Consider the following 72,089-nt stretch of genomic DNA (forward strand, 5'->3'; position numbering starts at 1 on the left):
CTTCGGGAAGTGAGTGATGCATGCACATACAAAGGGAACGGTAAGGGAAAGTGGGAAGAGGGAAATTAGCTCCCAAACACCCACCAGATATCATCCCAAGCGGTCGCTAGCATTTCTGGGCAACAAACTCATTCTTGTGGTCCGGAATGATGGGGTCCGATATGCAAACTGGGTCCATTTTTCGTTTGTAACTCGATGTTTTATGTCCTCCCCTTTTATGGGTCTTTGGAGAGGTTCGAAAGAGAGAGAGAGAGAGAGGTGCTGGGCACGGTGCCAACGAACCATACGGCAACCACCATCACGCTGGTCAACCATACTGGTAGCAGCTTCTCTCGTTGTTCTCGTTGATTTCGGATTTTTTGTTTTTCTTTGGCTAGTGTCCATTTCGTGGCCCGCATATACATTGAAGGTGATGATGCATGAACCGTGGCGCATTTTATAGCATAACTTCGATGGTAAAACTTTTCAATTTCCCACCCATGTGTGTGTGTGGAAAGAGAGATACCACACTCGAGTGCCCTCGAGAGTACTTGAGAGCTTGAGCTAACCCGAGTTGATTGCTACTATACTAGCGATGAGAAGTCAATAAGCGGGCTCCACTTCATCATATCTGAATAATGTAATGTGCCGTCAAGAGAACAGTGCCGTCAATTTGAGTATCTATGTTGCGGTCAGACCGGCAAAGCTTCACTAGAGGTGGAACACTATCTGTTGCACGATAATTGAAGGGCTGTATTGGCTGTAAGTATGTCTGTATCTGTTTTTGTGAGTGTTCAACTTCGAAGAAGTGAGGCTCTGTTGATACAGGAAAGTCAGTCAACTAACAAACGAGTCAACAACTAATTACAGCAGCCATCATCACCACCACCGCCATCAATGTTGAATTAGAGCCACCTTTCATCGTTGTTGCAACACCTTGCCATGGTTCTCGCACACGTTCCAGCACAGCTACACCCCTACATGAATAATGCCGCCAGCGATAGCGGCGCGAGACCTCAACGACGATATCTAGGACGCCCAAAAGCGGTTACCTGGGCCCGGGAATGATCTACTTCAAACATTAATATGCCCGAAGGGGTGAGCTTACAGGGAGGGGTGGTCTGATGATGGTCTTGAAATAATTCTGCCCCTCCCTTTAACTCCCTCTCCCTCGTAACCCTTACTTTTCGTGGAATTCTACGAGGGATTCAAGTGGTCACAACGATACCAACAATTTCGGATGACTGACGGCAGCATTTGTTTCGCTCCTTCGCTGCTCTGCGCTCCCTCCCGTGCGTACTGTTTCACTGGGAGAGCTTTTCTGGGGGCCTGGAAGTTGGTTAGCTGGTTGGTTTGGGTGGGTAAAATATTAATGAAAATGTACCCTCACCCCGCCGAAGAGCACGTCGCAGTAGCTCGCAAACCGGACGCAAGGATTGTGCCCTTCGTATGTCTCATAATGCTGCCCCGCTTAGCTTAACCCTTGGTGGGGACGTCCAACAATCGCTGACTTTTCGGGGCCATGACGCCCGTGGTATCCGTTTGAGGCTCTCGCTCGCAATGATGCCATCGGCGTTTGCCTTCTGGCGCTTCATGCAACAACCACAGCAACGGCATATTTACGCTCAAATCCGCTTTCCCCTTCTGTTTTTATGGTCGGACTCGGGCCTCGCGCCATTTTGTCCGGCAAGGCGGGTGGCAAGGCGCAACAGCACCAGCAGCAGCACGGCTTTCCGCCAAGGTGTAATGATATGTTCCCAGCCAGCAAAGACCATCAAGGCACGTACTTTCGCATAAAATATGTCACCTCAAGCAGGGCAATGGTTGAGTTGAGTAATGGGTGCACAGGGGTGTGTGCGTGTGTGTTTTGTAGCGACATTTTCGGCGAACCAGAGAACACGCATCGGCATCGGTGACCGACCGACCGATCGAAGGCGAAACGATTTATGGGCTCGGTCACGATCAAATATGACGTCGGGACGGGGCGAATGATTTTTGTGATTTAATGGTCCATCGACATGAGAGGTAGTAGTAGTGGTAGTTGTAGACGTTGGTTGTCGGGTCGGTGTCGGGTCGGTGATCGGATCGGTGCTCAATGCCATGCCCATGAGGTAGCGCACAAATTATCGTCGGCCTCCGTTAGCCGGGGGGAGAAACCATATTTTAATGACATAATGCGACACACAGAAACGCGGATCCATCGTGTAAGGTGCCACGTGTGTGTGTGTGTGGTATGGGACGCCCTGGCACATGAAAATGATATACGACCCAGAACTTGCTTGTTTGTCTGCCCCCTTGCCTGGTACCGGAGTTTTAAGAGGCAATAAAATTTTGAGAAATAGTTGCATGTTCATCATGTTGCTCGGTTCTCGGCGTTCGCTGCTGCTGCTGACTCAACATTGACCCCCTGAGCTAGGTGCTGAGTGAGTGTATTGAAGAACTAGAAGTGGTACATTAACTCTTCAAAAAAAAAAACACACACACACACACACACACACAACAATAAGTACATCAGCTGTACCAAGTAGACCAAGACCTGTAGCCTTGAAGTCGAAGCGCAGCATTCAAAAGCGTAGCCTACTACGCCGCTTTTTTTTCGAAAATAATGAAAACACTCCCCTTTACAGCACAAAAACGGTCCTTTTCAAGCCGGTTCATGGTTTTGTTGCCGAGCCCTTCACCCCAGAGTCTACGTCCATTAGGCAAATGCATACGGTTTGATGCACATAAAGGGCACTAAGAAAAGTAGGGGCTGGCTTTTGTAGTACACTGATTTTCAAATTAAAAGCATCTTGACAGCACAATGCCACGGTCACAATGAACAGATTATCCTCGCTAGTGTGCCAACCGAAGGAGGGACAGGCCCACGGTAGCTACCTTTACACGCAGCAAACCTTCTTTTTCTTCTACTTCTACGGTTGCTCCTCTAGGAACATTTCCCCAGCGTACGTGACGTCGTTCTCGTCGTCGTCGTCACCGTCACCGGAGCTAAATTAGAATGTTCCAGATTTTATGTCCTCATTTCCCCGGCATCCCTTATCTAGGCTAATCAATCGTTGGTGCGAACAGAAACAGACGCGCAGAGCCAGAGCCAGAGTGTCGAGCACCCTCCCTCCCTCAATCCGCCATGACAGGAGACGGTGAAGGTGAAACAAAACAACAAAAAAAAGAAACCGTCATGCACCCTAGACCTTCTGGCATGTCAATCGACGGTGCTGACGTGGTGTCATAAAACCCACAAAGGGAAAGCGTAAACTTTGCACGATCCACCCCCTCTCGCGTGTCACGGAGATGTGCGGTTATGGGTTGCACATCCGGCGAAATCAGCCGAACCGAGCATGTGATGATCCTCGAGGATTTCTCGGTTATCCGGCCTCGGAACGTCGGGATGAACGAGCCCCCTTTTGTCACTGCTGCTTCCCAGGACGTACCTGGGCGGGGGGCGATGGAAGCGATGTCATGAAGGTTTGGAGGAGGTTTTTTGTGGGAACATTTGCGGGAACGTACGTAACGCATCAACGTTGAGGCAGCGACGGGATGGAACAAAAGTTTGTGCGAGCTTTGTTTTTTTTGTTTGATGAAAATTGGTGAACATTGGCTTCCTGTTTTGGGGAAAAGTCAGAAAAACGAGGAAGATGCGAGAACCGGAACTAATTCGAATCTTAAATGTGTCAAACTTTTTTTGATTTGTTTTATGGCGGTTGGGCTTTCTAGCATGGATGTTTGGGCATTTCAATACGCTCGGTGAACGTTAAACATATGCTTTTTGCACAATCAGTTTGGATAACTAATTTGAAGCACAATCAGCAATGTATGAATGTTGTGAAATGAAAACTTGTTCAATCAGGAAAACTTAACCGCAAGTGCTTAGCACGACAGGTTCTGTGAGATGTTAGCGCTGGTTTTAATCCACCAAAAACTCTTAGTGGTTTGAACTAAAACTTCAAAGGTCATCGAAACCAATATTTACTTGACAACTAGTCTTCTCGCAATATTAAAGATTGTGAGAAGTTATACTTCTACTTATCACAATATTAATATTTGAGAATATTTTGCGAATATTTGAATGTTTGTGCGACGATTGTGTGTCCGACTATTCGTTTGCTTTTTAAAAATTATTTTTTATTGCTAATATTGAACCAATAACATTTTATACATAAATAAAATGTATTGGTTTACTAATACAAGCCTAATGAATGAAATTTATTATTAAACAATAATTATGAACAAGTGTAGATTGCTGACGGTAGCATACTGGACCTGGAGTTAGTTGTTCCTGTCCTAGTTGTTTAAACTAAACTAAAGCTAAACCAAAGATTAAAGAACTCTTAGTTGAGTATCAAAAGAATAACATAAATACTTCGGGGTAATCTTTTCATTCCGAGATCAACATTACTTTAAAAAAGAAAGCTTTGGATCAGGTTGAGCTCACTACTTAATTAATATCATCGTACATTATGGATCATTTGGTATGCTGGTAACTGATATCCACTGCATAGTCCGTGTAGTTGCGAGCAAATTAAGCGCGTTCCACCAAAGGGGATATCAAGGAACCCCTCAAAAAGCCGGACATGACCACACTGGCCAGAGTGTGGGAATCCTGTTATGCTGCTTGCTACTTCCCCCATTGAGCTACTGGCGGGTCTCAAGAATGAAAGGTAATCGAGAAGTTATAGTTAATCTCGTGTAATCCGTCAAGAACGTAAAATGAACCTTCCCTCTCCATACTAACTATTCACTAATACGAGCATCCGCTTGGCATTGCATTGGCATCGTATAACATGCTCCAAAAAGCACGGTCAAGTATGCCGAAAGAAAACGCTTAGCCATGTACAATCTCTCTCTCTCTCTCGCTTCACAGTCCCGAACCATGGCCAGCATGAAAAATTAACGAGATTTTAATAGCATTTTATGGCCGGCTGGCTGTGACCCTTGGTGTTCTGTCGGTTTGCTTTAACAAAAACGGAATTTCATAAAGTTGCTCGGCGTGAATGGGCCCACCGTCGGTTCCGGTCCGGTCGCCGGCCAGCCCCCAACACCCCCTCCCTCTTAAAACCTCCCCCAGCCACTCATTGGAATGCAAGGAATTAAAAAGGACTGAGAAACAGCTTAAGACAACTTTCTGTGCTGTTCGGTTCTGCATGCAAGATCACAACAGAATAGCAATACAAGTTGGCCTGCAGTTGGCAAGCATGCATTGCAGAGAGAGAGAAGGAATAGAGGAAGAGAGAGATAGAAAGAAAGAGAAGAAAAAAGGGAAAAGTTTTCGACGAGGGATTAACTTTGCTCTTGGACAATTTCATTATCAACCATTATGAGTAAGTTAATTCTCTATCACTTTCGTGCATTTCCGGATAGGAGGAGGAGGAGGAGGAGGAGGAGGAGGAGGAGGAGGAGGAGGCAACGGAGCGTGCTGTTGCTTGAACCTGGCAGCATCTCGTTTGATGAGCTGTTGTTGCGGAGAATGCAAAGCTACTAACGGATCGCATCTAGGAGAATTACTGCAACTGAATTAGAGCAAATGGCGCAAAAGTTGTTACTTCACAGCATGCTCCTACTGGAACACACCACTTGAGCAGCATTATCAACCAGCGAGCCATAAAAGATCACATTCCATTGCTGACAACTTTTGAGACTTTTGCTAACAAACTTTCAAAAAACTTTAAACTTTTGAACCGGAACTAACCGTTGATATCAAATGCTCCTTTCCATCCGCGTGCAATCCATCATGGAATGCCACTCCGTTGCCTTCCGTTGCGCAGCATCATTTGTCACGGGTCACGAAAATGCGTTAGCCACGGCTAAACCCTTGCACACTTGCAGCTGCAGCCAAAGCGAACCCATCGGTGCACTCCGGCGCCCGGGAGATGCAAATCAAAATTTGAATACCAAATGCCTGGGGAGCGCCGCGTCGGAGCTAAGTGAATAAATAAAATCAAATGGAAATTAAATAAAGCGAAAATGTGAACGCGAAAGTGTCGGTCGCACACACAGGCACACAAACACAAGCACACGAACACGAAATGACTAGACCCCTAGACCCGGAGTATAACGAGAGAGCTTTACTGGCGAGGTGGTTCAACCTCGTGGCGTACAGTGCATTGCAGGGGGAGGAGCGGCGAGGGGCTACGTCATTCGTGTGCGTCAGCGTCCTGCTGTCATCACTCGGCGCACGTTAAGCACCACTAGGATGGCCTTTGTAACGTGGATCCACTTCAGCAACAATTCACAATTTCGGATCGCAGTAGGCGACAGACCAAACGTACATAGCAACAACCAACAAACTGGTTGCTGGCTGTCACCGGCAACTGTCGGAATGTTTTAAGTGAAACAATGGACAAAATCCTCCCTTCTATTGGAATCTGCTTTGAAATGATGGAACTTGGAAGGGGACACACTACAATCGAACAGGAACACCGCGAACGCGAATTACTTCCTGCGAGCTGGCGAGACTGGCGAAGGTGCTAGAGCCTCCGAGACCAGTGCCACCGAATACCTCCGGCTCGCGGATCATACATGCCTGCTCCATTTGCAAGCGGGGGTATTGCATAAAACAGAATTATGCTAATGGGTTATGCAATGCCGGGTTGGTGATGGTGCAAGAATGCAAGATAACATCCTTTCGCTCGCAGCTCGTGTATATGCTTACTGGCTGACACACATACAGACCTCGGGGCCGTGTGCGGCCTGTTGCAGACCCGGATGAGCATATAATTATCACCCAGAACCACCCGGGGCGGGGGGACACCTACAGTAAGGGTCGGTCGCAATTCAATTGACCTTCTGCGCTTTATTCAATTTTACCGCTGCTGCTGGTACTACTACTATCTGCTGCTTGTACCGGTATGTGTGTTTTGTCCTGGGTCCACTACATCCACTGCAAGGCCGAGAAGAGGTAATGAGACAATGAGGGAAATAATTAAAAGTACACATACACACGAATACCCCAGTAATGACAGCCCACGGCTGTTCTGTCAAGCACGGTGTTGGTAATATTTTTAATGGTCCTGGACCATCGGTGGCCCATCCTGTGGCGGTCGCACCGTTGCTTGTTTATCGCTTGGATGTACTGTGAGTGTCCTTTCGGTAGGTTATTAATTAAAACATGCTCGAATGCATTTCCAAACAAGGACACATCTGCCCAAGCGCAATCACAATTGAGATTAATTCGATGTAATAATTAATGGCTTCTGGTGATCCTTACGGCTTCCCATTGAAAATGCTTTTTCCCTCCCGGGAAGAGCAGAACATGTGCTTTTGCTGATGACGTACGTAGAAACATCTTTGGGACGACCCAAAACCCATTCCAGTGTTTCGTCGTATGGCGAAGGAATGTGGATCGACGTTGCATCCCGTGCATCCGACCGTTGATTCCAATCCGGACATTCCGACGTACGCTGGCATCTTCCGTCCGAGAATGTCGTAGCTCGGACTTTCTGTTGTCCGGAAATCATTTCATTTGAAACAATGACAGGATTAGAAGTTGATTGTACGCAATCCATGGGATTGATGATGGGACTGCATTCCTGATGCACTAATTGGTTGACTTCACCGACATACGAACGGACCCAACCGGCCGATGGTTACTGTGGTCATATTTCACATTTTCTTCGACATTCTGTGGCCAAAGGAATGCTGTTGGGACGCATCCAGCAACAGCAACGATGGCGAACTCGATGGGCAACCTAACGAACGACCGGAGTCAAAACGACCTGGGACCTTTCAGACACCGAGTGCCACTTCGTCTATAGTTGACTCTCTCGTGCTACGTTCAAATAACGGCTCGCTGGCAAGATGGCGACGAATGAATGGACCAACACTACTAATCATTCCTGGCTCCTAGACTGGCCGATTATTCGCCAGTCGACAGAACCTGACGTCGGTCGATCGATTGCACTGCAGGTGTTTGAGTCCGGTATTTCGGAGGCCCCTTCTTCTCGAGCGCTGCACCAGCGCGCTGGCTGTGGTCTGCGTGACACTCGACAGCCCTTAGGTTATTCATTTTCTCCTTTAATTGGCGCCCTGCGGACACTACCTACTACCACCGCTACTGCCTGCAAGGCTGCTGACGAAACGTGACCAATTGCTTGATCGCCATAGCGCCATCGCTAGAGGGCACTAGCCGGGCTTGTATCGCTTTCGTCTAATTATGATAGGCCCTTGTCGGAGGGCTTAGGTCTGTCGGAATTTTTGGACTACTTTTTTTGCTCAAACATCGACACCGCGACGAATCGCGTAGCATTTATTCCGTGGGTTGTTCGTGTGGGATTCCGTTGGTCCGTGTGGTTAGCACCACGGTGTCATATCCGTCAATTCCAGTCGAGGCAACTCCACGCTGTCGAACTGACACCGATGACGTCAAGGGAATACACGTGGCACGTGTTGGCCGGGTGTTGGTGTACGGAGGCGCACCGTCCGAATTGGGCATCGCTCGTCGTCAACGAGGCCATTTTGTGGCACAAAACGGTAATTGGCTCGGGTACCAAGGTACGCGGGGCACATTTTTCGACCGCCTCGCGACCAACAAACGACATTAAACTCATCAGCCGAAGCGAAGCGAAGCGGACCAGAGTTTTCCGTTGATTGGCCCTCGAGCGCTCGCGCTTTTAAATATATTTCTCCTCCAGGGCCCATCCATGGCCCATTCCTGGCCACACCGGTCAGGCCTCCAGTCAGGTCAGTCGCCAGTTGACGTGGTTAATGAATGAATTCCCTACCCTCAGGCTCGGCTCGTTACGAGGACACTTTACGCACCGAACGGCTATTTATGAAAAAAAAATAATAAGCGAACTGAGCCGGAAAAATGTTTATCCGAAAATAATTGCCTCCTGTAAAGTCTCTCCTTCATTCTGTCCTTGTTCAGGTCTATCGCACAGGATGTACACTGCCGATGGGCCATTTTTCGTCATCGTAACAGCAACACTATTAGGGATTGAAAAGCACCGGGAACTTTGGGAACTTTGTCCAACAGCACAGCACAACACCGGTCGATAAAAACAGACAAGTGACGCTAGCGAAGCTATAGTAGCTCTCGTTGGGACGAATCTCAACTTTCTTCAACTTCTAATGAGCTGGTATTAGCTGGTTTCGCCTTTAGTTTCCGGCAGTGACCGAGTGATAGATCACGTTGTTGTGTTGTGAGCAAATGGGGCGGGGAAAATGGAGACTACTTAATGGTACACTACGGTCTCGGTGACGACGAACGAAGAAGGCGTCGATGACAGCAAGAGAGAGAGAGGCGGATGAAGTGTTAGTGATCATATTGCGACCATCACATGCACCCCGGAGTACACGGATTGTCGAAAGCAAAGTTTGTCATACGAGGCCAACTCATTCCGGCTGTTGTGTGCCCTTTGCCTTTCTCCACACCGGGATCCATCCTCAAGCCCTGTTGGTGCTCCGTCGGTGCCCGGAAAGTGTGCAAATCGTTAAGCCATCACGTACACTACGATGCAGGCCTTTTGGAGCCAGCAGTTAGCGCTGTCTCTCTCTCTCTCTCTCTCTCTCTCTCTCTCTCTCTCTCTCTCTCTCTCTCTCTCTCTCTCTCATTTCCTTTCTCGTGCTGTTTATTCCCGCGTCTCTCGGTAGAGATTGGTCTATGACCGGTGCACGGTTAAACTTTTTGAAGTTTGTGAAGTGACTCTTCACGCCTCAGGATGGTCATGTCCCTGCACTCCACAGAGTCATTGCACCGCAGCTGCTAGTGTGCCACTCGGAGGAGGAGGAAGAGTGGCCTGACCTGACCTGAGCTCATACCACGGACCGTCTATGCCTTTTGGCGTAGATAACCGGAAGCATACGACCACTCGACCACCGTTCTGTCGTCGTGTCTCTGCTCTAAACATGACACATGAGTTGAAGGTGTCAGATGATGTCAGAAGAGCTGGCTGGTTGCTGACAGAAAAGGCTAACCTTCGATCGAGTCGACATGTTTTATCGGCAACAGATGGAGCAACGAGAGAGGGTGTGCAGGTCAGGAGACCAGAGAGAGGAAACAGAATTGTTTCCAAGCTGTCAAAATGGATTGGTTTCACTTGCTTACCGAAGCCATTAAAACGCTCGGCGCAGCTTCACCGAACAGTGTGGAGAGTTCTCGCAGGCGGCAAGCATTCAATAGCTGGCAGTAATGGAGAATCGGAGCGCGCAAAACTAGGTAGCAATTCCCAACCTAATATCCGGAACCGAGATAACAGACTCGCCCCACTACTACTTATGGCGTTCGTCTTCGGCGGGTCGAGAAGCCGGGCCAGGCCGGAAACGGTGCGAGCACATTCTTTAAATAACCAAACGAATGAAAGCATCACCTAGTGAACCATTTCATAGGCTTCCGTAGCATGATAATGTTCATCTCGTGCCTTCCTTCGTGGCACACCGAGGAGGTGGCACTTGGGCTCTGGGGCCACATTTTATCGTTGGATGAAAACGAATGGTTTCCGGTGCGACCGGTGCGAACGGTGCGAACGGTGGGAAAATTCATCTTTCCTCCTCCGATGGGATGGTCTCTGAGGTTGCCACAAGACGATTTGCATAACATGGTTTGTTCGGTGTGAATGTGTTTGCTTTTTTCTCGCATATGACTCCGGTACGTGCTACGTGATATGATGGTTGTTAGTTGTTATGAAGGTAGCGACTTATTTCTTTCTTCTTCGCCATGCGTCAGCCCCCCGCCCACACACATACACAGGTGGGATTCGCGAAAGTTGGAGCAACGTGGGATACGCGAAAGTTGGGTTGACTTCGTCGTATTTAGTGCCACGTTTTTTGGCTTGAGGTGAACCGTTGAAGCAAAAGTCACTTCTACGGTTGCTTCGTTTATTACTGTGTCTATTTTGGCTGTACCGTTGGCGAATACGCTCCTTTCTCAATCGAGTGTGTTGTTGCAGAGGTGGTTAATGTGAAGCCAGAGGAAATTGAATAACAAGGAGTAACAAGATCTTTTGTTGTTTTTGTTCTACAACTTATTTTAGCAGCATTTTGGGAAATCTATATTTTAGACGCCAATGCGTAGTGAAACGAGCTTTTTTGAAACCAAATCGTTTGTTAGTAATCAACCAGAGCGCCTAATAAAGCCTTCCATCACCATGTACAAGTTCATTTAATTTAGCTTAATAGTATGAGCTTATTAGTATGAGCTGAAGTTTGCAATTAATCAGGGTTTGTTCACCTAATTAGTTTGACTCGCGCTTGAAGCATTGTATCATCGTCTATTTAAACTGCGTGCAGTTCATTGTGCTATTAAACGCAACACAACAGCAAAAATTGAGCTTGACCCGTGTGTTTTTGTACTATAAAGAAAAAAAGCAGCACTACGTGTCATTTTCCACATTGAAATTTGTTCAAGTGAATTAAAGAACGATCTTTTATCTCAATGAGAGATTCCCAGTTAAACTAAAGTTTTGCAGACGAGATGTACGTTAAAGGAGTAACTCATATTCATGTAATATTGATCTTCCTTTGTTGGTAATTGGTAACTGAAGAAATATACAAATAAGTAAATAAATATCTTGACAAAAATAGCACATCTACAGGGTTACTGATATGAAGTGTTCCCTATTCAAAACACCATAACTTTTTTGTGTGTAATTATTTTTTAGTGATTTCAAAGACAAAATTGTTTGAGGATAATCCAAATCCGAATCCGTTCACTTTAGCCCGATGTGGCCACCTTTGCCTTAACTATAGCCTTCGAAAGGTCCAAACACGAGTTGCATGCTGCTGAATGTGATCTTGAGGAATTTTGGCCCATCATCTTGTACATTCGATTTCTTCAGCTCATCCATAGTGGCATATTTTATAGTCCTCATCGTGCTCTACAATATGGGCCAGATGGAATAGTCCATCGCATTTGACGTCTGGCAAATTCGCTATCTGTTAGCTATAGGTAACACTTCATATCAGTAAGCCTGTAGTTATTTAAAAACCTCTATTTTCATTATCATTCATTATCTCCGTAATGATAATGTTGCTTTACAACAGTGTGATGGTGGGAGTCGATAACCGAGTCTCTAGCAGTGTTGGAAGTAACACGCTTATCCCAGCTTTAGAGATGATATGATAAGCGATACTGCGGACTCTAAAAATTATTACATTTTCCACCGATTACAAACCAATCGATCTAGCGGCAAGCAATCGAAAAATGTTTCACGATTGGCGCTTAATTGATTTACAATTGGATCTGATTATAACTGTTAATGCTCCCAGTATGCAATTTAATATGTTTATGCACTTTACAACGCACAACCCACCGCAAGCAATATGCAATAATATTGCAGCCCACTACCAAAACCACAACCAACCCACGTCCAGGGCATCCATTCATTAATTTGTGCACGAGGCTGCCGATCATTTAAATATTCGTGGCAACTTCAAGGGCATCGAATCATCCGGCTGATGCTGTATCGAGCGATTAATTACTTACCACAAACGTGCACGTGCTCGACATTGATCCCCACACCGCTTGTTCTTGTTTCCAGGTGTTTTAAATCAAATTTACTCCCCCTACGCTTTTCCACCCAAGTGGCCGCCCCCTACTAGGTGGTCATTTTAAATGCCATTCCCCACGTTTCTCTTCCTTTTTATCATCCCGATAATTGCATAACTGTGATCCGGTGACAGAATGGTTAAGTTCATCATCATCGCGGGATAGTAATTGCCATGCGTAGGTTTGATATAATGTTGAGCGCGAACGCTCAATGCTCAAAGCGGTTTAATGGTAGCATTGATCCATTGAAAATAAACGACCAAATAGTGTTCGAATCGAACCATCCAATTTGTGGAAGTTTTCGTGCGTCAGCATTGAATTTCCCTAACAAAAGCAACGCATCCGAACATCTGGAATGCTAGGCTCCCGGGCGAGCACGGGCGAGGTGCTTCATCTCACACCTGCGGACAGACACATCCAAACCATTTGCCAAACATTTCAATTCACACCCCGATCCCGAGCCAACGAAATGCCTACGGCTTAATGAACGCTCTACGACCTCCAAAGCACCGTGACAGAAACGCGAAACACAAACTGCCGATAAAATACACCGGCGAACACTCCGGCTCCGTGGCCACTATGGCACAGCGTTGCATGCTTGATAGTCTGGATGTTCCTTTTCCGCATCGATCCTGACGCCGAGCACTTCCTGTGTATTCGCTTCAGCAGCGCCGCTCGAGGCGTGAAATCATTTGCCCTCCATTGGGCGTGCAATCGTGTGAACATAACATGCGCGCCGTCGCCTTCCGTTTTGCGCTCTGATGCTGCTGCTGCTGCTGTTGCTGCTGATAATACCGCTCATAATGCGGCCTAAGGTTCCAGGATGGTGGATTGCAACAACAACACAAAAAAAACTAGATGAAGGACTTCCGCTTTCACGATAGGAACCCTTTGCCATATGGTGCAGGTAATTTTGCACGCCCCACAGCATAAATCAAACATTAGCTAGGAATGGGAAGAGAAATTAATTTTATATTTTGCCAGCAAACGGTGATGGTGAGCGATGGTGCTCGGTGAAGCGCATTGAGAGGGTTTTTACTATTTGAACAATTGGCATACCACCCTTGGCGCGGTTGCGTCCGGCAATCGCAGCGCACAACATTCCCGAGCTGGTGGAGCTTTTTTTTCGTGCGATCGAACAGTTTTTATTCATCCGGCAAAGCACCATACTGATGTGGCTTAGTGCGTGTGTGTGTGTGGTGTGTTCTTGCTCTGCGTACTGCGTGTCGTGGTCATGATTTTGCGTTTCATGTTGACGACGTTTTTGCTTCGACGGTATAGCGCAATCAATAGAATCAATCACTGCGAACACAGGCCGGAAGGGAACTGTTGCAGCGTGAAATGTTGACTAGAAACATAAACATGGACCGGGCGATAGTTGAATGCAGCATGAATGGTTTGGTTTGGTGCACGGTTGAGAACGATCGCAATTTGTGGTAACAATTGTTTTGCCAAACAATTGTCAAAAATTGCAATTTCAAAATTGCAAAAATAGCCCTTTGCTGTGAATGAATCAATCCAATCATTTTTTTTTTTTTCAAATGACATCTTTAAAGTACACTGAGTGTCTCGTCCTCTGATAATCGTAAAATTGCCCTCTAAGCTGGTAAAATTCCTATCAGAAAACGTAATAAAATTTTCATTGCATGATCGGTAACTTAAAGTTGATAAAAATGAATCCTGATTTTTTATGTTCTCAGAACAATTGTGCACAGCTAGTTTGAATTTCGAGTAGTCTATAGATCTAGTATTGAAAATAACCTTTAGAGCCCCTCTTTGCTTGGGATTGAGAATATGTTTTATATAAATCCTTCTAGTTGCTGCTGTCCTAAACGAAATTGATGTCAATATATTCAGAGTTCTAAGTAGACATAAAACAGCATTGAAGATTATGTTTCCTATTTCCCGCTCTTATTGATAGCAAGATTATAGTCGTCAATGTTTTTCCACTCTAAATAAGAACATCGAGGCTGTTCCATCCTCGGTTCGCACATCCATTTTCTCTGCTCCCGTTTGGCACCCCAACGTTGCGTCGCCAGTAAGAGCACGAAATCGCACGCTTTAGAACAAATTACCGCCAGAAAAAAAACTCCAATCCTTCTCTTCCGACCCAGGGACACATTGTTTATTCTTCCAGCTGCCACTTTGGCACACCGTCCAAAAAACCGATACAAAAAGAGCTGTTTGATTTGTCGCGCGTGCAATTGGCATCGAGCTCTGAAGGAAGTGAAATAGCTGAAAAGTAAAAAAAGGCTAGGTATAAAACCCCCGCTTTGGCACATTCCGGTGTGCCCAATCTGTATCTAAATCACAGCCATCACAGCGACTGGAGCGATCGAGCGCAGCACACGGATTGCAATTCTCAACAAAAAAAAAATGGCTACAATTGCCGGAAAGTGCTCAGGACTTCGGGATTCGATCGATCGATCGATCCTGTCCCGTGCTGGTGACAAACTCGAACGAACGCAACTTGCTCGAAGCGCGTTTGCCTCGATTGCGCATTGCCATTGCCATTGCGTTCCGGGCCAGGCCGGAACGCCGAATTTCCACTCACTCCGTTCGCAGCATGCCGGGCGGACCTTCCGAACGGGATCCAAAACTTTAGCCATTTGTCAATGTGCCGGGAAAGGGGTTGAACAGGGGCAGAAGAGGATGCAGGGGGGGAGCGAGGGGACCCTTCCGCCAGAATCGAAAGCTTTTAAATAGTTTGATTTTGGGGAATAGCCAGCAGCGAGGAAAAAGCTCGTCGCTCGTTTCCATCGTGGTTTAACAATGGCGTTCAAAGGCGCTCGAGGAGACCCTCCCGCCTTCTCTTGTTCACGCGATTGCTTGATAGATTCCACGTCATTCATTGCAATTCCATGGGTGCGCGCGGCCTCCGGCGGCATCCGAGAATCCGCAATTAGGCGGAAATCAATCCATCACAATTTAAGTTGCTTCGACTCGACCCGGGGAGGATGAAGGCATTTGTGAAGTTTGCTGCCGCGTGAAAGGGATTCAGATAGTTTTCGAGCTCTCCTCCGCCCCGCGTCTGTTTTTTGCCACCCACCCACCCTCGGGGCAATCGAAAAACTTTTACCAAACTATCATTAAAATGTGACGGCACCGGAAATCGATTACAAGCGCCGGAACCGGAACGGAGGAATCGGAATGGCACTCGGAAAAAGGGGAAACAGCTTTAGCGTTTTTGGATCGCCAGTCGCTGGCGTTGGCTAATTGAAACTAATGTATTGGCATGATTGGCGAAATGGTGGACACCCTAAAGAGGCGGGGAGGTGGGGGAGGAGCTTTTTGTGTGAATTAATTAACGTGTCAGTCACGCAGCGCTGGTGACAACGAGCTGCGTTTGGCAAGTCATTCGCCAAAGGATTTGCTATTCAAACCAGCGTCTCACCGGAACGTTTCATTGTTGATCGATTTCATGCGGTAATGGTGGTGGTGGACGGTCTGTCTCTCTACCGCATAAAATGGCGTCTTCAAGGTCAACCATAATGTGTGTCTCCTCTGTGCGAGTAACTGGCAACATGTTTTTGGTGATTTTTTTCGAGGTGGCCACAAAACCACCGTTCAGTCGCTCGCCATCCCGGTGCTGCGTGCACTCACACTGCGTGGAAGAACCTGCTCCCCTGGGAGACCGGGAGCGGGGTTGGTGGAGGGGAGCCCCTGAATAAGTAAACCATTTACCTCCGGTCACTTGCAAGGTTTCTTGTTTCCCCGACCCGAAAAAAAAAGAAACGAAACCAAAGCACCACCGGTTCCAAAGGGCGCTGCCAAGTGAAGAATAAGCGGCCGTGCCAAAAGCGTTCTGCTTGATGGAGTCTTAGTCGCTCGGTTGGCAAGCGGCCCAGTACAGTGATTGGCGTTCGTTAAGTCGAAGATAGTTTTTTTTTTATTCCTTTCTAAAAATTGAACATTACTAACGTAAAATTGTATCAGTGTACTTAGTATAGACAATATAAATATATATTTGTAGCAAAGAACAGGAATAGTGATTTTAAAATGGTTTTTGACTGTCGACATTCATACAACCACACTTATTCATAAAAAAATATTTCATAACCCTTCTTTTCGAAGCGGTAGGCGACTAAATTTTTTAAATTATTTAACTTGAAGTCAAGCTAATGGGAAATTTAAAGGAAAACTTCTGCTAACAAATTCAGTCCACTTGAGTCATCCTTGAAACTTATTTTCTTTTGCACGATTTTTCTGCTTCATAATTTGTGAAATGTTTTTGATTACTAGTTCGACAGCTAACTTCTAAAAAAATGATCGAACCGCGTTCGATTTATATGAATTAGCCTTTTGTCTTTTTGTGTTATTACTAACGTCCTCACGTTTTCTTCACATTTTGCACATTAGCATTGATTTCTGCTTGCTTTCTTTTATTTAAACAAAAGTTAGTCCTCAAAATGTGTTTCTTAAAATTTGTAAATATTTTCGGGAATTGTACTATTAACCTCAAAGATTTACTTTTATACGAAAACGTTACGAAGAACTCTTTAAGTGCGGATAAACGAAATTCTTTTTAAAGGGGGGCTTCGGTATTTTATTTTATTTCTTCGCATTTACTTCTTATATTTTTTTATGAGTGCTTATCCTTTCAAGAGTATTGTGTAAAATTTTGAAACCAATAGAATCCGAATTGACAAAGGTATTGGTTTTTGAAAATCCGCCTTTCATACGAGGCTCAATGCATCTCATAACTTTGGATCGTGATTCCCAAAACCAACGTTTCCAAAGTCGGTGCCCATCGTAACATAAAAACTACTGGACCGATCGATTTGAAATACAATCTGTGCACTATTTTCCAGGAAGATCCGGAGGAATTTTCCAGGAGATTTTATAAAAATTGTTGATTCTTTTTTTTAAATAATTTTTTTACTTTAGTAAAGTGTCGTTTTTTGAGGCAATATCGAAAAAAACACCACTTTTCAAACTTAAAAATCTGCCAAAAAACGAAGAATGGAAAATTAAAGCAAAACTCGACAGGGCTACGTGGATAAACTTATAATCTAACAAAACAATATTGATTTGTATATTTCTGAAGACTTGGCACGTGGCTACGATGGGCACGGCAAAAGTACAGACTTACCTTTCTAGATTGAATGCCATGAACGTAGTTTTGAATAAATCTTCACCAAAATAACACCGAATATTCTTGAAAAGTTGTAGTTTTATACGTTGTAGTTTTAACGTTCACTTGAAAAAATCAAAGTTAATGGTTTCTTCACTAAAAATAGTCAAAAATAAGCCCTTTTTTGACCCGACATAATCAAAGCCCCCCTTAATTGATGTTTGTTTGTACCTTACTTTACAGAGTTCTCAAATTCCTAATAGCTTGAACCATATTTTACGTATATACTACCCACCCTATCAGCAACATAATTCCAATTGGGTGACATGAATAAACATATCCTCTTGGAATTGATCACCATTTCATTCCAGTGCCTTTTTTTTTGCTGCGGCTAAACGATTGTCTAGCACTGTAGCTCCCCAACCTGGCCTCAAATCAAAAGGCAAAAGACAATACGTGAGGGAGAAAGAGAGAGAGTGTGTGTTGACTCCATGAAACATGGGGCCGGCCAGCGCCAAAAAACGCAACCAAGCACCTCGTCTCCAAGAGAAAAAAAAGCGCTTGAAAATTTGATACCGGCCCGGGAACCACCTTCCGGCGTAAAAACCTTCTGCGAAAACCCGTTGCGGCTCCGGGTGCGGCACCTTGACGAAACCGGTGGCAATTCGTTGCGAAAGCTCACCGGGACCCTCCGGCACGGACCAGGGGGGGGGGAGGGCACTGGCGCAAGGCGGACAACAAATAGGCCACACGGGCGTTTGGCCAGCATTAAACATTGAATGCCACCGGCGCCACCAAACCGGCGGCTTGGCCTTTCTCGGGGCCTTTCTTGGCGTCCGGTTGGCGTGCCAAGTTCAGGTACCACCTTTGGGGAGGGGTGGAGTATCTTACCCGGTGAGCGGGAGGGGGATCCGGACGTGCTGTTCAAAGGTTTTTCTTTCTTCGCCTCAGCCGCCACCGGCTTTTCATACATTTTTTTTTGTCGCTCTCTCCCTCTCTCTCTCTCTTTTTTTGTTTGCTGCCCAAAGGTGAACCTTTGCCAACGCTCATGACTCACACTGGCCACCGGACATGGGACCTTGGGGCACTGGGCAGGCTCTAAGGCTAATGCCAAAATATCGTTTCCGGCTCGAGAGCAAAATGCGAAGGGAGGGGTGCGGGATGGGGGGGAGGATGGTCGGTGTTGCGATTGTTTGCTTTGCGTTTCTCAGCCCCCCAAAAAACCTTCCTCCGCTTTCGCTCCGTTGGCCAAGCCGTTTGAAACGGAAGTTATTCGTTTGCGTGCCACATTCCTTATCTGCACACCAGCGGCCTGGGCACCAAGGAAACCTGGCCCGGCCGGTCGGTCTGGTCGGTTGGCCGGATCGGGTTACGTAAAGGTGTGAAAAGGTAGGACAGAGAGTGTTGAAGGTAGGGTAGCCGTAGGTAGAGGATCTCTTGAGGGTCAAGTTCCTCGGTGAGTGAGTGTGTCGGGTGAAAATTCAATAAACGGAACGCCCGCTTTCGGAAGTCCAGCGCGCCTCCTTGACCGTTACCCGTGACAACCCCGGGGGAGGGGAAACCAGGTTGCCATATTCAAAGCTAATCCACTGACATCCTCCAGTAGGCCTGATTTCTGATTTCCCTTTTTCCCATTTTTGCCTTTATTTCTATTTGTCCTTCCCATTTGTTCTACATGCCCTACTCGGTGCCAATATGCCCGGGGCTCCTTTTACCTTTGTAACGCCAGGTAACGGGCGGCTCTTGAAGGATGTCGAGGGATTTATTTCGGCAAATGAAATACGTGAAACGAGCGCCGCCGCTGACGACGACCTTACCTAACCTTCGCTTTCACTTCTTGAAGTGCCCCTCAACGAAGAGCTTCAGGGGGGGGGCAATCAATGGGCCGTACGTAAACAAATATGGCCCTGAATGGCTCGTCAATCATGTGTCGACGCATAACGACCACTGAACTGAACGTGAGACAGTCCCTTCAAACATCATGTTGAACACGATGAATATATTGATAAACAGTCAGTGTAGGAATTCGTGGAAAAGGCCGACCCGGAGCCCGGAGCCCGCCTGGAGCTAAGCCTAATATGCACTGCAATTGATGGATCCTGAACGACTTGACAAGGCGCAGACGGCAGAACCACACGAAGAGCCATACGATGGCGTATTTTATTGCACACAAATAGCTAAAACACATGCTCAGGCTAATGGGAGCAGCTTTATACAAGAGGATTATCTAGAGCGAAACAAGCATTAGAAGGAAAGCTTTATTATTCGCTTTATTCCCATTTTGCACTCATTTTAAATGCCATCTGCTTTCGCCAAAGCTCTTAGTAATGATCAGTACCAGGCGCTACTTGGCTGGTTATAACATAACATTTATGATTTATATAATATCTTGGTGAAATAGATAACTCTATTTGAGTCATTGCTGTGACATAATCAACATTAAACCTCTAGTTGATGTTGGATGTTATGTTTGTGATGAAATTGCAATAGAAAGCTCATGAAAAGTGTGAAAAAGTGGATCAATGATGATTACTTTTGAAGACACACGCTGCGCATATGATGACTCGAACTCTGAAGACTATAACAAACAACCGGAATGCTGCTTTTTGTGTCTTTGTGGTATATTAGCTGTTAAAATAGGAAATCAAACGATTCAGAAACCTTTTGATATTGTAGTCTCAATATAAATGATACAATTTAGGTTTTTAATCGTAGCGTTGTGCATGTGAACAAGCAGTATGGCAAACATTACTGCAAGTAGCTAACGCTAACGCGTTCTTTAGCTATGAAACTGTTTCGTGTTGCCAAATTTTGAATTTGAGTTATGTAGCTCAGTAAATGCAATATAAGGAATTTATCAGAGTTTATCAGCTCATCTTAGCTGACCAAACTATCGTTAGTTTTCTATCTGCATGCGTTCATCACACATGAATTAAATTTTACGAAAAAAAACAAAGTTCAAAATTGCATCGATCGTTGAGGTTTAAAAGTATGTTTTTCTTTTCGCACCGCACACAATGTCATCAGCGATTTGGTGTCCTTTTATGTAAAATTTCTGATGCTATAAAAGTGCCCGTGTACTTTACGGCCACGAATCTCGGCCAGACACCTCCCTTCCTTCTAAACAAGGACCCATCCCCTCGAAACATCCCTTTTGAAAACTGACATTTTCCAACTTTATCGTCATCACCAGTCAATGGCTGGCACTCATAAAATACTCTTGCACTCTCGAATGTAGAGTAGTAAAATTTGATACCAAAAAGCGCCAACTTCAACAACGTTTCCCCCAAACACCTGACACCATGCGTCTCCATCATGTCACGAAACTCAGTCGTCGTCAGATCGTGGCGGATCCAAAATGAAGCAATCTAAATGCCACTATCACACGCTAAACACCATATCATTACCGTCAGCTGAGGTGTCAACAGCACCTGCGGGGTATGTTGCAAAGGTTTCATTTCTGTTCTTTTTCTTTCTTTCTTCCTTTCTTTCTACTCCTCCTGCTCCGCTCTAGCTCCTTGACCTGGAACAACTTCATCACAGCGCCGGTTCCGACGCCCAAAGTCATCTCGGTGCTGCTACTCGGTGCTGCTACTGATGCTACTGATGCTGCAAAAAAAAACCTACACAAACTTCCTGCAACACACGAAATGGTGGAAAATTGCTCTTCATCACATACCGAGTGCTGGTGGCGGAGAAAACATAAATTCTGAACAGTGAACCTGCGATACACGATAACCACCGAAAAGAAGGCGGGATGCAGATGATGCAGATGATGATGATGATGATGCTGGTGCCGGTCTTAACCGAGCGATACCAAGCGCACGGTGCATCCGATGCGCTGCCAGCGCCAGCGTGTTTGGGATTGAATTGAAACAAACAAAACGAAATGCACGAATGCTGCATACTTTCATGGGTGGGGTTGCAAAGCGCCAGCCCCAGGTGTCTGTGTGTGTGTGTGTGTGTTTGGTTTGAATAAGCAGCTTCTGTGTAACCATTTCCGTTTTCCCAACCAACAGTTTTTTTTTACTTCTTTTTAATTCGGAAAATCGTTCTGTATTAACCCCGTTTAGCTCTCTTCAGCAGTCTGCACCGATGTTGTTGCCGTGTGTGTAACGTGTGTGTGTGTGTGAGGTGCGGTGTGTGAGGTGTGAAACCAGAACACTTACCTTTAGGAGCGAACAACTCTAGGTGCTGGCTGACAGGTGGTAAATGGCGATGAAGTGAAGAGAAGTGTGTGTGTTTGTGTGTTGTTGTGCACGCGCGTCCTTTACCACGAAAACCACCGAAAGCACTGAAGACGAAAGCACAGCAGGCGCAGTGCATTGGGCAATCATTGGGCCTGCAACGATGCTGGTGGCAGTGGGTGGCCGGCGAGGAACGGTGAGCCACTACGCGGCCCAACGGAACACGTCGCGCCGAATGATGCGCACGATATTGGTCCGTGGATTCCGCGTCAGTTCCGGCATACGTGCTGGCAACAGGTTGCAACCGGTCGCCACCAGTGCTGCTGCGTGCATAAAGGGCCAACATTAAGGTCGAACGCGAATTAAAAAAAAAGTGTCAAAAGGTGGTGTTCAAAGCGGGAGAAGAGGGTTGCTCACGAACCCAAAAAGGAACCGAAAAGTGTCCGAAAGTGAAGCAGTGTGTTAAACCGAACCATTGACGCGTACCGTGTCTAGTGCCCTTCGAGCACTTACCAATCTTTCTTCCCAGTAGCATAGCCCGCTGGGGGGGGTCTGATCGCCCGGGTCGCCAACCTCGAGGCATCGTCATGGCTTGGATTGCCACCGGCATCGATCTGCGTTATCTCTGCTGGTGCTGCTGGTGCCGGTGCCGCTACAATCAAAGGCATCTTCTTCTGGCTGTGATATTCATCTTTAGTATCGTAATGGGAGCACCACACACCGGTGAGTTTAGTGGTGGCGGCTACGGCGGCGACGGCATCACTTTTGTTTTATTACAACCATCATCACCATCATCACCATCATCATCATCGTCATAAACCATCAGCATAATCATTACATTCCGGTTTATGCTGGGGCTGGATTTTTGAGGGTCCCGAGGTAATGGATTGAGTTCTCTCATTGCCATTGCTCTCAGTTTACGCGCACGTGTGTGTGTGTGTGTGTGTGTGTGTGTGTGTGTGTGTGTGTGTGTGTGTGTGTGTGTGTGTTGTCTGGTACCCTGGCATCGTGCATCTGACATCATTATCCTGCGGCACATCAAAAACCGGCAACGAGCAGGCCACTGGCAGCTGCCAGACCTCAGATCTCAAGCCCGTACATTACCATCGTAGCCGCAACAGCAGCAGCAGCAGCAACTCGTCGTACACTTGGTTTGGAGTAGCAGAAGAGGAAGAAGATGGAAGAAGGAGTTGCGTACGAACACAACACGACGCATTATTCCATCATAGCCGGTTGGTTCTGCAATCCGAGCCGCTGTCCCCGTGCGCTGGGAGTTACATATGTTGCGATGCGAAATATGTTGCTTTACGGATTCGTGCTGGTCTGGCACTCATCTGGCTGTGTCGTTGCGAGGTTGCGCGTCTGCGAGCTTCATTAGCTCGAGCGGTTCTGGGATTCCAGTTTGCAACCAGGGCACAAGGTTCCTGTGGCTGACATGTTGTTTTGCTTTGCCGCACCTTCCTTTAAGCACTCCGAAACTCCGAATGTGTGAGTTTATCGCGAGCGATAGAGGTCTTTAAAGAGTCCAGGTGACGGCCTTAGAGTGAGATTAAGAATTTCATAGGCTACCAGTACACGATAGCAACTTGCACTCGCTGTAAACTTTCGTTTGGTGAATTGGAATATGTATTACAAGCTTTGCGTCGATATACGACGTGCAACTTTGCGTTGCAACTGAGTAAAACATCATCAACAAACGTTAGTCTAGTTCATAAAAAGGAAAACAACTGCATTAACATATCAAACAATTATCATAGAGAACTTTTGTACATAGAAAAAAGCACAATTTAAACTCATTATCAATAGATTAACTTCATTTCAAAGACATTAAAGGGTCTTGGCATGAATGTATCGCCCAACAAAGTTCAAGTGAATCAAGGCAAGCTTAGTTCCTAATACTTCGTAGTATTCGTAGTAGACCTTCACATTGCTGGCGATGCAAACTGATGCGACTGATTTGTCTTATCCTACTACGAATTCACTTGTTTTAAAAAAGGCCAAAAAAGGACTAAAGCTTTTTTCATATTGATACCGCTTATTTCATCTGAACATTGCAGGGTAACCATTTCACAGCAATTTCAGAATAGATCCCATTATATTGTTGCGAATTAGTTATTGGAAAGTATTTTTAGTCATATGAGAGGCTCGTAGTAAACTTATGATGCACTTGACCGGGAATTTTATATAAAGTTTCAAAAGGGATTTCGACACCAGATTTCAAGTGAATTTCAACCCGATAGGATTTAGTCAACGATCGATGTGAAATGTGATCATTTCTTAATCGTACTGTAAAAGTGTGGGGTCACGAAAGGAGCTTTTAAAATTTTGGATCTTTTTATATGCTGTCATTTGGCGATTTGCGCAGTTTTTTATCGGACACCACGGCCACGATAAAAACTTTGTTTTGCAACTCTTAAACACATTCCAACCTCTCTTAAGGGAAAGTTGTTTTCGAGGCCATGCAGTTTAACACGATAGTACCTTCAATGAAATCCCGATTTAAAGGTAAAGTCCCTGTCGCTAATGGCCGCTTAAAGAATCAATAGTCGAACGAAATCTGTTCTGAACTGATTCAACACATTCTTCGGCTAATGTTGCCATCGACTGCTTCAGGTGTGACTGTTTCGTGTTTCATGATTTATGCTACCGAAGGAATGTTCGCCCACAAAAGGCTTTCAATAAATCACGGCGCAGCGTTCTCTTGCGCTTCGGGCGTGATAAATCATAATTCAAAGATGGCACCCAACCGTTCATTCCAAATCAAAATCCATTAACTTCGGCTAATGGTATTAGTGTTTGGAGAGTGTAAACGCATCGCTCAAAAGACTCAACCGTACGCCTGTCTTCAAAAACAAACTCCAACTGGATGGAGGAGACACTGGAGCTTCTTGGCGCCGTCAAACAGCATAAGCTCCAACGGTCTGTCAACGGTCCATCATCATGTTGCGCGGTAGCTGTTTTGCTGACTTCAAGCAAAATATTCTGCACAGAAAAAAACTAAACTGCAAAACCCATCCACTCCATTCATCATCATCCCAAAACGGGCGCCAGAAGGCCAGAATCCATTAAGCAGAACAATTCACCAAATGTAAAACCACCCAACGCAACCACCCAACCATCAACATTCCTCAAATCGATCGGAGTAATAGCAAGCGAAAAAAACCCAAACGGCTAAAAGAAACTAAAAACGTTGACATAAACTCACGTCCGCTACTCCAGCCCCGGAAAAACCACACCTCCAAGCATCGGTTGTGGTTCTCTGGTACGGCCAGCATCGACCACTTACACCCGCCAAACGAATAATACGACTTTGCCCTTCATTTCACGAAAAATGATGAAACGGAAAATCGGCACAACAGCAACAACACAACCGTCGTCCACCATCCTGAGGAACAGTCCATCCTCTCGGACGTTTTCTCGCTTGCAATCCTTGAATCCTTGACATCATAACAATCGTCCCATTTTCTTGGTTCGTTGGCCGTCGGTTCAGCTCATCGGTGCGACCACCTTTTCGGGCTAACCGCCACCACCGCACGGAACTCTCCTCTCCTCGATGACGACGATTGCTGACGACAGGCAAGAAGAAGGGAGCAATGGTTTTGCAGTTCTGGCGAGACGCTGTGTTCATCGCCTTCGAAGATGAAGCATCATAAAGTCGAGTCGAAGGCATTGTCAACCGCAAAACAGCGCACTTACGAGCCACCCTTGTGCGCGTGTGTGTGTGTGCAAACCGAAAATGTTGCTGATATGGCATTCATATCCCTTTTTTTCGGTGGAAGGGAGTGACGGAGAAGAAGGCGTTCAGTAGGCTTAGTGATAACAAAGCCCTAACCTACTTTCCGCTACAGTAGGAGCTGCTGCTGCTGCTGCTGCTACTGTTGTTGTCGTGTGAACCATTTTGTGGCCGCTTCATAGCACCACGCCAGTTAAAGCAAAGGAACAAATAACCGAACCGGAGACTGTGTCAAGCACTCCTCCTTAGTCTCCTGTTCCTGGAAAAGGGATGCGGAAGGGGGTAACCGATGTGGAGCAGAAACGGGAGGAGAAGTGGAACGGAGAGAAAAACAACAACCACAACCACCACGACGACGACGACGACGACGATAAATACACGAAATAAATTAATACGAGCTCCGGTGGCGGGCAACACAATCAATCATCGATGTCGCCGGCCGGAAGGGGGTTGGGGTGCGGGGGTGCGAAGGATGTTTATTTTTCAGAAACGCACATTCGTCGTGTCCTGTTTTTTTTGTTGGTGCCGTGTGAACGTAACGCACGCGGAAATGTAGTACATTAATTTTACGCCCTCCATCCTCTTTATCATCCCTCCATCCCCTATGGTAGCGTGTTTTTTTTCCCCTTTATATGCTTTATCGGATCCCGGGTTCACCAGATCCTACCCCTAGACCCCTCTGTTTCCGGAGAGGGTGACCGCGACTGTTGCTCACTAACGTTTCGCTTTCGCTTTTTCGGTTTTATGGCGAACGACGCCGGTTCGATCAATGGCCACCACCTTCACCTCATCAGCGGAGATCGCACAACGGGCGGTGCTGGGGCTGGGACATCAGCCAACTAGTGGCAGCTATCAGCCGCCGCATCCACATCCGGCAACCGGGCATTCGACATTCGGCGCACCACCACCATCGATGGCCGCGTTTCCGGCGGCGGCGGCGACGTCAGAACCGAACAAGCTCTTCACCACCGCCAACAACACGAAAGTCACCGCACAACGAGGCGGCACGGCGTTACTACCGTGCAGCATCATCAGCCAAACACTGGCCACGGTAAGTATCTGTGTGTCTGAGTGTGTGTGAGTATGTCGTTAAGCTTTTTCGCCCCCGGGCGGAGGGCGTAGTATCGTGCAGAAGATGATAGAAGGTCGCGCCACCACAGTGAAGAGCAACATACTTGACCTTGCGGTGCTTGATGTGGGCCATGTTTCGGTTTCGGTTGGCCACCACCACCGCACCATACGTGCTCGCATTGTGTTTAAACCTTTCGTAAATCAACAATATATGTTCGGCAGTAATGGGATATTATGGGCACATTTTGAGCACAAATTGATTTTCGATAAGACGTCGTTTCAAGACCGCTTAAATGGTCCGGGGGTTTCCCGGGCGTGCTTTAGAGTTTTGTTTTGTTGAGTTGGAATTTGAAGGCTCCAAGAAACTGTTTGCTTCTTCTAAACAGTGTTTAACTACAATACGATGACGCATAGGAGGGCATGTTTTATTATTTACAACACTGGCTTATTTTTTATTTTCTTACATGCTAAGGACACCTTATATAGGAGGACCTTTAGTCATTTACCTGAGTCATTATGTAATATGTTTTGATAAAAGCAGTAAAATTTAATAGTAAAATGTATATGGCTCATAATTTAGCGGCCATCGATTAAAATATATTCAACGAATACTCTTTGCTGAGATTTTGATACCAACCTTTTTGGAGTATCCTCAGATTTCCTCTGTAATAGCACGGCTGCATAATCGAAATGCACAGTATACAAAAAAATGTAGAAAAGAACTCACAAAAATAAATAAAAATGTACTTGTTAAACAGATATTGGTTCCGATTTTGGAGTATCCTTCTTCGCGTTAGTTTTATTCGCTTTGGGACCTGCTGTTTGATACCTCCTCCAAGATAGCTATGCCACAAATACCTGTATGATTTCGTTTTGTGATTTTTTTCTTTCATTATTATGAGATCTTTCCTCCTATTCAATATTGAATCAAGCTCAACTTTGAACATGATAGTTCAAATAACATGAACAAAAAATTTGATTTCGAGTGTGTCTTTTCGAGTAATAAAGTGTTAGAATAGGAACAAAACCATGAACTACAGGATTTGGGTTGTTTTTAACAACTTACAATATTCTTGTGGTTTTTTCAATGTTCCCGGTAAGGTTCTCTGTTGATTTTTAATTTGCTAAAACTTTAACATTTTACTTTAACAATACCAAACTTTTTGTTCGACAATAGAACACATTTATCTACCCTCGTTGGCTATCAATCCTAAATGCCCATTAATTATAAAGCTTAATTGTTCTTTAAGAATTGAGTTGTAGTGTAAGTGGCCATTTATCTAAATTCTGTAGTTAAAATAATCAATTTGTGGAAAGCCGTTGGAAAAAAAAATCTGGACGTAAAACATCAGTTGTAATAAGATTTAAAGAAAATGTCAATAAAAGCCTCTTCACCACATTTTTACAAGAAATAATACAAAAACGATTCTCCATCATGCCGTTGGCGAGCTCGTCGGCGGGTTCTTCTCGTCCATTTTCGTGTAACCTATCGTAATGCATCTTTGAATCAACAAGCAAAAAGCAATGATTTGATGCCCTTGAATTAAGGATATTCTACTAGACTTTATGCCATAGGAACCAAGGGCAACATATGTTCAAACACTAATGAATTTGGATGAGAGGTCTTCTGCTTTCCAAATCATACCCTAAATGCATATTGATCATACCTGCTACCAAAAGCGAAATCCAAGCTAACCACAGGGCACCTCGAGAACCGCCGTCCGTCTAAGGCATCGATACGAAATACGAAAGTAGAAACACAAACCGTGGTCCATCCTTCCGTGGACCACATTCGGATAGTAGACGACGGGTTGCTGGAGCACATCACACCCTCTCCTTTAAGCTCACGCTCTGGACTAACTCCGTTCTATTATCCGTTCCGTTTCTCTTCCTCAAAACGCAGGTATCGTGGATCCGGCGCCAGGACTTTCAGCTGCTGACGGTCGGGCTGTCGACGTACAGCAGCGATGAGCGGTTCATGGTGGCACATTTGCGCCACTGGGGCCTCTGGGCGCTCCGGATTAAATCGGTTCGCGCCGAGGACGAAGGCATCTACGAGTGTCAGCTCTCCGTTCATCCCGTACAGTCAGTGTTTGTCGAGCTTAAAGTAGTAGGTAAGTACATATGTGTGCTGTGTGCTGTATGTGTGTGTGTGCAGAGACCGATGGTTATCCCCTACAAGCTGCTGGTACGCCAGCATAGCGCAAGAAACTCGCTACCGTTGAGCGACGTACAGCGAAGAACATGAAAACCAAACACGACGAGACCAACGCGACAAGGACCGTTCCGGGAATCGATCCTACGGAGGATCAAAATAATTTTCCAATAAAAATCCGTTCCGTTGTTTCCCATTTTTTTCCTTTTTGTACCGCCATCCATCCTTCCTTTGCGCGTGCACGTGGAAGCAAACGTATATTCGCTGTGTGGCTTGGGGGAGCTATGCGAAGCCACGGAGCTCATGAAAGATTCCACCGACGACACAATTCCCCACTCTCCCACGTTAGTCGTTTTGAAAACATGGAAGATCGAGGGTCGGACTGCAAAGGTAAGAACCAGCGGTTCTCGGTGTGTCTCGGGATTGTGCGAAGCAAAGCGATGGAATAATCTGTAGCTTCATTTTTAACATACGCCAATGGTACCAGGAAGGAAGAATGGCTTCCTGCTGCTTCCTTCGTCATGTGTACGCTGCGAGATCGAACGAAATTGATTTTCATCCCGCGCCCATTCCGCGTATCGTATCGATATGCAAGCGGTATGATGAGTCGGGCTTTGCGTGCGAACGACGGATTTCATTAGACACACCATCTATCCTCATTGCACGGCCACTCCGAGCTGCTGCGATGAGCGCTGCGATCGGCACCTAGCATCTTGCTCGATTCGATTCGCCTCGTACGAAACAGGGTTGGGATTAGCAAATGAAATTGTGGTCCATGAAGGTGGAGCGAAGGTATAAGGGCGATGAGCTATAAAGCATGCTTCAAGTGGATGATGCATTAAAGCGATTAAACGGTAATTTGCCAGCGCATGAGATTGGTGTTGTATTGATACGAATGTTCAAAACCGATGTTTTTTTATCGTCTACATAATTATCTGTGGGAAACAAGTAGAAGGAAGGAATTTGGCAATGATCAGTTGCAATGATTGAAAATCGATTCATGTTTGAATATTATTATTTGAACTCGTACAGATAACTTACGGATTAATGTAAGAACGATCTTAACATTAATTTGTAGTACCATGATTATTTTCATCACTTCATATTCTAAAATTAACTTTTTTTCTACATTTTTACACAAAAATACATTCCATTTAAAAATCTTCAATTGGTAGAAAAAACCTGTTATTTTTACTGTGAAAATATAATGGTGCTGGACGATTCCTACGTTTAGCTGCATGTTTTCTGCATACATAGCATCTGAAAAGTTTCATTAAAATTCTTTCAAAATGCACTCATTGTCCCCGAAGCCACATTTATTTTTATTATTATGAGTTACGAAATTGAAGCAACTTTGAAGGAAAAAAACAGCAATTATCATTTTCCGCTTTCAATTGAATTGCACAAACAATTGATTCTCGTTTGCGTAACTTTTCATTGCATAAAAGTAAAGGATCGTATGATGTACATTCTTTCTAGGAATTCATTTACTGTGAAACACTACGAATGCATATCAGCACGTAATATATTATTCCTATTTATTTTATTTGCATTGATGGAACTGCCAGTCAGGCGCTGCAGTAGTCAAACAATTGGGCAGATAGTACGGTAGTTCGGCAGAAAAAATAAAGTGAAACCAATTAGTAGGTATCCGATTAATTGTTATAAAGTCGAATCAAGCGGAGCAAAGTGCTCGAAGCGTTTTTGCTTTCGTTCTCCTTATAGCTCTCAAAAGTTCGCAGAATCATTGATATGCTTAAAACAAATGCTTTTAAGGTTTGCGTTGGTATAATTTGTGGATATGATAGGGTTTCATGTTCAGAAGCAAGTCAACCATTTTAGGATCGAGTTGAAAGGATTAAAATTAACACCAGGACAGAACTATATGCGCTAAAACCTGAACCTTTGTTCATCATATAAAATTCGTCATGTGAAAACTACTTCCACAATCGCGGTTCTCTTACCTTACTAGACAGAGGATCCTTTTATCTGTATTATGTGTTCAATCGCACAAATCAGCATAACGGCAAAAAAGAGGAGTCCAGAAAGCGGACGTTTTATCATTGTTATACAGATTGCATAAATGCTGTATAATGGATTGCCACGCGGTTATCCGTGATAATATTTCTTTCATTAACCCATTTCCAACAAATTTGTATGTGACTTCTCTTTCAGAGGCTGAAGCCGAAATCGTAGGAGCACCAGACCTTCACATCGACGAAGGGTCTACGCTGCGATTGGAGTGTAAATTACAACGTGCCACAGAAAATCCCACATTTGTGTTCTGGTAAGTAATGACCATCGATGTTGATATTTGTTCGACAAAATGGTTTTATTTTAACTTTCGTTTTCCTCGATGATTACTAGTACAATATTCGAACCATCATACGAGAGAAGCTCAGCATTTGATTCGAACTATTAAATCTGAACCGTCCCAAGGCGCTCGCATTAATGTAGCGACCATTCAAATGCGCATAGTAGCAATTCTTATGCAACCATGCAGTCTGCTGATAAAATGCTTTACAAACCTCTCGGCTGCACTAATAAAAAAAACATGTTAAGTTCCAAATGTTTGTACACGTTGTGGTCTCTTACATCTAGAACATTATTCCATCTTAGCAGCGTTTGTATCTGCCTCCTAGGAATGATAAAAATGAATTTAGACACTCTCTCTCGCTAAGCAGAGATATGCAAAAGGCATATGTTGAATGTCGATACCTCAATTGTTCGAGTTCCGATTTCCATTTGAATCTGTTCCGTATATTCTCCACAAATGCTTTCTCTCCCTCGTAGGTACCACGAACAAGACATGGTGAACTTCGATCAACTGAACGGATTTTCGGTCACACCCTTCCAACCATCGGTTGCCGGTGGCCATCACCATCATCTACAGCACTACCTGCCCCATCCGGTGCACGACCAAGATGGGCTACTCCACTCGGCCTCGGAGGAGGAGGACGAACAGGACCAACAGCAGCAACAACATCAGCCCGACTTTGGTCTAACAGACGATGAGGACGAACTGCAACGTTCGTTACAAGGGGACCAACGGATCCCTTCCTCATCGGCATCAGCATCCTCTTCACTGCTGCTCGCATCACTGGCCGCTGCCGCCTTCTCGGCTCACTCCTACCAACATCTGGAGTCACGAGGGCTGATGGACCTGGTGGATTCGTTTGAGCTGCAAGACCCGGCCGAAGGGCCGGTAACCGATTCGTCCTCGTCCGATGCACCGGACGTTCAATCGCATCGTCGTCCGCATAATCATCATCAGCATCAGCAACGGTTACATCACATCCATCATCACCATCAACACCAGCATCAGCATCACCATCAGCATCACCATTTTCCACGGGGTGCGTGGCCAGCGAACTACACCACCAGCCCGCTCCTCTACTCGCACATCCTGACACCGGCCCCCAGTGTGCTCACGATCAGGAAGGTCCATTTCAAGCATGCCGGCAATTACACCTGCGCACCATCTAATGCCCGCCCGGCCAGCATCACGGTGCACGTGTTGCAAGGTAAGGTTCGCTTCTGCCCTTGTCCCGAGGTATTCGATTTGATGCGACCTTGAGCACCACCACCAACTGATCTCACCTCAAATACTTCTCATTCTTTAAGCTTGTCGCAAGCACTAAATGGATGCTCTTTTTCCAACAGATAAGAAACCGGCTGCCATGCAGCACGCTAACCGGAGCCAACTAGATGATGGCGGCAAGCAGTCTAGGAATGGTGCTTCTCATCAGCTGGCAGGTCCGAGCGTGATGACTTCGGTCGTTGCGCTGCTAGTCACAGCCGAGCGGCTAGCAGGCCACTTATGCAGCAGACGATTCACGCATCGGTGAAACAGAATGTGAATTAACTTTGTAATTATGATATAAATACAACAACAACAAAAAACAATCAAACCACAGCAACAGCAGTCATCTACGCGACGTGCTGTTCGCCACGAGGCCAAGATGCTGAAGGGATGAGCACAATGTAGAGAGAGATCTATTATTTTGCAAGAAGCGAACGGGAAGGAAGTTAAGATAAGAAGGTAAGGAAGCAGAAGGAGAGGGAGAGGAAGAAAAGCGCAACAGTATTTTCATCCAACTGCATTTAAGGAAGGAAGGGACTACATCTGTCATTTGACTGTGTCCATGTGTAGTTGGTCTTTGGTCTCTTCCTTTGCCCAGGAGCAGCAGCAACGATGCGAATGTGGGACGATGGCACATCGTTTTACACAATCTTATGCTCCTTCTCCAATACACACTCACACACGCACTCTTTCTCCCGATGTCCAACAAAAATCGTCAGGAAGTGGTGGTAGCGGGTAGATAGTGAAAATGTTTGTTATATCTCAACGGCAACAACAACAACGGTAGGGTTGGTAGGGACGGTCGGTAGTGGTGTGCGTGTTACGCACACCCTGGGTGAGGGAGGGAGGAAGGAAGGAAGGGTGGGAAAACGGGGAAATAAGGCAAGCTGTAAGGCAAAGTATTATTCATATACAGGAAAATCTTACTTGACTTGAACCATTGGTCGACTGTATGGTTGTGTTTTAGATCGAGTGCTATCCGAAAACGTCGTAAGCCATATTTGCTCTTCCAAGAAGAGAAGGTGAGTATTTATTGACTTTCAGTGAACTGCTTGATGTAAATGGAACTCATTTGTCCATCATCATCATCATCATCCAACACCATCAGCCTTAGGCCAACGATCCAACATTGGTGCATTTGTAATATCCTTCAGCATGCAATAAAGTTTCCGGGAAAAGGTCTACTCCAGTGCTGTTCTTCTTTATCGCTTCTAATCACTCTATGAGTTGGATGAGCTTGTTGTAGGGAAGCGACTTTAAAAGACCTGTTCGCTGGTAAGTCACTATCATCTCTGATTCATGGTTGGTGCTAATGCGGCACTTGAACAGCTGTTTTTGAGTTGTTAATTACTTCGACAACGTTATTCACTCAACGTGCGGATATGTAGGATGTTCCCAATTTGCATGAACATGTCCCAATATTCTTAATCCCCATTTCTAACTTGTTCTTGCCTAGCGAGCAAGAGCGATAGCGAGGACTTACTAAAAGTTACGAAGACGATAGTATTATTGTATCAATAATTAAATAGTATTATTGTATTAATATTTAATAATTTTATTTCATTTATTAAACATTACATGATTTTGTGTCATACTCTTTTTAATCTTATGCTGGTGCAGCTACCAGCTGTTCTCCAAATGAATTATGAATCGTTATCGATTAATCCTGGAAATTACTTTCAACGTTATATATTTGTTTTACGAACGTCATCAAAATATAATAGAACTAAAATAAATTGAACTATTCCTGGATTTTATTATTCTCACTACACGAGGGCCAGCAGCACCTTCAAGACGGAGAGTGTTTCCCGAATTCTTCTTCTATAACAGGTATCGCACTTTCGAACTCTAACCGTGCCGATCTTGTGGATACGATAATACTTCAAAGTATGAGCGTATCGTTTGGCCTCAACCGATTGAAAGGCTTCGAGCAATGCCACCTAACCTCATGAAAAACTTGAATAGTTTTGAATACAATCTTCACAGCACACTTTCACCGGATTAAACGGACGAATTAAGCGAGAACAACATTGAATTGTGCATTCATGTGGTTTCTGTAACCACAAAAATGAAGCCACCGCAAATCGATAACCTTTTCAGTGGTTTTGTGGCGCAAGTACACATCACACGTTTCACTATTGATCCGATCTGCGTACCGCAATCAATATTGTTCTTTCATTTCGCATTTGTTTGGTTGAATTTTAGGTATTTCAGTTGTCGAGTAAATTCAAAATAAAATTTTGATTGCTCCAAAAGACCATGAACCTTTGCTTAAACAATGTTTACACTTACATCACTCAAATGTTACTACCCAACGAGGAAAGAGAGACCGTTTTGATGCCCAATCCGCGGATTGTCTGATGCCCAAAGAGGTGCCCAATCCCAAAATATCAAGCAAATTTTCCATATATTTTTGCGTCCGTAGCACCTATTCGGCCGCAGCACAATCCGCGGATTGTCCCTCTCGATGGGCATCAATTTGGACGCTGTAGTGGGACAAATTGCGACCGGCGGACACTATTTGGTCGCTGTAGTGCGACAAATTGCGACCGGCGGACACTATTTGGACACTGTTTTAAAACCGGCTTGGAGCGTTTTTATTCTATTTTTAGATTTTATAGCCTGCTTGGATCGTTTTCACACTTTATGAAAATATTTAATAATAAATAATAAATTTAATAATGAAACAAAACTACATGGGTTTTGTACTTTTGGAGCACATTTGTTAATATTGAATTTCATATTATTATTTTGCATATTTTTTTATATCCATGTGATATTGTTTATATCGATGTGCTTCAGCACAGACGATTCACCGCAAATGGCTTTGGCTTCGAAAGTTCTACGGCAGCAATGGGCCACGTACAATACACTGTTTTCACTGTACACAACTATCTGCTTCTGTACTTTTCACTTTCTGCTTCTTGATTTTGATGCAGAAAATCTTGACTCCTCCCTGGTCCTCGGCGCAACTCCTTGTGTGAAGGATTAATAGAGATATCCTGTCATCTTTACACGATCATAGACCCGGTACCTTTTAAACTGAAATGTTCAGAGATCAGATTAATTAATTTTCGAAACATAAATCTACTCCTAAACACAACAATACTTACCATTGCACATGCACTACACGAGCCAGGATAGTTTGCAATGCGCCTCTCAGTCATTTTAATCGTCAATGACTACGTGATGTAATTTTTCCACTTCCATTTACAACCGCGGCATTCAATCTCTCACTCTTTCTTATTCTAGCTTTCTCGTTCTCGCAAAGTGATATTTTTTGCGAGCTGGACATTTTGAGCCCGGCGGGAACTGTTTGGGCACTAAGGCCGAATAGTTCCCGATGGAACCTATTTGAGACACATATGAGCTGGACATTTTGAACCCGGCGGGAACTGTTTGGGCACAAAGGCCGAATAGTTCCCGATGGAACCTATTTGAGACACATATGAGCTGGACATTTTGAGACCGGCGGGAACTGTTTGGGCACAAAGGCCGAATAGTTCCCGATGGAAACTAAATGTCTATGTATTGCGGCTATTTAGTTTCCGCCGGTCTCAAAACGGTCGCTCGAGAGACCGCGCCGATTAAAATGTACCCTTGGGATATCAATAACTTGCTGAGAGACGTTTCTGTTGTCTCTAGTTATATACTGGCATGTAACGGGGATGGTGCGGTGCTTCTAGTGTGAGCTTAGTTAACCTGTTGATTGTTTTGAGTTCGCTTATCAGTGGCTACGGCATGGAAGAACGCACGCAGCAGGCAACAATTGAGAAAAAAATGTGTTGATATTAAAGTAACTCTTTTTTGTACCCAAGGGTACATTTTAATCGGCGCGGTCTCTCGAGCGGCCGTCTTGAGACCGGCGGAAACTAAATAGCCGCAATACATAGACATTTAGTTTCCATCGGGAACTATTCGGCCTTTGTGCCCAAACAGTTCCCGCCGGGCTCAAAATGTCCAGCTCATATGTGTCTCAAATAGGTTCCATCGGGAACTATTCGGCCTTAGTGCCCAAACAGTTCCCGCCGGGCTCAAAATGTCCAGCTCGCAAAAAATATCACTTTGCGAGAACGAGAAAGCTAGAGTAAGAAAGAGTGAGAGATTGAATGCCGCGGTTGTAATCGAAAGTGGAAAAATTACATCACGTAGTCATTGACGATTAAAATGACTGAGAGGCGCATTGCAAACTATCCTGGCTCGTGTAGTGCATGTGCAATGGTAAGTATTGTTGTGTTTAGGAGTAGATTTATGTTTCGAAAATTAATTAATCTGATCTCTGAACATTTCAGTTTAAAAGGTACCGGGTCTATGATCGTGTAAAGATGACAGGATATCTCTATTAATCCTTCACACAAGGAGTTGCGCCGAGGACCAGGGAGGAGTCAAGATTTTCTGCATCAAAATCAAGAAGCAGAAAGTGAAAAGTACAGAAGCAGATAGTTGTGTACAGTGAAAACAGTGTATTGTACGTGGCCCATTGCTGCCGTAGAACTTTCGAAGCCAAAGCCATTTGCGGTGAATCGTCTGTGCTGAAGCACATCGATATAAACAATATCACATGGATATAAAAAAATATGCAAAATAATAATATGAAATTCAATATTAACAAATGTGCTCCAAAAGTACAAAACCCATGTAGTTTTGTTTCATTATTAAATTTATTATTTATTATTAAATATTTTCATAAAGTGTGAAAACGATCCAAGCAGGCTATAAAATCTAAAAATAGAATAAAAACGCTCCAAGCCGGTTTTAAAACAGTGTCCAAATAGTGTCCGCCGGTCGCAATTTGTCGCACTACAGCGACCAAATAGTGTCCGCCGGTCGCAATTTGTCCCACTACAGCGTCCAAATTGATGCCCATCGAGAGGGACAATCCGCGGATTGTGCTGCGGCCGAATAGGTGCTACGGACGCAAAAATATATGGAAAATTTGCTTGATATTTTGGGATTGGGCACCTCTTTGGGCATCAGACAATCCGCGGATTGGGCATCAAAACGGTCTCTCTTTCCTCGTTGGGTATGAAATAAAATACAATATCGTCCATTACACGTACTCTGCTTATGACTCGTATGATGCAATTGGCCGCAATATGTGCAACTACTTGGCAAAACGTGATACTGCCCATCGCCACTAGGTCATTGAACAACTTTATAGCATCTTCGAACGACTCAAAATACCTTTGGCACTCAGGTTTAAGAACCTTGCACTACGCTGCAGTTGCAACTCTAGACTAATGTTCCATCCTGTCGTTATGATCGTTCCACGATGCATGACGATCGAACGAGCAATGAGATGGTTAGTGAAAAAGGAAACATAAACATGGCACGCGAGCGAACAGTCCCAGTCCCGCTCAAATCAAAAAACGCGTGCCAACCGATTGCTGTTACAATCAACAATCAACGACCACTGTCCAGATAAGGTTACCACTTTGCTCGGTAGCATAGGCCATACGGTCAGCATGAAAAAACTAGCCCTGAGACCTGTCTGGCCATCCGCAAGACCAGACACACGACTTCAATTGATGGATGATTATAGGAAGCAAGTGACAAAAAATTACCGAAACAGATAGTAAAGTTATTAGCTGAAAGAAAAGCAAAACATCCTCGTCAAATCAGTTGAACTCCCGTTTCCGTCAGCCACTTTCGGGATGACGAATGACCGGCAATCAGTAGTGTTTGATACGGCGCGAGCATAGCCACGCGCTCTGTTCCGAGGATCATATCCGAAAGTGATGAATCTCATCCGTTCAAATCCGTGCAAGTTGGGATTGGGATTATCCCGATTGTTCCGGTGCGCTATAATGTTTACCGTTTTCAGAGAGACTGTATCGTACGGTTTACCGTTTTCTACAAAGCCAGGTGAGTGTCGATAGATCGTGACAAAACGCGTCTTCGAGATTCAAGACAACCGTTACAGGTTCTATGTTCTGTGGTTCTGTGATGTAAACTACGAATAGATTTTAAGCTGTTGTTTGCGCCGTTGACTGACTACAGGGAGCGTATCATGTGTGGTGACAATTGGCCGTTTGTTTAAAATCCCAAAAAGTGTATTTTTTGTTCAGTGAAACGTTCTAGTACAGTTTACGGGAAGCTCACATTGCATAAAAAGAACTTTTATGTTATCTCGCGAATGGCATAGAGAATGACAACATGTAAAGGATACAGTGACCGGCATAAGTAAAAGCCCACCCCTTGATTTTTGTAGATTTTCGACTGTAAATCCTATATTTTCTATCGTATCCGGCAAGTGTTGTGGTTTTCTTGAAGGTTTAACAATCCCCTTTCAGTTTCACTAGCTTTCATCTCGATTGGATTGGTAACAAACTTTTGATAAATGTTTAAATGAGAGATGGTCGATCACAGATGTGACAAAAGTAAAAGCCCACCTACAATGAAATTTTCTTAACAATTAATATGGTCCATCCTTAGCTCAGATTTTAAGTTACAGGTGTTTTGGCATGACGTCTACACGATTTCAAGTGTATTGAGGTTCAAACTTGTTGAATAACTTCCAAAAAAACAATTGTTTTGATAATAACATAATTCTTAATGAAATTTTTATCTAAAAATTCCCACAAATTCTTGATCCGTTAAAAATCTTGGTTTTGAGAAGGCCATTTGAGAAGGGGAGTGACACGGGAACATTAAAAAATATTAGTTATTTTAGCAGTATGTTTAGGATCACTGCCCTGTTGCATAACAAAAGTGCTTTTAAATGGGCTTATTCGTACTGAGTCCATCAAATAGTTATTAAGGGTGTCAACATAATTTTCGCTCGCCATAATACCATCATTTTCTTTAAATTGTCCACAAGAGCCATGGAAAATCCACCCCGCAACTTCATACTACCACCTCCGTGCTTGATTATGACCGGTACATTACGTTTTTGCAAACCATGGTTTATTTTCCGCCGATCTCTTACGTGATAGTTTATATTAAATGTTTCCATTTATGATTCGTCAGACAATAGAACATTGCTCTAGCCTTCTTTTAGCTTGGTTACACATTTCGGGTGAAATTCAAATGTATAACCATATTTTTGGCTTATAAACGGAAGACTTTTAGCATACGCACTCTTGTACTCATGTAGAGCTATTGTAATGTGGCATAGTTTGCTCCAAAATAGACAGCGACAGGGTTTTCATGATGGAACAGATAGTTAATTCTAACGGTTTCCTAATCTCCGGAATGGTTTTCATCATTTGTTCGATCATTCGTCTTCCCAGAACGTCTGGTTTTATATCTCATTTACTAATCTGATTAACATTGCTGATTAGTCATGATGGCATAAAGGCATCCCCTACTAATAATATTTTTTCTGCTAATATCTGTTGAGACACATGATTGAATCAATGCTGCATAAGAAGATTTCAGGCATGCAACGATTTTTATTCCTCCCATACACCCATTTCTTTAGCGAAAACCCGTGCGCAATCAACTTACTACTGGAACTACTACGATTGATGGATTAAATTACTGCAACCAATAATGGGGGAGGGGAGGGGGGGGGCCTAAAACGTTAAAACAGATGTAAACTAAAGGCCTAACAAAGATCTAGTAAGCAGAGGGGTTTAGTAGAGTCACAATAATATTTATTGTAAAGTGGGCTTTTACTTTTGTCACATCTGTGATCGACCATCTCTCATTTAAACATTTATCAAAAATTTGTTATCAATCCAATCGAGATGAAAGCTAGTGAAACTGAAAGAGGAATGTTAAACCTTCAAGAAAAACACAACACTTGCCGTTTACGGTAGAAAATATAGGATTTACAGTCGAAAATCTACGAAAATCAAGGGGTGGACTTTTACTTATGCCGGTCACTGTATAAAGTGAGGGTTTTAGAAAAAAATAAATTCTAATACAACCGCGGCAGCAACCGCATGGAAATGTTGCTGGTAATTAAGTTTTATATTGATGTTTATTAATGTGCTTTGCTTATCATAATGGAGTGCAAAATCATGTGAGACAATAAAAACATGGTAGTAACAAATTTTTGAAAGTGCTATGGTTTTGTGTAAGTACATAATGAATTAAAAAAAGTATACACACATTCAACCAAAAAAAAACAGCGATTGATGTCCAGATAATGTGTTGAAAATTTCAAACGAAGCGTTACGGTATTTTCAAAGCTATGGTGGGCATCGACTTTATAAACGCGACCTTAGGGACACCCGCTTTAAAGTCTTGATATGCATTGAACCATGTATGGCGCGTGCTTGTCCGAACCGCTATGCGTTTTGTTAGCTTGGCTTCGTTTGATTCAAAATTTCTACAAAAGACTACCGTGTTATCACAAAAAAAACAGCAAATGCCCCATACCTAGTTTGTGTGCGTCCACAAGTGATAGATGCTACGATGAAAAGAGACGTCGCCTTTGCGCTACGTCAACATTTCAATTCAGAATTCATTGAACTGCGCTACATTAACGCTTGACTGGCCGGCATGAAGGCGATGAAGAGTCTTTTTAGGGCTGATACCAGCGTACCGAGTGCAGCCAAGCGTGGACTAGGAAAAGTAATCTAGCTTTAGACAAAAAACTATCAGACTGACTGTCGGCTGCTGATAGAGGTCTGTTATCAAGGGTTTATTTATTTTTTTGTATCTTCCATACCGAAACACATTCTAATCTTCGTGTATCAGACCGACAATTACGCAATTGACTTTCATGTCTTTGGTTTAATGTGTGTTTAATGTTAGGACTAGGCCAACAGATTTCGTAACGTTGTGAGAGCAGCATGTGTTTGTGTTTGCACAAGACAACGCATTTGATAATATCAGATTCATTGGGTTGGTGGATATCATAGCAAATGTGTAGAACACACAACGGTAATTTAAAAAGGAAACACAAGATTTATTCGACTGGATAATGCATCGTAATAACGCACTATAAAACGGCATAGAGAAACTAACGTCAAATAAATGGACATTTTTACTGAAATGAAGCAGAGATGCATGCATGTGCTTCCTCAGCATCGAGTAGCGGTTATTCATTTCCACAGCGTGCATGTCGTTCTGGCGAAAACGTATCTGTACAATGTAGTTTACCACCGAACATTGAACGTGACCATCAGAGACATTTTTTATCTTAATACTCTAGACTCAGTATTCTTCTTAAGATGCTATCTTTATCTCTTCAATCGTGTGTATTGTCAGTGTGTAGTACAGCGCAACTTAAAGAGTGGTTTACACTAATTACGCTCTATAACAGGCTCTGTTTAGAGGATATTTCATGACGAAAACATTTTTTTAATTTCTAGTTTTTTATCTAAATGACAAATCAATAATGTCATTAAATACAGTCATACTTCATAGTTTAGAAGTTTTCCCTGGTACCCCCTTCAATGATTTATTAAATTTCTGAATTTGCCATTTTAAACACTATTTTTAAGCTGAACCTCAATCGTTTTATTCTTTTCTTTGAAATAATTTTCGAATGTTGCTTCATATCGTCGTCATCATTTTCTCATCAGTTTAAAATTAAGTTTTAACGATATCAATCGAAGGGCATAGGAGCATTTCGTTTTTGCATCGCAATTTCCACGGAAAGCTAAAAAAGAAACCCAAAAAATCCCAGAATCACGTATAATAGTGAAACTGCTATCCAGTAACGGTCGAAAGTTGTGAAAACAACGGTAGAAACGTTGGCGAGCATAGGACGACATTATCTGCAACTCCAAGCCTTATTAGATTCAAAGATTTCTCGGATCGTTTGTAGTCAATTGTTAGTGGAACCAATGCTTGATCGATTTATGCCAGGAACCTAAGCACATTTTATTTTTCTCTTTACAAACTCTCTTCTGATTTTAATGCAAACATGTAAAACTCAAATCGTTCCAAAAGAGCGTTTGCGTAGCAGTTTTGAAATTTTGAAGCATCAGCATCAGATAGGGCGCGCTCTAGGCCACTATTCGTTTAACTATTCGCTTCCATTTCATTTGAACCTATTTCAAACTACGCATCACCACTCTCCAGCAAGCATCTGGTCGGAGCTGCTTTGGAGTAACCAGTCACAGGACATACCGGCCACCACCACAAACCGAATCGTCCCGGGCGAACAGTGTGATCGACCGTGCGTATCCGGTGAGCAACCCCTAACATGCCACTTTCACTGGAAGCTGGAGAACTTTGCCAGTATGGGCTCGTGAGTATGCAAATTCGCGGTCCAGATCGGAATCGAACCACCAACCATTGAACCATTTACTCCTGCTGCTGCCACATTCCAGATCCTGCTGGGACTGTCGTCTCGGTGTGCGGTCCCACTGTTTTCATCCCCAGTGCGTGACGACCGATGGTACGGAGCGTGGCATACTGAGCATCAACCGGCAGGTGCCGGGTCCAACGGTGCACGTCTGCAAGCACGATACGGTCGTCGTCGATGTGGAGAACCATCTCGAGGGAGCCGGTACGACGATCCACTGGCACGGGTTCCATCAGCATGCGACCCCATGGATGGACGGTGTCCCGATGGTCACCCAGTGTCCCATCGCCCAGGGTACAACGTTCCGGTACCGGTTTGAGGCGGTCGAAGCGGGGACCCAATTCTATCACTCACACGCCGGTCAGTACGAATCCGTCCGAATCCGTTGGCCGGTCGGTCCAAAAACTGTGTTTTCTAATTATTTTTACGTCCCTCCTCGTCCACTTGACGTGCGAACGACACACGACGCAACGCGACGCAGGTTTCCAGAAGGCGAACGGACACTACGGTATGATTGTGGTGCGGAATCCGGACGATCTGAACCTGGGCCAGTACGACCACGATCTGTCCGAGCATCGGATCATCATCGCGGACTGGACGCGCGACCTGGTGGAGAAGTGGGTCCCGGGCATCCAGTCCGACTCGATGCGCATCGACTCTATCCTGATCAATGGCCGCGGACGATATTTTAATGTATGAATAATGTAATTTACTCTCCGCGCTTCAACTCTTACCTCTTCCCCTTTTTCACCACTCCATGCGGCTCGGATTGGTCCCCATTTTGCCCGGTGGTGTATTGGTCGAGTGGTCCAATGACCTACAACGGCAAACTGAGTTACAATCTGAAGCGGAAGCGAAGTGCTCGAACGTTGGCAGCGTGGTGGGAAATGAAAATTTATTGAAAATTATTCTCACACTCCGCTCCTCTCAACCCCTTTTCTGCACCCTTTCCTCACCCTTCTTCTACTGTCCTTACAGGCAACGATAGGTTCGCGAACCGAAGCACCACTGACCGTGTATCGCGTCGAGTACGGCCAACGCTACCGCTTTCGACTGATCAGCAGCGGCAGCCAGTACTGTCCGTTTCAGTTGCAGGTTGGTCATGGCCGGGAGGAATGGCGTAGTTTAAGCATTCGTAATTATGTTACACCTCCCGTACCGTGGAACCCCAGGTTGTGTCCCCTCGAGTTTCAGCCACAGTTATTGCCACATTCCCGGTCCAGTTAAAGGCCAAATTTGTGTCCACCGTTGTTCGCGTGCGCGCGCGCGCGTTTGTGTGTGTGTGACGTGTGTTCCACATGTCCGCAACGGCAATATGTTTCAATTTGTGTTCCTTAATTTGGCAATCTTTTTCGATTAATTGCTTCTTGTACCTGGAGAAGGAGAGCCCGCCCGGGAGAGTGAGCGAGCGAGCGAGCAATCGAAGCGATAATTTACGAGCAATCGGGTTGGGGCACGAGCTAGCCCTGGAGGCTCCGGGTGGGTGGGAGGGCAAGAAATTAGTTTTGTGATGTTTCTGCATAAAACATAACGCTTCGCTTTTAATCGTTTTTTGCAGATCCAGAACCACACCATGCTAATCATCGCGACGGACGGTGGAACCGTGCAGCCGGAACATTCCTTCAACACCCTCGTCTCGATATCCGGCGAGCGGTACGATTTCGTGTTGCATGCGAACCAACCACCAGGTAAGTAGTGGTAGCGTGTCACCTCGCTCTCTGACCGATTTCGATGACATGCATTTCATAACCTATTTCTAATACCTAATTGACCCGCCGGTCCAGGTAACTACTGGGTTCGAGTGCGCAGCATTGGTTTCTGTGATCCGATGCGTGTCGAGGACTTTGCCATCCTGTCGTACGTGATGCCCGAGACGGACGACATCGCCGAGGAGGGTCTCACGGTGGAGCAAACGTTGGCCTTTCCCCGGAACGAACAAATACCGGCGTTCGATGAACCGTATCCGATCGGGGCGATACTCAATCACCAAACCGCACCGTGCTACACACCGAACGATTCGTACGTGTGTGCCGCCGATCTGGAATCGTACGAGATGTACCGGGACGAGGAGCTCATCGATGCCGTACCAGATCGAAGCTTTCTGCTGGGCTTCTACGTGAAGAGGGCCAACAACAGTGTTCTGTTTTCCGACCGTGGGACCGGCCACTTTGCAAGTAAGAGAGTTGACGAGAAGTGCCGCACGTTACCATGCGTTCGGTAAATTTCTTGGAACCGGAACGGGGGGCTAATTGAGTGACTCATTATACCGGTGGCCATATACGGGCTCTTCGACTTCGACATTCAATTAGGCACCGATGGAGTGTCCTTAGCCGCCATCTCGTCTTAGTCGCACTCAATAATTACTTCTTTTCGTCCTCGAGTACCGGGTCCGGGTGGGTTGAGCTTGACAGATGTGTAACGCTTCCTACCTTCTCCACGCCCCGAAACAGCCGTACGGCAAGACTTCAACACGATTGCGGCAACGAATATGATCAGCTTCGAGTCGACGTCCTTCCCGTTGCTCATCCAGCCGGAGCTGATAGTGGACGAGAATGCCCAGTTCTGCAACGTGAGCCACAAGCCGGCCCACTGCACCGACGATAAGCTGTGCTTCTGTACCCACCGGCTAAAGGTGAAGCACAATGAAATTGTGGAAATTGTGCTGCTCGATACGGCACCCGGTAGGCACCGAACAACCGCATTCGATTGAACGACTCAAGTGCTTCAACTCTCCTTCTCTCACTCTCCTTTACTTACAGTGGTGCAGGCGTTCTATCATCCTTTCCATCTGCATGGCCATCGATTCATCGTGACCGATACGGGCCGGTTCCCGAGCAATGTCACCAGCGATCTATTCGGGTATCTTCGAAATCTGCAAACGGTCCGGCGACCGAACGCACACAACCCACCGTACAAGGACACCATGTCGATACCGAACCGGGGCTTTGTCAAGATTCGCTTCCGGGCGAACAATCCGGGTACGTGCCGCCCGTGGCCGCCCTTTTCGCACTTTACACTTTACCCAAAACTTACTTTACTTTCATCCTTTCCCAACAACATTTGATGAATTTGTAGGGTTCTGGCTCGTACACTGTCACTTTGAGTGGCACCTTGCCAATGGGATGGCGCTCGTGTTGCAGATCGGTGAGCCAGAGGAGATGCTGAAACCACCGGCCGATTTCCCCCGGTGCGGCAACTATCTACCACCGATAGATGGAGTTTGATGGAGTGGTCCGGAATGAACGGAGTTCGATTCGGTCCATTAAGATAGCTACTGTGTTCAATTAAAGTAATGAAGAAATATATAATGTCCACTTGATCGTACCAGTATGTTGCGTGAACGGTTTCTTGCTTTGATCAAAAGAGAATCCAAAAAGGCCCAATAGAATAAACGCTCATTATGCTGTTCGAAGCGCGGTTTTCAAAACTCAATATTTTTGTTATTTTTGCTCACACAATGCTCTTGTATGAATAAGCGTTCATGAAAAAATGCAAAAGTAAATATGGATTTATAAAATTAACTACCTTAGCCCTCATTTAAGGGCAGACGTTTTCCTCCGCGTGATACATGGCGATTTAAAAAAAAAGTATCTTTGCCACGATTGATGTAAAACATGCACAAGATACTCAAGAAAGGAAAAGAAAGGAAAGGAGAAAAGGGGTGGAAAAACCTTTTTTTCATTCTTCGTATTTCACTGCTTTTCAGTACAATTTCCAATTGCCTCGGTTTAAGTAATCCTGGATCTGCTTTCGGAGACATTACGCTTTCCTTTTAGTCGGCGCTAGGGAAGGATGCTTTCTTTTGGTCCGGGAATTGGTTGAGAGAGTTTATTCAACAGAAATGAAGTGAAAATGAAGAAAATAAACCATATTTAAACACTTTCTAAACCATTTTTATCTTCCATAACAACGGATTCCAACGTTTTCTTGCGGGCGAAAGGATTTCTGTCTCACTCTCATATTATTTCGCCTGTAATGTATGCAATGTTTGGCCAAAATCGTAGGCGCCACATTTTCCACAAAATACAACCAAATAAATGAAATGTTGTAGATTAAAATAAAACTTTGGTAAAAAAAATGAATTAGAATGGTTTTTTCACAACAACTCTTCAGAGCGATTATTCCATCAAACGAATTTTTTGTACACTATAGCATAGTTAAGAGAAATTTTGAAAGTGAATAGTGAGAAAAATATGTAAAAGGGTACGTTTTTATGTGGCCGCAATTTTTTATATTCTATAATAAAGTATTGAAAGGTAACAGAAAGAAAGCAATAATATGTCTCCGGTTATGTATTGACGACCACCACAGCGACATGGAGCAAGATGTCCATACTCAATAAGTTTTAAAAAAAAACCAGCATCATTAACTTTTCCCAACGAATCCTCGCCATTCGTCTTGAAAACAATGAATAAAAATGCAACAGATTCGTAAATATGCCTCGTCACATCTGCTACTAGTTTATTTTAATATCAAATTCAAATTCCTCTCAACAACGATTCAAAATCCCATTTCCGATCTGAGCTAGGCTGAAGGAAAATCCTTTCACCCAAAGACTGTTACCTTAACATTTGGCTGCCGTTTGCGCCGTGCCTACTGGAACTGCCATCACACCGATTCCCCACTATATTACGTGCGGGCATAATAACGACCGACACCTACCGCACGCACGACGCTCGCAATCACCCTCATAAGCTCCAACGACCTTTAACCTAAACCAATCTCTTCGGATGACTTTTACGAGCGGAAAGCATTTCATCTCGCCCTACCACCACCGTCGTCCTTTCACCTCATCAAATACCCAAATGTGATGCAAATCACAGCCCACGAACCCCATACCATGGCCATACCATTTGCCTAAGCATAGATTAGCGAAAAGGGCGTCGTCCAGGCTTCGCACCCTCGCACGCTGCACAGGCCGAAGGCCGCTCGTTTGCTGCCCTTCATTTACCTAATTGGTTTTCGGAATTTCGGGTCTCTTTCATCGGTTCTCTTAAGAATTCAACGATGATGTCTCGAAGAGCATGTGTGTGCGTCGTCGTTGCTGCCATTTGGCATCATAAAGGAATCCAAAGCTCCTGAAGAAGGAATCCGTTACAGTCAATCCTCATCCTGAGTGAATGTTTCGAAATCTTTTGCAAAAAATTGATCCCAAACCCTTGCTATGCTCGCTATGGCTCACCATAAATCACTCCGCAATAACGCATGTTTCTTTTACCATCTCTATAGATAATGTCCGTGTCTAATAGGCCATTTCGCGTAACGGAGAGGGCGTTCTGTTTGTCCGACTCTTCGACTCTCCCTTGTGCTGCTATCGGTTTGGAATCGGACTCCATCTCCAGCTCGTCATATGACTAATGTCACCGCGGGGCTGATTAGCGCCATTTGTGCCTCTCTCGAGTCGAGGGAAATCATGCCCACCATCTCCTCGTCTGTAAGAGACCGAAACCCAGATCGCACGTGGCGTAATTGAGTTGAGGCGGGCCTCACTCTCCCATCCCCAGCAATCTAAGATTCAAAGTTGTTGTAGTTTTTTTTTCAAACCCCGCGTTTGACACAAAACAGCAAACACTTGCCACGACCTTTCCGACATCTGGCAGCATTTTCGGTCCCTCTTCCTCTTCCTCTTTTTGGTGGATGGTGGGTTACCGGATTGTCGCCGCAAAATTTTTAATCGAATCAAGCATGGAACTAATTTGCTCTCGGATTCTGCTGCTGCTGCTGATGTTGCTGCTTATGCTGAAAAGGAACGGTTTCAGCTCGCGTCAGCTCACGGTTTCGGAGGCAACCACAAAGCGCCCATTGCATAATCTTGTAAAACCAGATAAAGGACATCCATGTGAAGTCGGTACGATATGTGTGTGTGTGCAAGAAGAGGGTAGATAGAGGGAAAAAGAACGTGAAGCTAAGGGTGAAAGTAGGAGTATGTATGTGTATGTGTGTGTATGTGTGTGTCAGCAAAAAATCCGACCAAATCTCGTCCGTGCCCTGGGTTTGAGTTGGTGTTTTGTTGGAACATTTTTATCACAACTTTGTCTCCCGGAGTCATCATAACGGTTGGGTGGCTTGAGCGAGCTACTTTGACCCCGCACACACGCACACACACACACACACACACACACATACATAGTGTTATGCTCGCTGATGGTGTAGCCCCTATAGGTTCTCCGCACTTAATCAAATATACAACTTCCTTCGCGCCTTACTCTGGATGCAGCACCCCTCCGAGTGATTTTAGGCCAACTCCTCGGAGTGCCAGCACCCCTTTTTGGTGGCACCAGCCAGCCAGTACTAGGGGACTGGCGTCGTGCTGGTGCTAAGAGATTTCCCCAGCTTCTGGTTTCTTTTTGCGCTGGAAAACATGTGTTAATTGTGTATGCGAACGGCTTACGGTGAGCCTGTGACGCGGGGGTGTGTCGCGATCCAGGGAGGGAGGGAGGGGTTGGCTGGCGTGGTAGCAAGGGTGGGCGTCGAGGTGGGCGTCGAGGTGGGCGTCCGTTCTGTACGCCCGTTTGTGCGGCCTCCGTATTTGTTGGCATATTTACCGTGCGGCTTCAATTTAGCATAAATGGTAATGCATTCAGTAAACATGCCTCCCGTTTGATGATTATCCTTCGAGAGAACCGGCCCGGCGTAGAACGTATAATTTGCGCGTCCTCGATGTGGAATGCGTACATACAGAACCACACACACACACACCCACACCACGAGGGTGAGATGGTTGGATGGGCTCACTCGCTAAGCCTTGGGGTATCGTTGGCTTAAAACATCTTAAGGCTGACAACGATCTATACACGTTCAAATACACACATACAACACCACACACACACATACGACACCACACACACACACACACCAGTCGTTTCATCCCTTGTTATCATATGCTGCTACGTTGCGCCGAAAAACGCGATTTCGCGAATTCATAGCTGATGTCGTGCGGGACCGAAGCATGCTGTGGCTGACAGTTTAAAGCCACCCAGGCTACCTTTGGGCTTTGGGCCTCCAACAAAAAAAGGACAACAGACCCTGAGTGCGCGGCACTATTACTGAGGCTCACTTGCAGTACACCTGAACCAATTGACACGCTATTTGCAACCTTCCATCACTGGGAAAGGACTGTTTGGGAATATTGTGTTGGCAAGGACCTTTAAGCAAAATTCAATTTCGCTTCCACTCACTATAGTTAAAAGGACACAAATGGCCAAAATGGAGGACTCGGCTCCAGGAACTACGAGAGAGGGCTCTCTCTCTCGTCTTCTGGGTCCGTTTGTTTGTCCAACATTCCACGCTATTTCCATGTGTGCTGGCGGGCTTTCGAAATTAATTAAAACCCACTGTTTGTCTGGGCCACACTCGCTCCGTTCGCTTGCTCTCATCGTTGTCGCTGCTGCGATAGGCTACGGCGGCGCTGTACCGGGACCTACAGCAACATACGCAATGTTGGTGTCACATCTCGGCGCGGAATCGGTAGTTTATGGAATTCACTCTCATTTTTTGCGTACCCTTCGATTGCGGCCATTCGTTTGTCGGCAACAGTACTGACAGGAGGCTGAGATTAGTTGGAAGATTATTTTCGTTAATTTATTACGTCAAACAGAGCTGCTGAAGCAGACATGCCGGCCTTCGGGAACCACTTCTAATCGCGTCCGTTACACTATCGGAGGAATCTTATGTTCCAGACGGTGGTCGAACAGTTGAAGATGAAGCACATAGAATGCGCACGTAGTTGTAGTCTGTGCGAGCACATTCAAAATTGAAAGCAAGGCACAAGTTGTTAATAAATCAGATAGAAGATTGATTTGTTATATGCACAATTAACACTTGAAATGAAGATTTTGAATAAAAAAAAACATGGTTTTTGAGAAAAAAGTCATTTTGTTCTACTAATTATACTAATTAAGTTTAATACTCAATCTTTTCTTCGTGTTTTGTGTTAAAAATATATATTTTAAACTCTATTGCAGTTATAGAGTTCATTACGGCTTTAACATAAAAAAATAAGCATTTTAGCCATTAAAAAATAGCATTTTTGAATATGTAATCTTTTATACACGTTCACGACTGAAGTTATTCAAACAGCCTGTGATTCAAAATTGTTGATTAGACTAGAGAATATGTGGTTCGAATAGAAGCTATGTGATAGAGAATGAATTTATTCAAAGCTACATGCAGAATATGGGCATACTACTGTGTCCAAAAAGTAAGGTGACATTGGATGTATTTTGAAAGTTCCTTAATTTTTCTTCCAAATCCATTTTTTTGCCATCAATGTAATCCCTCCCAGACACAATGCACTTATGCCGACGAGTTTTCCAGTTTTCTAAACACGCGAAAATGTCGTCTTTAGGAATGGCCTTCAGCACCTTTTTCGCAGCGGCTTAAATCTGCTCTTTCGTGTCAAAACAGTATCCCCGGAACGTAATTTAGGGCTTGTCTAATAGCCGGAAGCCAAATGTAACCATATCAGGCGCATACGGTTTTATCGGAACGATATGAGTGAAAATATTGGCAAAAAAGTCACAGAAAACCAAAGAAGTGTTAGATGGTGCATTATCGTGATCGAACACTGACGCGCTTAAGATGAAAAACATCCTTCCAAATGTAATTAGCGGATATGTTTGATATGCAAATATCATCAACAAAGTCTCTTGTTATTAATCGACGGTTTTCCAACACCACATCTTTGATTTTTTGGACGTGAACTGCATCGATTGTCGTTGGTGGTCGTCTAGAGCGTTCTTCCTCTTCAAAACGTTCCCGACCCTCCTGGAAGTCTTTCCACCAAGTGTAAATAATTTTTATTGACGTAGTATCGTCACTAAAGACATTCTGTACCATTCGCATTGGTATATTTGCAGCAGAAAAAATATTTTTAATGCAAATTCTTTGTTTAAAAACTTGCGACATGGAGAAAAACGAAGAATGCACTTTTAGCAGTTCACAAAAAAATACGTATCTCAAACACTAGTGAATATTTTGACGTGAAACTTGCCATGGTTGTCAATAACAGTGCTGACAACATATAAAAAATACAAAATTAAAGATATCCTTTTACGCAGGCAATTTGGACACCGTGTCACCTTACTTTTTGGACACAGTAGTATGTTTGCGCAGTTGCTGTAGCGTGTTCATATATTCCTAATAGTTTCTTGAGGCATATCAGTTTAAACTCTGGACAGTAAGTTTAAAAAAAAACAATAAACATAAAAATATCATGCGTACTCCTTTCCTAGTCATACATTTGAGAATAAAAAGATACTTAAAGTCATACGGGACAAGTAAACTGATGCAGACTTTGTAAATCTTGAAACACAGAGGATCATGAAATATCCAAAATAAAGATAATGGAATGATGTTTTGCCGAAATCAAAACAAGTTGAAGCACTTGAACTGCCAAGAATACATTCAACCGAATTTCCTCCGAGCATTGTACGATTGTCTCTTAAAAAAGGTCAAAAGAGCGAATCAGGAGCACCGGTTTCCACTGTATGCGAGGGCAATTTCATCAGGTCAATGGCTCAAACAGTAACTAATTGCAGACAGCATTTCGCGCTTATCTTACACGTGGTTACACTGCTTCCTTGAATGCATTATGCTAATAAGCCAAATAGCAACACGAGCCGTCGGGCTTCGCTCCCGACAAACCCTTCATGGTGCCAAGTTGAAAAGCGTTCGGAATGTGTCCGCAGCATGAAAATTGAAACAAAAATTCAACTAAATAAAACACTTGAACCATTCCCAATCACACGGCATGCGGTGATAAGGCATTGCCCGAAAAATGTGTGTCCAATTAAAAAGCCAACCTCCATCTCCTCTCCGTGCATGTGGCGACTAATGATGATCAGCTACCCGTAGCAAGTACCCCGGACGACGACGACGATGGCGGTAGATTCATCAGTTATCAGGAGCAGCTCAAATCGACAGGATGGCCGTGAGATGTGGTTACATCGCGACGGCCGTACTAGCAGTGCTCGTGTGCGCCATCTTCCTCGTACGGTTTCGGACCTACCCGAACGCAAGTGAGCTTAAACCGGAAGCGGCCATCGGAGGGCTTTATAAGTGATTTGATTCGTTCCCTTTCCTTCTCCAGAATGTCCTTTGGTGACACGAATTCTCGATGGCCCATACCTGTTACAAGCGGCCATAGTGAACGAAGAAATCGAAGTGCCAGTGTTACGGCTAGAGCAACCGCAGCAGTTCCACCAACAGCCTACTGTGACAGGTGTCCTGCGTGATGGCAGTGAGTGTGATCGCCCCTGCACGACAAACGGTGTGCCGAAGGTTTGCTACTTTCACTGGATAGCGGAGCATTACGCGGCGATGGGATCGTAAGTACGATCGACGACGACTATCCATGACGATCCCGGTGTTCCTCAAATTGTGTCTGGTTCTCTGGTTCTCCTCCCAATGCCCCAAAAAATGGTGCTCAGTGCGTGTGGTGATTGCCGGTGGGGTAATCGGAGCCACTGCTTTCACCCCCAGTGCATAACGGCCGACGGAATGGAACGTGGTGTTCTGTCGCTGAACCGCAAGATCCCAGGACCGACGATACACGTCTGCCGGAACGATGTAGTGGTCGTGGATCTACACAACATGATGGAGGGTCTGGAATCGACGATCCACTGGCACGGTGTCCACCAGACGGACACACCCTGGATGGATGGAGTACCGATGATTACCCAGTGTCCGATCCCACACGGAACCACCTTCCGCTATGTGTTCAACGCTACCGAATCGGGCACGCAGTACTATCACTCACATTCCGGGCACCAGAAAGCGAACGGCCACTATGGACTGCTGGTGGTCCGGTCGCCAACGGACCTTAGTCTGCCGCTCTACGACTACGATCTGTCCGAGCATCACATCGTCATCTCCGACTGGACGCTGGATCTGGTGGAGAAGTTCGTACCGGGTCTGCAGAGTAGCACCGTCCGGATGGATTCGATTCTCATCAATGGCCGGGGACGTCATTACGATGTAAGGTCGACCGCACACACACGAGCACACGCTTTGCATACTCTTCGCTAATTCGGCTTTCATTCGATACCCGCAGGAAGAAGAACACGAGCTACAGGTGCAGGCACCACTGGCGGTGTTCCGGGTGAGGAAGGGCTTCCGCTATCGATTCCGGTTAATCAGCAGCGGAAGCCAGTTCTGTCCCTTCCAGCTGCAGGTCAGTTCACTTTCAAGGGCGTCATGGCGACCCATCTTTCTTGATGCAACACACAAACACACCTTCTTTCGTCGTGTTTGGTTTTTTGTTGTTGCAGATCGAAAACCATCGAATGCAGCTCATCTCGACGGACGGTGGAGCGGTTTTGCCTCGCACGATAGACACACTTATCTCTACGTCCGGCGAGCGATACGATTTCGTACTGCACGCCAACCAAAAGCCAGGTACCCGGCGCCTAGTGTTCCATGAGGAATGTACTCCCCAACTCACCTTCTCGCTTTTGCTGCTCTCTCCCTTTCCCCAAAAAGGTAACTACTGGGTTCGAGTCCGGGCCATCGGTTTCTGCAATGTGGAGCGAAGGGAAGAGTTCGCCATCCTGTCGTACGCCGACGAGGCGACCGTAACGGATGAAGAGCTAGCCTATCCCCCGACCAGTCCACCCACCTGGGACCGTCGGTTCCCACCGGGCACGGTAAGTACACCACTGGCACTCTGGGAACGCCGAACTCCCGTGAGATACTCACACGCCGGTAGTTCATCATCATGGCTTTTCTGCCATGGCTGCCCGTCCCGACGGCTATCAGCTGCTTGATGGCCGAACGTGCAATGTTGCTAACCATTCGCAACACTATCAGCATCCATGATGCGGTGATGTATGATGATTGGTGGTCCCACCGGTGGTCGCAGGGAGAAGCAGCCAAAACAAACGACACTCATTAATGGCGGCCCCTTCAGTCGGCCCTGCATACGTCACGGTTCGGTTCTGTTTGGTGAACCGGTTCCGGTTTCGTAATCACTATCGCCCACTTATCACCCAGGAGAGTTGGCGTCTTGGCCAGCCACTGGTACTGACCATAGATGTTGGATTATTTTACTTTTTTGTCATGACCGTTTCCTTACGAGATAGAGAGACGCCAGCTCGAGATGGTTCATTTGTTCCGTTGTCATTAGTTCATTAGAAGCTTTGATGTGTCCAAAAATACGCTCCTCTGAAAGTGTTCTATTGTTATCAACGTGGTGACTATGCGATGTACATTGTCGGAAGGGTAACAGTGAACCCGGCCAGGGGGACTTACCCCACCATTAGGAGGATTAATAATTATTATTTCTAAGAACCGGTCGGCGTGCGCTCTTGCGGCAAAAGTGTTCGTGCCTTCGCCCGTACAAAGCCACAAGTTTGTGATAAGAAACGGCTGGAACTGCAGCTGGAGCTGCAGTCATAGGCAATCCAAGTAAACAAAGATCGGAACGACACTTGAGAGTGGGGCTTGCGGCAGGTTTGCCACACGCTTGCCCGCGGATCTCGGTTTCACCATTCTTGTGACCAAAATCCCCGATACTATGGACCCAGTGTCAAGTGAAGTGGATTGAGAGCTCGTCAGCTTTCCTCCTGGGGGAGGGGGGGACATCGATTTATGCTGATAGACGTGGCGCCCTGGAACTCTCACTCACACACACACACCATCTCGCTTCCTCTCTCTCTCAAACGCTCTAGGTGCTCAACAACCCGAACGCGACCTGCTACGTACCGGAGGACAATGATCTGTGCGTGGCCGATCTGGAGTCACACGAGGAGCACCGGGACGATAGTCTCATCGATGCCAAACCGGACAAAACGTTCCGCATCCTGTTCAATACGTTCACCGCCGATCCCACCATACTCTTCTCGGACAGTGGTTACGTCCGGTACATGAGTACGTCTGGCAACTTCCGGCCTATATATTCAATAAATCCCCACTACATTCGCCCGTTTTTTGTGGCAAACTCCCAACAGCGGTGGTGCTCACGCTCAACAACATCGGCGTCACGAACAACATCAGTATGGTGTTTCCCGATTTTCCGCTGCTCACGCAACCGGAGATGATCGTCGGTGACAAGCTGTTCTGCAATAACACGCACCGGCCGGACCATTGCCGGCCCCACCATGCCTGCTTCTGTCTGCATCGCCTCAAGGTGAACCTGGACGATGTGGTCGAGATGTCGCTGATTGACGACGCAGAAGGTACGAACTTCGCCCAAAAACTTCTCCGAGAGGCCAGTGCCTCTGATGAGTGCGACTTTTGTTGCCGTGCTGTGCTTTCGTTGCAGTCATCCGAGACCTGTACCATCCGTTCCACCTGCACGGCCACCGTTTCATCGTGACCGGGATGGGCCAGCTACCGCACTTCCGGACGCAGAATGAAAAGGTGGAGTACGTGGAGCGACAACCGCGCGTACCACGGAAGGTCCAAATGCCAAGCGATCACAACCCACCGTACAAGGACACCGTCTCCATACCGTCCCGTGGCTTCACCAAAATTCGCTTCCGGGCGGACAACCCCGGTACGTTACACTACCCCGCGAGCTTGCTCTTTTTTTGTGTGTGTCTGGATACTGAATACCGCGTGTTGGTGTTTGCGGTGCCCCCTGCTCCTCGCGCTTTTTACAGGCTTTTGGCTGGTGCACTGTCACTTCGAGTGGCATCTCGGTATTGGGATGAGCTTCGTGTTGCAGGTCGGTGAAATCGAGCAGATGAAGCGGCCCCCAGCGGACTTTCCGCGCTGCGGAAGCTTCCAACCGGACGTACGGGTTCCTGCACCTGCACTGTGATAGCGCTGGGACCCTGACCGACCGACCCAGCTCGATGGATGGACGCGCGCGAACTTGCATAATTGGTTACTCAGTCGAAAACGTACACACACGCCAGGACACCAGACGGGTGACACGTGGACACACAAACGCGCTCTGATGTCGGTCGGCTTTTTATGGTCGTTTCGCTGTTTGAATGTATTATTATTAGATTGTCCATGCTGTGTCCGTGGCCCGTGGTACCCCGGGGGGCGGCGTGGATGAAGAATTCGTCACTGCAGGTTGTTGGTGCATGTAGTTGCGTAAGTTCACCGTTCACCTGAGGTGGCCATTACACGAGTGGTCGAACATGCGAATGCTGGTACGCTGGGGAACGGTTCAAACATGGTAATGCTCAGTAACCGGCGGCAATGGAAACAGTAAAACCGAAGCGCGAAACATGGCCTACTGCCGTAAACTGCCTTAGTCTGTACTTCATAGCACGTAAAAACGGAGATTCCAGATCCGGGTAGTTATCATAGGACAGTCGAATAGTTGAGGCTTTAATAAAGTTTAGACCAATAAAAGCTAGTTATTATCGAAGAGATACGGAGTGTTATCGTAGGATGCAAGAGGTCATAGAGAAAAGAAGCAATACTGCGCGTTGAAGAGGAATACTAGATTATTTCCTACTAAAAATTCATTTATCAAACATAACGAGCCGATCGACAGCAATAGAAGAACTAATTTTTGGTCTCTGCTGACAAAAGGGTAAACTTAATGAATCTTCTTATATTACGCTCCTCGTACCATTGGTGGATATTATGGTTTTGCTTCTGATGTACTCTCATTACATGTTCTTAAGAATTTTTAAAATGTTCACTTGCTGATTGTTCTCTGTACATATTCTTCTTTACTTTACTCACAACAGCAGTAAGTATTCTGAAAAGGGGGGAAAACAGTGTTCAAATGGCAACTGCTAGCGCATTACAACCGTTACGGCGGACGATGCATTGCCTCAATAGACCATTGCTGCCCTACCCCAAAACCGGTCCCGTAAATTGGGAAAGAAAGTGCGACAAAAGCTTTGCATAAGCTTCAAGCTAATTGCTATTGCGACACCTCCACCAAAACCGTCTACTGTTGGTGAATCCAGTCAGAACTTTTAAGACGCGGCGTAAATGTCTGTTTACAAAAGGAGAAGAGCTGGCGGCAAAGAGCTGACGGTCGTGTGCCTGGTGGCGTGATAACAAGATAAACAGCAAAAAACAAAACGGTTGACGTCACGGCAACGCAGCGGCGTGGAAGCTTGGAAACAGCATCACGGCGCTCGAGCCGCCGTCTCGAACCCGCTACGGGGTACACCCGTTGCACCTGCAACAACACTGCATTTGCATGGCGAACGGTGAGAGGAAGAAATCGTTTGCCAACGGAAAGCCTTCCAGGAAGCTACTGCTGGGCGAGCAAACACGGCGCACCGAGGGTTGTCCTGTTAGACATGCTCGTGCTGGTACCCGTACCCGTGCACTTATGCCAACGATAATACGGTAATTCTGCTCCACTAATAACTTCCACGAAAGAGAATCTCGTGTATCCGCACCGTACCGAACCGTGGGCAGTGATGAGGTCGCTAACGAATTGGATAGGATATACGTTGGAAAGGATTTGCAGCTTAATACTATATAGCGAAGGCTATCAAATTCTTACATTTGGAAACCGTTTGGAATAATGAAACAGTTTAAAGGCACAGCATCACGCTACAGTACCGGCGGTGCACTGTCCATCAGCTGGGCCTTAACTATTCTCCCATTATTTGCTCAATTTATCTGGACGGTTTCTTCCCGAATGCTCCCGCTTGGCCGGACAGGAATGCAGTGGAACTCTGTCTAGCTATCTGGTGCAGTTAAGTCTACAAACCTGGAGAGTGAGAGAGAAACTATCTCGAATAGCAACAAATCCTGTTAAGCCATTGCCTGTGTATACTGCCTCTTCAAACGGCTGGCTGGTACTAAAAGTCGCCCTATAAATGATTACACCAACCATCCCTCAAGCAGTCAGTTGTGGACAGCAGCTTTCGCGAGAACTAGCGACGACGGCTACGACTAGCCGGTGGACTAGGTGCTTCCGACTCTCCATCCAACAGTGAACAACATTAACAATGGTCCTCGACGTGAGAATACGATGCTGTTTACTGCTGCTAGTGACGATACTGTGCCAAACCGTGACAGTGACAACGGCCCAAACATGGCTACGTTCGCTGATCGACAGCACGAACGGTACGATCGACATCAAGTCGTTTCCGGGTGAACAGTGCCTGCGCGTCTGCGATGATACCCAGCCTCGCATCTGCTACTTCTCCTGGACCATGGAGCACTATCACGCGATGGGACCGTAAGTTTCTGTTTGATGAAAGGATTAGCCCGGTTGTGTGCGTAGCGTGTGTTCTTCTGTCGCATCATCCTGCAGTGAGATCGAGAAAGAGATGTTCACTAGTTGACTCGTCGCCGTCATTGGTATCTGCGTTGGTATCTTTTCTTCCATCAGCGAGTGTGATAAGGCGGTTCTCTTTAATACCTAACCAGACCAACGGTTATCACCGTTTGATGGATTACATTTTCTGTGGAAACGGATCAGATAACACAACAGATTAGGAGAGATTCCATTGTCCCGGGTGTAAGGACAGCTTGCCAACGATTGAAGTAACAACGCTGTGCAAGTGGATTTGAAGTGTGTCAATCGTGGTGCACTACACTGTCTTGTGAGCTGACCGTTGATTCCATTTTAAATCTTTTAGTGTAGCTATGACATCAACAGATAGCTACAAGCACTTGAGCCAGTCGTAGGAAGCAGTTCCACATCAAGATTCGTACCAAGTAGCGATCATTTGCGTGCACTTGGAGGTTGAAGTACGTGCTGACGTGAAGTGTATGAGTCGATAAAGGGACCTCGTAAATTGGAATGTAAACGGAAGTCGCACTTCTAGCGTTTAACCCTGCTTAACCGAGCGTGCATAGCGCGTTGTTGCAGTCTTGAGTGCCCATAAAACGCGAGCTTATCCCTCTCGTGCTGCCCTATTAATCACTCTTTGTTTCTCTTTCCCCGCTCTATCCCGCTAGTGCATGCCGGGCGTGTTCCAAAGGAAGTCCACAGGATTGTTTTCATCCTGCTTGTCTCACAGCCGATGGTGTGGAGCGTGGAGTCATGAGTTTGAATCGGCAGATTCCTGGACCTATGATCAGCGTGTGCAAGGACGATCTGATCGTGGTCGACATTACGAACGCTATGGCGGGAACGTCCGCCACCATCCACTGGCACGGTCTGCATCAGCGGGCCACACCGCACATGGATGGCGTCCCGTTCATTACGCAGTGTCCGATCCAGTTCGGTAATACGTTCCGCTACGCGTATCTAGCTACGGAACCGGGCACCCAGTTCTATCACTCCCATTCGGGACACCACAAGGTCAATGGTCACTACGGGGCACTGATCGTGCGTGAGCCAAAGCGTGCCGATCCCAACTCAGCGCTGTACGATTACGACAGTTCCTCGCACGTCATTGTGGGTTCCGATTGGATGCATGTCGATGGAGAAATGTTTATGCCCGGGCTACCATCATCCGGTGGTATACTGCCGGTCAATCTGCTCATCAACGGTCGCGGTACCTTCAAGGAGAATGAGAATAGTTCGCGCACGAACGTACCGTTGGAGGTGTTCTACGTCCAGCGTGGTAAACGCTTCCGATTCCGTTTTATAAACGCGGCCAGCCACGTCTGCCCATTGCAGTTACAGATCGAAGATCACACGATGGAGATCATTGCTAGTGATTCGTTTCATCTGCAGCCGCACAAAGTGGATACACTTGTTACTACTTCCGGTGAACGGTATGACTTCGTTGTGCATGCAAATGGCGTCAAAGGTAGGTTTGAAGCACAGCTGACTGAGACTGGAAACGACATATCATGGACTTCATTTACGTGCTCCATCCACTTTAGACACCTACTGGGTAAGATTGCGAGCCTTGGGTTCGTGCGAACAGCTGCAACTGGAGCAGTTCGCTGTACTGAGCTATAAGCACGATCCAAAGGAGAAGCTGGCATTTCCACAGGAGGAACCTCCACCGTACGATAAGCCGTTCGCCGGTGCTCGCACTGCCAACCATCCGAATGCGACCTGCGGACAGCCCGCCTTTGGTGATTACTGCATCACAGACTTCCAGGCATACGATACGGATGAGTCAATCATTAATGGTGAACCGAAGCACATCTTTACGCTCGGATTTTCGAACTTTTTGGTCAGCTTTCACCACATGTTCGAGACGCATGCCTATGAACACTTTATGAGTGAGTATTAGTTTCCTGAACTCCGAATTTCTAGACATTCTGGATTTTTCACTAACGAAAGACTGCCCTCGCCCTCAAAACAGACATTCACGATGAGCTGATGCTACAGGGAGCGATCAACGACCTTAGCTTCGCTTATCCACCCTTTCCGTTGCTCACGCAACCGGAAGAGATCGACGAGAGCATGTTCTGCACGAACGGAACTCGTCCGGCGCGTTGTGCCGATCGACAGCTGTGTACCTGCATCCATCGATTGAAAATCGAGCTGGGCGATCTGGTAGAGCTGTACATTCTGGACCGCACGGGCATGATCGATGACCTCAATCATCCCTTCCATCTACACGGTTATCAAATGTACGTCATGGAGCTGGGTCAGGATCGCCGAGTACCGGTGACGTATGAGATCGCACGTGAGCTCGCAAAACGGCGGTTCACGACCCGAAATACATCGCAGTTGCCACCGAGAAAGGACACGGTTTCCATACCGAGCCGCGGATACGCACGGGTGCGCTTCCGTGCCGATAATCCCGGTTTCTGGCTGATGCACTGTCACTTCGAGTGGCACACGGCCGTCGGTATGGCGCTGGTGCTGCAGGTGGGCGATACGGATCAGATGGTGAAGCCACCGAGCAATTTCCCGAAATGTAACAGCTACACACCGAAGGTGGACGATCTACTAAACGGTCATATTTAGAAAAGGCTAAGCACGACGGTACAAGGATGAGTGATATAAGGATTTAACTATTTATTTATTCTAGTTGTATTAGAATGTTGAGCGCAAACCAGGCCCTTACTACAAACTGTGCAAAAGCAATGAAGTGAAGGACCTACCACGAAAAAATGCCAATGTGGCAATAATATAGTAACAATGTTATTAAAATAAATGTAACAAAATACTGAGCATCCTACAGATTAATTTTATTTTTATTTTTGCTAATAGACCGTTTACTCCCACTCATACTCAAATTAGCTTGAATTGATGAACAACATACGCAGAATTCGGAAAGAACTGGGCTGAAATTTCTTGACGAAAGCTCGAGTTATATAAACAGTTCCAAGAACATGCGTGGGTAATTTTGATCTAAATGTACAACTTCTATATTAAAAACAACAGCATTTTAACATTTCTTTGTTTATTACTAACGCACAATTCCCATGAAGCAAATTTCCATGAAGCGTTGAAAATAAAGCGACAAAATTGCTTGATATTTAAAGGTGAGTCCATAAATTAAAAAAAAAGTTTTGTTCTTTTTTCGTACTGCTGAGCATACTTTAGCAGGTTTGAGTATTGATGAACTACATAATTTCCAATCGACATGAAGCGATAATCAAGATTTTTTTAGGCAATCGACCGGGCTCGTTAATCAAGCATAAACACCAAAAAATCAGAGCGAACATTCAACCTTGATTGTTTGACGGCTCGGAAATCGATGCTGATGCTCGGTATGATAATAAATCTAGTCAGTTTTCAGCCGAATTAATTTAGCATGAAACAATAGTAGAGTAATTTGTACAATTCAATGTACAAGTGTGAGAAGAGTGCAGAACGCTAGAAGATTGAAGGCTGCAAACATCACATTATCTCCCTGCCCCAAGGGTTAAAACAAATTTGTTTTTGAATTTTTTTATTTCAAATTGGGTGGAAAATGGTTTGGGGGGTAAATTTTATGATTGTAATACCAAAGGTTTTATTTCTATTGAAGTTCCAGACCGTAAGTCATTTTTAGGATACTATTAATTATTGTTCTTTTGAGCTACGTATGGGCTCTCCGTAAAAACCAGCGTTTGGTGGCGTGTTTTCGCTTCTCGCACAAACATTTGACTTCCACTAAAGCTTGATTATCAGCAGCACGAATACATTCGCAAAATGACCATATTTGAACTTGAAAATGTAGATGAAACATGTTATAATCGGCCAAGTCTGTTACTTCATTTTCATTTGATACTTTTACTAATTATAACGTTAAGGATCAAATCAAATTTATCTGTTTGAAAATGTACCTACTGGCTTATTAATGTCAACCACGAAGTACTTTATTCGATCGAACAGTCCTTTGATGTTGATATGTAAATTATTTTATCATGCTAATCATCATTTATTATTAAAGGTATGTTTTTTCTCATAATAAACACATTTTCTTTTCAACCTACACTTATACATACGACATCCTTACGAGTTAAATTAGATATTTTATAAAGTGGTAGAGATATTTACATAAAATTAACAAAATGTTGCTACAATGCTATAAATCTCGAAGAGCTAGAGCGGTTGTACTTCTTAATCTAAAAAATATAAAAAAATAAAAGCGAGCATTAAACCAGTTAACGAAAGATGGTACACATACCATCACGAAACTTGCGGATTAAATATGATGCTCATGCGACACCCGCCTCAGTTGCAACATTTATTTACAATGGGTCACATCACTGGATTAACAGTCATTGCGTGCGTTGTGCTGCTGACACTTTGCACTTACGGAACAGATTCTGCGTCTACGCACCAGAGAAACGAGAAATCAATGCTTGAGGCAGCAGACCCAATTAATTACATTGATCCCTCAGCTGTAGAGCATGGCCCGAATGTAAATGTCCGAGTAGTACGGGTAAGTCAAAACGGGCACAACAATAGTTTCGAAGTAAAGTGTATTCATAGGTTGTAAACTGTATAAATTTATACCATTTTCAGAAAATTGGCCATGTTGGTAGAGCATGTCCTTTCGGTTATTATCGAGATAAGTCTGGAGCATGTAAATGGAAGGGATCTTCGTATAGATAAAAACGGTCATGATCATTAGATGTAAAACATATTATCAAAACACTAGAACAAAGTGGTTCAGATTGTGCTGTTTAGCCGTGGAATAAAAGGCAGTTATATCTGCAAGAAAAACGTAAGTCATCGAGCAATTTGTATATTTCTAGCTTAAGAATATCCGATAACCTGTTTCCAGATTTTCTTGGTTTTTATAATGGTTGGTTTTCATAACATTTAGTTTTTATAACACCTAATTCCATAGGTCATTCGCCACAGCTACACAATCATTCAAAAAGATTGAAACAAATACGTATTATTCATTATGCTACGCATATTGCTACGAGCATTCTCTTCGCAAACCTTAGCTGATAAAAGTAAGAATTCTGCTCAAGGTTATCAGCTAGCGTTTCATGGGATCGTTGGCATTGGGCTGCCAGACTTGTGCTAGACGAAACAGATTATTATTGTTTTAATCAGCTAAGCTTCATCCGGAAGTGCGTCTGCAAGCTAATTTTCACCCTTTCACCTTTTGTATGATTGCATTGGACAAAACCCTATTTTGTCCTGTCACCACAGTCAATGCATATTGTGAATTATTATTTGCTGTCGTGTTCATAAATTTGTAATGCGAAAGTTTGGAATCCAGAACTGTAGCTAGAGAGGATTAAACTACGAAATTTGTCAGCCTCTGTTCACCTAAGTATTGCTTGAACAGAATAATACATTTTTAGCACAACATAATGACCAGACACGCCTTGAGTAATCGCTACAATCGCACTAAAAACTTCAAAGCAAATTCAAAGCAGAAACAGAAGACATTCTTTTTTAACTTTCTGAAAAAAATTAGATGAAGTAGATGCGATGCAAATTATGAAGCTGCTGATGCATGCAGAAGAAGAGCTACGTGGGATACTAAAGCATACTCCAACAATGTTGAATACTCCAGCAAAGGGTGCTTCAAGAAGCTATTAACAACAACAAAAAACGATGCACCCTCATAAGCCAAGTTTTCATTTAATTTCAATTCGGCTAAAGCACAACATGCATAACCGTTTACAGCTCGTTCAAAACCATCTCAAGTGCTTATCGAGACGGTATCGAGACCGAGACGCATCCTTGAACCCAAACCCGCGACCCTTGGAGACCTTTTTCCACCACTTGCCGGCGATCAGAGGTTTGCTCTCTGAGCCACGACCCTCAAGCGCAACCCAGGGATTGGAGCCCAGGTTAAGGATCGGGGTGAAAACCGGAAGTGATTATCCATTTCGCTGATACCGCAAGCAATCAGAGCGTTCGCTGTGTAACAGCGCATTGTGAGTTAACCATTGGAAGGGTGATAGGGTCGAGACATCTCATAAAATCTGTTCAAACGAGACACAACAGGCCACGTTCGGGTGAAGCTCTTGAAAAAACGCAGCATATGAAAGGTTCCAAGGGGCGGCCTCCACAACGACTCCTGCCGTCGCTGGAAACCGTCATTGCAACCCCACACCAAGCCGGTATAAGGACTCTTTGGCGAGGAAGCAACCAGCCAAGCAAACCAAACTAAACGTGCCGCTAGCCAAGCTAGCCAGAAGTGGTGACAAAGTGAGAAGATTGCAAAGAAAAGGTCTATTCATCTGGGCACGCGCCGGACGACATTACGGCGGTACATTAGGTGGGTCTTCGCGTGGTTCATAAGGAGGTTTTAAATTTCAATTACAATGCACTTGGCCGCTTCGCGTAGCGTGTCGGAGATCGCGCGATAGCAATGCGCTTCCAGTTCGGTGCACAATCGGCAAGCGGTAGCACCGGTGGCTCCGGTAAATCGTTTAGCACCCTTACTGAACTCTCCTGGTACTCCACCAACCTCCACTAGCAGTAACAGCAGCAGCACTAGCGACCGGAAGCGCTTATCTCCGCCTGTCGGCTGTATAACGGTGTACACATGTGTGGTGCTGCTTCCATCAACCGAGTCGTACCGACTAAGAGGATTTTGCGCCAAACTCTCCCCGCCTGCACCAACGGGCGCCATAATGGATGTAAGCGATTACGATGAAAGAGAACGAACAGTTCTTTAAGGACGTGCAATGTGCTTGAATGGCACTAATGGTTTCTGTCGTCCTGAGCAGCAATATTTGTCGTCTAGCTACTCAACGTACCAACGAACTCGCACGTTTAATGACTGAATATTCGATGTTTACTACTGTACGGTCTATTTGAAGTGCGAAGTACCTTTCAAACGACTGCGTGTCCACGAACTCTCACTAAAAACAAGTTCAGCATAATTTTAGATCATTAAAGTCCACCTTTAAGTGGAGCTTTTCTTTGCGACTACCTTTTTAAAACTTCATTCATGATTTGGCTAGCCACAAATCACGAGTCTAGACAGTGACGGACTTATTTCGGGGCGTCACTAGAGACACCTTTTTGTTTACTTCGTCAACTTTTCATTTTTGGGAGCTTTTTTTAGACTGAAATGAGTTTTCTGGACGGGAGAGTAACTGAGAAATTTATCGAAAGGAAGCATAAGACGAAACGCAACATAATAAACGATAACCTCAAAAGACATCAAAACGGTACGGTCAGAATAGTCTGCAATGGAGAAACCTTCTTTTGAAACGCTCGTTTCTATCTACTTCAATGGGCAGAGCGTTTCATTCCTCCTCACACCCCAGTTGTTCAATCCATCTCAAAGCCATATCTTTGGAAGTTTTCGAAACAAAAACCACCTTTTTACCTTTAAAGTAGTTTGCAATTAGAACCGATTCTGGGAAAGGACCGTCGGTCGATCTTTTGGAGGCCGACGAAGAGAAACGAAAGATGCTTAGGATGGCTATTTCTGCCAACGGAGCCACACTGTCGACGATGATGACGAAGTCGAACCTGATCCAGCAACCACACTGCCCTGCAACACCACCAGCCACGCCAGTAAGTACCGAAGGTTAACCACATTGAATTACAAGCCATTTGGAACATATGCGGTCACCGGGACCATGACTTCGGTGCCCGAGCTTCGAAAAGAGTCCGGATGTGACAAAATTACCGTAAGAGCATTTATGGAGAAAATTGCTGCTCCAGCAGCAAGAGACTGATTGCAAGCGCCCACCGAAAGCATGCTGCAATGTGGGCAACTTTTTATAACTTTTTATCCCCTCGAATTCTTGCCAGGGACTAGGCAACCCTCTGTGTGGGTGAGAAAGCTCCGCCGGAAGCATGGATTGAATGTGTGACCAACTATTTTCATCTAATCGATTCTTTCGTTCTTAGCTACATTTCCCACACTATTAACGGGTGAAAGGAGCGCCATAACGAAGCAACAGATTGTTCAAAGTCATAAAATATTTATTATTTCCCGCTACATACATCTTTCAAGTTATACTCCAACTACCATAAAATTGAGAATTAACCATAAAGGTGGTCAAAGCACGTTGCATCGTTTGTCCATTTCAATTGCGAGTGTGAAAATTTATTCAACAAAGCCTGATATTTATTCAAATCAATATTCCAATGAGTAATTAAGGATTAAAATAAGTGTAAAGTAGCTAAGTAATAATTAAATACTAAGTAATCTTGTAAGCGTCACAGAATGCTTTTCAACATAAAATTAAATAGCTTTATCACTATTAACTCTTAGCATAGTGCTGTACTTGTTAATACATTTGCGAGAAACCCATTATTAGTATAGCTCCTTTTTATAGGTGGTTTAAAAAACTTCAAACAAATTAATATGTCAAACTTCAGGATAATTACTTACTTTCCCTACTTCTTAGTTATAAACGAACCAAATTTAAAGCTCATCTCTGCCGTGACTCTATCTTTGGAGCAGCAAAATGTCTCCATTTCCATATTTAAAGTTGCCTCAATGGTTGCTAACGCATATTTCTATTTTTGTCGATGCTGACTTTGGTTACTACGTTACCAACAGAAAAGTGAAAGACTGGGATATCCTTTTCGACGAAACATTCGTAGCCGATCAACGCTTTATTATGAGTTCCACCAAATTGTAGATAGAGTTTTAGATAACATATTCCATGATATTCCGCTTCTACTTAAGTAAAATATTTGTTCAGTACAGTTTTGTATTTTAGTAAAACTTATGCCATTATCAGAAAAACGCACAAAATAATGCCACCATGGCTATCATTGTATAACAAACTCGTTGAAGCATACTATTTATTTATCTAGATTATTTTAAATACACAAAGAGGTAAAATGACTCATAACTTCCTTAAACGGTGCATAAGTGCCAAACCAACTTTAACATACAATCAGGGAAGCATGACACAGCAAGAGGTTTCTATGATTTTATCGCAGGAAAACGTAGAATAAACAAATAAAGCAAGAATCCCTTGACAATGTTTAGCGCAATCATTGCCTACGCAGATATTAATAAGTGGAACCAACAGATACGCATCTGAATTAATAACACTCCATACCTTGACACGCCGACATCGCTCGATACTGGAGATTCCAGTGATTCATCCCATATCTGTATCGGATATGGCCGGCCATACACCCTTAAGCTCGTCAGCATGTCTGGGCAATTAGCGAGCGCCTAGCCTTCAGTCGGTACGTTCATCGCAGAAATACATCGTTTAATAGGCTTCACTGAATGTTGACATAGCCGTGGTAATTAAAGCATGCGCCACATGAACGCCACAGATACTATTATGTGTAATGAAATCGATCAGATTTAGAAATCCCCCTAGTATCAACCCTTTTCGTTATGCTGTTCTAGTGCCTTCAACACACCCTCAACGAAATTTTCCACTCACCAGGATCACAATTATCAGGTTGAGTCTAAAATTCTTCGCACGATCTATGCGAAATGTGTATGAATGACTCACGGCTGGCGTTGTACATATGGAAATATAGATTTCATCGATCAACACCAATTTGAGCCATTATGAGGGCTCAACGGACCACCAACGAGTTTCTGCGATCAAGTTGAGCAGCTGGTATCGACCGTCGTTCCGAATTAACACTTGGCGTATTCGAAACTCAAAGGTGTCACATTTTTCGGTGACTCAATGTTTGCAGACTTGATTTCCACAGGCAATAGCCCAACAAGGCCACCTGATAACGTTCGATAAGCAAGGAAGCAAGCTAGTGAGTAACAGTAAGCCTAAATTTAATCGTTTAGGAAGGCCAAGCAGATAGTTTTAATTAATAGATCAATTAGATCGATCTGTAATGATAGTTTTGTTAGTTTAGAATTATTTATTCAAAACAAACCTGTAATAAACCTCGATCATCTTTCATATGCAGCCGAAATCGCTGTTTAATTGCACTCAACAATAGAAGTATGCAAAACTATCTTGCAGGATAAACTAGCGCCCCGAAAAACATGGAAAAATTACCCAAATATTTGTACAAATCTGATTCTTTATTCAACAATATTTGCCAGCCACGAAACGCGCCATTCCTTGGCCATTGTAAATAAGTAAAACAATAAATTTCCCACACAATCTATCACAGACTAGTAGCTAATCTACGCAATTGTATACTATCCTACGCTTTAGTGTCCTGCTTGACCAGATCGGCGGTAGAAACGGTTCCACCCCGGAAGTACTCTTCGATGTCCTGCAGCGTGCGTCCCTTCGTTTCGGGCAGGAAGAAGTAAACGAACCCAATGCCGGCCAGTGAAACCATACCGAAGAACAGGAAAACATTCTCGTTCCCTATGCTACTGACCAGCGTTGGGTACACCTTCAATATAATGAAGGACATCGTGTACCCGAAGAAGATGGTGAGACCGGAAGCAAAGCCACGGACCTTCGAAGGATACACCTCGGCATTCATGGAGAATGGTAGCGTAAGGAAGCCAAGGGTGGCCGTAAATATGAACGCTACGAGCAGTGCCGTCGGTAACCAGTGGTACTCCGTATCGCTGATCCGTAAAATGTTACAAGCCGCAAGACCGAACATGCAACAAGCCATTCCAAACCCGGAAAACAGTGCCGGCGGTCGTCGTCCGAAGCGATCGGAAATGAATGCCATCAGGATGGTCGTCACAACGCGCGTAAACCCAACCAGCACCGCACTCAGGAATGGATCAATGGCGACACCGGCCTCGACAGAGAAGCTCGCTGCGTACACGATGATCACGAAGATGCCGGAAAATTGTTGGAACAGGAAGAAGGTGCACATGATGATCAGTGGTTTGTGTACCTCCGGTTTCTTGAGCTGCACTATTTTCGAGGTTTTCTTCGTGTCCGCCTGACGGAACCGGGCCACGCTCTCCTCGAGTGCCTTCAGCTCCGCCCGGATTTCCGGATGGTTGTCCTCCTTGATCCCGCGCACTACCTTCAGATGTCGCTCTGCCTCGGCCATGCGCTTCTTTCCAACCAACCAGCTCGGTGATTCCGGCAACGGGATCACGCTCAGCAAAGCCACCACTGTAAAGACACCACAGATGGTGCAAACATACCGCCAATCGTCCTGCAAGATCAACAGTTTGGTGTTAAGTAAGGTTCATTGTTCGCAAAGATTAACTACCTTACGCTTACCTTGAACATGTATCCTAGTGAGTATACCATGAGCATGCCAACGCCTGTAAAGCAAGCGGTCAGCAAAGTCAGACGACCTCGGAGACTCGGATGTGCCACTTCAGCCGCATAAATGGACGCTGGAGTGCTAGAGAGTCCGATAGCAACACCTGAAAGATACGTATACAAGGTTTAGACTGTTTTGTTAGCATAAAAATTCGGCAAAACCAGAACCATCCTTGCTTACCGATAATGATTCGAGCCACCATGAGTTGAATGAAGAGCAAGGCTCCATCCGTACGGCTGGCCAATGACATGATGACCCAGGAGATGATCGAAATGACATTGATGCAGTACAACGACTTCTTTCTGCCGATTTTATCCAACATATATCCAGACAGCAGACCCCCGACCGGGCACAAAATGGAGGTGATCGATGCTGTATGATTAGAAACAGAAACTCGTTAATCCAACACAAGGCACAAGGTTGGTCCAAACGTTCGCGCAACAAGGACACTTACCGAACCAGCTAGCGTCGGATTCGGACAGCACAACGGAGGTAGTGGAGTTCGTGAGCTCCATCAGCGCGATCGACGGAAAACCGATGCCCATACCCGATGAGATGATCGTTATGTTGGCTACTACCGCCGTAATGATCTGAGTAATGGCGGCTCGCTTCGTCAGCTTCACTGTAGCCGAAGACGAATTTTCCACCTGTTTTTCGGCAACTTCCTCGCCCGGCACAGTGCATGCTTCCTGATCTTTCGTCATTTTCCTATGGAGTGAACAATAAATAAGAATTTCTATTAAGTAAATACACCAAAGAATGATGTAAAAGCGGTTATGGTATGAGTTTAGTTTCTAAATAAACTAATTAAAGTCTCTAAAAATCTAAAGACAAATTAAAGTTGAAGGTGTTATATGTTAGGAGCTTCTAAACCGAAATGGAATAACCCATCGCTCAATGATTCACGGTTTATGATGAAACACCTAGTTTACAATTTTAAAATGGTACATTTACACATCCACTATCCCATCAATGGAATGCGGCAGCACCATTGGACTTGTACGTACGAATGTGTTGCTTGGCAATACAGTGCTAATATTTAATGATCAAATCTTCAAGTTGATCTATTTGGCACATAATCGATAAATGATCAATTGAACACGAACCGGTTCTGATCTTTAGGTATCTACGCAGCATCGCCATCCTTGAGCCATGTTTACCATAAAGGTTATCGTCGGGCGTTAGTCTGAGACCAGAACCTTCAAATAATCGAACTCCGCAGACTGTCAGGTCCTAAGAATCTCCGCAAAAAATCCGGCTTGACCATCGATACGGACACTGACCAAACGCCATCCAAGCAGACGGCCAATCTGTGCATACACCATCGTCAGTGTCACGCTTAACACGTCGCTGTCAAGAAGCTGTGCGTACATTGGGGTTTGTTTGCCGACTGAAAGCGTCACCTGCATCTTCTCGGAATAATCAAAGACGTACCGAAGCCTTGCCCACCAGCAAGGTGGCTCATATTTTATTGTCCTTTCCTGCCAAGCCCCCCAGCACCCCAGCCAGCTAGCCAGCCAGCCAGCCATTGCCAGCGTATCTGGTTAGTAACACACACCTACTCGGTACCCTCTGGTATCTGTCGCGGCAATAAAAAATAAAAGTACGAATCTGTTGTTTTGATACACAGCGAGAGAGAGAGCGCGTCGTCGGTTGGGCAAACATCATGTACGCGTGCCACGGATGACATTAGCCCAACCTGGAGATCATTGTTCCCAAGGCTCGGTGGTTTATTAATACCAGAGAAAAGATAAATCTACGTTATCATCTAGCTTTTATCACCATCCCCACACCATCTCCACACCCCTCCTCCACCACCCTCCACTGTCGGCCTCCACGCAATGCCACGATCGCTTTCTACCTTGGCTTGTTTCTAGCAGCACTTTTCACCGACCGTGGCACAGTTTCTCGAGAGTAAACAGTTTTGTTAAAAACGCCCAAGGAAGCACCCTTTCAGGGTGACTCTAACCCTGAGCGCCTCATGTTGGCGCCACATGCTGGCGTACAAAACAGACGTACAAACTGAATTCCGGTTTATTGGGAAAGGTCTTGATCACATCTGTTTTCTCGTGTTTTCGAGATACAACGACCTTTCCACTAAAAAAGGGTTACGTACGATGCAATCTCCATCCTCCAAGCTCCAAGTGACTGCATGCATATCGCGTCTTGCAGAAGCAGTGCAAAAGGAACCCTTCCGCGACTGGTTTCAAAAAAAAGTATTTTATTAAAACTAACATCAATTGGATAGCAAAATGTTCTTAATTTTATGG

The 72,089-nt window shown here is 45.1% G+C and overlaps 4 protein-coding genes across 4 annotated transcripts in view; 3 read left to right on the forward strand and 1 right to left on the reverse strand.

Moving 5' to 3' along the window:
- The first annotated feature begins 22,077 nt into the window (after positions 1–22,077).
- On the forward strand, positions 22,078–33,221 carry LOC125951387 (uncharacterized). The gene is made up of 6 exons (XM_049680201.1): positions 22,078–22,444; positions 26,249–26,505; positions 28,429–28,639; positions 30,856–30,967; positions 31,474–32,204; positions 32,344–33,221. The coding sequence occupies exons 1-6, from the start codon at positions 22,309–22,311 to the stop codon at positions 32,526–32,528; spliced, it is 1,632 nt and encodes a 543-aa protein (XP_049536158.1). The 5' UTR covers positions 22,078–22,308; the 3' UTR covers positions 32,529–33,221.
- A 7,055-nt stretch (positions 33,222–40,276) lies between these two features.
- On the forward strand, positions 40,277–56,315 carry LOC125959421 (uncharacterized). Its single transcript, XM_049692245.1, has 20 exons — positions 40,277–40,286; positions 42,245–42,413; positions 42,496–42,830; positions 42,952–43,163; positions 43,449–43,565; positions 44,029–44,158; positions 44,255–44,644; positions 44,921–45,151; positions 45,230–45,448; positions 45,546–45,688; positions 52,360–52,489; positions 52,561–52,798; positions 52,901–53,447; positions 53,524–53,643; positions 53,741–53,867; positions 53,952–54,115; positions 55,139–55,337; positions 55,418–55,645; positions 55,732–55,965; positions 56,072–56,315. The coding sequence occupies exons 1-20, from the start codon at positions 40,277–40,279 to the stop codon at positions 56,230–56,232; spliced, it is 4,104 nt and encodes a 1,367-aa protein (XP_049548202.1). The 3' UTR covers positions 56,233–56,315.
- A 1,941-nt stretch (positions 56,316–58,256) lies between these two features.
- Positions 58,257–61,430, forward strand: LOC125951052 (uncharacterized). Its single transcript, XM_049679562.1, has 4 exons — positions 58,257–58,581; positions 59,307–60,106; positions 60,183–60,530; positions 60,614–61,430. Exons 1-4 carry the CDS (start codon positions 58,349–58,351, stop codon positions 61,222–61,224), a joined length of 1,992 nt encoding a protein of 663 aa, XP_049535519.1. The 5' UTR covers positions 58,257–58,348; the 3' UTR covers positions 61,225–61,430.
- Positions 61,431–68,629: 7,199 nt separating this feature from the next.
- LOC125951248 (facilitated trehalose transporter Tret1-like) overlaps positions 68,630–72,089 on the reverse strand; it is a 3,777-nt gene continuing 317 nt past the window's right edge. The window contains exons 2-5 of the mRNA XM_049679946.1: positions 70,274–70,527; positions 70,000–70,191; positions 69,774–69,922; positions 68,630–69,705 (exon numbers count right to left, since the gene is read on the reverse strand). Of these exons, the coding sequence (XP_049535903.1) occupies positions 68,776–69,705; positions 69,774–69,922; positions 70,000–70,191; positions 70,274–70,523 (1,521 nt within the window). The 5' untranslated portion in view covers positions 70,524–70,527 and the 3' untranslated portion in view covers positions 68,630–68,775. The remainder of the gene's footprint in view (positions 69,706–69,773; positions 69,923–69,999; positions 70,192–70,273; positions 70,528–72,089) is intronic.

This window comes from Anopheles darlingi, chromosome 2 (assembly GCF_943734745.1).
Source record: "Anopheles darlingi chromosome 2, idAnoDarlMG_H_01, whole genome shotgun sequence".
NCBI classification, from domain to species: Eukaryota; Metazoa; Arthropoda; class Insecta; order Diptera; family Culicidae; genus Anopheles; species Anopheles darlingi.

Coding starts and splice junctions, on each gene's coding strand:
- LOC125951387 (XM_049680201.1), top strand. CDS start 22,309: ATGGCTTGGATTGCCACCGGCATCGATCTGCGTTATCTCTGCTGGTGC. Junction 22,445..26,248: donor AATGGGAGCACCACACACCG/GTGAGTTTAGTG, acceptor TCACCTCATCAG/CGGAGATCGCACAACGGGCG. Junction 30,968..31,473: donor AATCCCACATTTGTGTTCTG/GTAAGTAATGAC, acceptor TCTCCCTCGTAG/GTACCACGAACAAGACATGG.
- LOC125959421 (XM_049692245.1), top strand. Junction 52,490..52,560: donor TCGGACCTACCCGAACGCAA/GTGAGCTTAAAC, acceptor TTCCTTCTCCAG/AATGTCCTTTGGTGACACGA. Junction 55,966..56,071: donor CTTCCGGGCGGACAACCCCG/GTACGTTACACT, acceptor CGCTTTTTACAG/GCTTTTGGCTGGTGCACTGT.
- LOC125951052 (XM_049679562.1), top strand. CDS start 58,349: ATGGTCCTCGACGTGAGAATACGATGCTGTTTACTGCTGCTAGTGACG. Junction 60,107..60,182: donor GCATGCAAATGGCGTCAAAG/GTAGGTTTGAAG, acceptor CATCCACTTTAG/ACACCTACTGGGTAAGATTG. Junction 60,531..60,613: donor TGCCTATGAACACTTTATGA/GTGAGTATTAGT, acceptor CCCTCAAAACAG/ACATTCACGATGAGCTGATG.